The sequence below is a fragment of the Papaver somniferum genome, chromosome 2 (genome assembly GCF_003573695.1).
Source record: "Papaver somniferum cultivar HN1 chromosome 2, ASM357369v1, whole genome shotgun sequence".
NCBI lineage: Eukaryota > Viridiplantae > Streptophyta > Magnoliopsida > Ranunculales > Papaveraceae > Papaver > Papaver somniferum.
The window spans coordinates 28,062,044-28,134,132 of record NC_039359.1 but is presented as its reverse complement, the minus strand read 5'-3'; the positions used below and the strand labels follow the sequence as shown (position 1 = coordinate 28,134,132).

Genomic DNA, 72,089 nt, shown 5'->3' with positions numbered 1-72,089 from the left:
GAATATTGGGGTTTGGAGATGGAATAAAAGATGGGTTGACAATAGAAAAGAAACAGAAAACGCGAAAAGGTGATTGTGATGGTTTTACAGTGGAATGATAATGATAAAGGGAAAAAAAAGTGAAGGGGGTGCGGCGGTGAAGGGTTTGGGAAAAGAAAATTTTGGGATTTCTTTCTTATGAAAGAACTAGGGTAGTATGGTTAATGAGGGATAAGGGCATACTGGTAAATACATTTAGTTATTAAATTTTATAAAATAAATTTAATAAATTCTTAACAGAAGTCAAGATTTCAGATAGTCAACGTGGGTCAACGTCATTTCCAAGTACCAAATCCTAAGTTGTATAAAAGTTAGATCAAACGCGAACATTGGACAAAATGTAAGTACCAAAAACTAAATAACCCTTTATTTAATTATTTTTGGCAAGAGTTGTAACTTAGGAAAGACTCCCAAAATTAGGAGAGTCTTGAAAAAGGAAAATAGCTATGCTTAGCTTTCAAGCTACCTTTCACTATAAATAAAGGGTTCGTGAGTGCTACACGTTTTCATCCCCTTTGGAAAATTGGTGTAAGCTCATAAGGTTGTTTTCCATGTCTTCTGTTCTTCGTGAACAATAGTGAGATAAAAGTCTTTGTATTGGGGATCACAAAGCCGAGTTGGATTAATCTTCGTGATTGATTATACAACTTGTAATCTAGGTTTTTCACCTCTTGTCTATTCTAAGGTTTCCTTTTCTGATATAAAACCATTCAAGAGTTGTTGATCATAAACCCTAGGTTTTGATAGATTTCAGTTTCCGGTCATATACCAACACTTGTTAGTCGAAATCGGAAGCTAGAAAGAAAACTTCGATTAAGGTATCTCGTAAATATCCTTAAGAAGTTTTAAACAAAATATCTCTAGATTTATTCTAGTTGTTCTTGTTGTAGAATAATTAGGTTTCTCTTCCATTATTGAAGAGTGTAATAATCCCTAATCTACAAGTTTGTTTTGATATTACTTTTACCTAGTAATTGTTTTTATCAAAATAAACACAAGATTTTCAAAACCTTGATTCACATCTAAAGGGAAATCAAACCGGTGTTTTGTGCAAACAAAATATCGAATCATATCATTCGGGTTGTTGTATCTTCCAAAGAGAGCCTTGGGTTCTGCTAGAAGATTTACGAGAAGAATTCCTAAAGACAATCGGTGTTGTGCTAGGAGTTTTGTTAGTGCTGAAGCAGGTATTACATCTAGTCCGAATAGGTAGTAGGAAATTGGTGTAACAGCTTATGATCAGTTTGTGTTCAATCTGGACTAGGTCCCAAGGTTTTTCTGCATTTGCGGTTTCCTCGTTAACAAAATTTCTGGTGTCTGTGTTATTTCTTTTCCGCATTATAATTGTTTATATAATTGAAATATCACATGTTGTACGTAAGTTCAATCAATTGTGAATCTGACCTTTGGGTTGTTGATTAAATTGATTGATACTTGGATATTTGTTTTTGATACCGTCCAAGTTATTTCTTATATTCAATCGGGCTCGAAAATTCCTATTTGTTTGATTGTGGATTGAATTGAGAAATTGAGATGTAACTCTTTGATATATTTTTCTTATGATTGAGTCTGACTGTCTAGTTGATTCTCTTGAAAGTATATTGGAGTTAGTCCATAAAAATTGCCAAATGAATTATTGGGTGTGGATGTTAGACCCCCGATTTTTCAATTGGTATTGTAGCAGGCAAACACGCTAAGACCTCATAAGTATGTGTTTGTAGCAATCTGATTGTATGGACAGAAGTGCTATCTCTATACACGTACCACCAACCTTTAATGGCACGAACTATCTATGGTGGAAAATTGCTATGCGTGCTTTTATTCAAGCGCGAGATTTTCAATAATGGGTTCGTATTGTTAATGGCTATAATCCTTCATTAGTCATAGTAGACGGTGTAACTGTTGCAAAGGATATTGGTGATTACGATGATCTTGAGATTCTTGCTGCAAAGCAAAATTCTAATGGATTAAATGCTATCATCCATGCCATTACCCCAGATCTTCAGCACTACGTGACTATGTATAATAAGTCTAAAGATGCTTGGGATATTTTAGAAACCGTATTTGAAGGGAATGCCGCAGAGAAAGAAACAAGGCTTCAAAATCTAGCTTCTGACTGGGAAAACCTTCGCATGTCTGATGATGAAACCTTTGATGAGTTTAACCAAAGACTTTCCCAAATAGTTAACTCCTCATATTCGTCAGGAAAAACTATTCCGGAGAAAGTTATTGTGTGCAAAATTCCCAGGTCTCTACCATCAAGATACGAGTCTAAGAAACATGCCATTGAAGAATCAAACGATCTTTCTACACTCTCCAGAAATACTCTTGTTGGAAAGTTAAAGATATTTGATAATGAAAACACATCTGGAAAAGAGGTGATTTCTCTTAAAGCTGCAAACAATTTTGAATCTTGTAAGGATAAATCTGGTTCGCCAGATACTAAGGATGTTACTCCACCACAATTTAGAAAACTCTTTAGAGACATGAAAAAGAGTTTTTCTAAAGTTACAACATCTCCTAATTAATGATGATGTACAATGCTATAACTGTCGTGGTTTCAGGCACTTGTCTTCAGTATGTCCTAGCTGGAGCCGTAGACAATTGGCATATGCAGCAGCTTTGCCTACTCTTGATGATGGACCTGAATATTATAATCCCCAAGAGTACGCAGGCGAGATTGCATTAGATTCTGGAAAAATTCTTTCGGATACTGATTCTGACGAAGAAGTGTTCCATGTTGATCCAGTTGCTAATAATCTTCTTAAAGAATGTCACCAGAAACTCTCGGAAGCTGAAAGCACCATTTTCAGTGAGAAAGTTAAATATGACAGACTTCGTAGTCGGAATAAATACTTGCAATATCAACTTGATTCTAGTGGTGCAAGAGATTATCTCAACGAAATACAAAAGCTTAAAGAAGAAATTTCCGAAGGTCGAGATCGGGAAATTACTCTTCAAGCAAAGCTATATAACTTGGAGAACATTGAGATGAACTTGTTATTTGATTCAGAACAAGAAGATCTCAATGTTCAATATGAATCGCCCAAGAATGATCTAGTTATTGCACTCAAAAAGGTCAAAAGGTTGGAAGAAGAAAACTCAAGCTTAAAAGAGAGTTTGTCTAGAAATAGCAGCTCAGAAAAATTAACCTCCATATTGGGAGCATGTAGAATCCATTGTGATACACGAGGATTGGGATATGAACGAATAGACGCTCCTGGTATTTGCAAAGAGGTAAAATTTGTCAAATCTAGAGATTCTTCTAAACCAAAACCTTCCACGGTTGACAAAAGTGAAGTATCTCTACCAACTGCCAATGACGAAAAAAGGAAATTCTGTCAAGATCCGATGCAAGCACATACACATTTAGGTAATACTAAACATAACTTTTTCCAATCTACTAAATATTGTTTTTATTGTGGAAAACCAGGTCATTTGCAGAGGAATTTCAGATATCTTAAACGAGATAAAACCAGATCTGATTCTGTTAAGATGACAAGATATGATGTTCCAAACTGGAGAAAAACCGAGTCTCATGATATCAGTTCTTCTAGTATTCCCTCTAAGAAATTTCATAATTATATTGGGGAGAAAAAGAAATACGTTGCTCCAAAAGCTACTCAGAAATGGGTACCAAGGAAGATCAATAAAGCAACGAGTACTATTAAGAAGGATCTCCCAGACAAGAGTTCGACAAGGAATAACATCTTAAAAAGGTACGGAACAATTATTGAAAGTTTCAAGGAAGTTTTTAAATTCCTAGAGTCCATGCATGATTTTGTTTCAAATACCTGTGGTGAGCAAGATTTTGTTCACCTCAACACAACCTGATTGTGTTGAAAGTGCATCCTCACCAAGAAGCCCTGGTAAATGCGGTGAGGATTGCAAAAGAATTGGGGTGCACATATTGTGTTGGGTAATTTTTGAATATGTGGAACAATTTATTGTTTCGAGCTGAGTCTAACTCGCTTACATATTTCTCGAAATATGTGTTGTTAAGCTTTCGCTTTGGCCAAGATCATCTTTACTAGTGACGAAAGTCATATTGTTTCAATTACTTAAAAATAGCTTTGACGAAAAATAGTTTGTGAAAAACAACTATATAACGTCCTCTAAGAATGTTTCAATGATTGAAATGAGAGTTTAGACTATATAACCTTTGTTGGATATAAGCAATGTGTGGTAACACATATATGTATAAGTCCTTATACCTTGAACCAAAGTATGCGTACTTTGTTGATCAGGAAAACTGGAACAGAGTCCGCGAACTGTTGGAGGTTCTCGTCCCGAAAAAATTTGCTGGAGTTTGTAAACCATTTACAAACTTAATCCGGGTACTTAAGTCCGTGTACCTAGTCCGCATACTTAGGTTGGTTATTTTCTTAAAACGATTATTCGTGAACTTAAACTTATATAAGCTAAGGAATGCAAGTTTGCAAACCGTGGCTATAAAGTTCATGAATCGATTCGAGTGAATCAAATCGTTTTTGCTTCGATTGTGTCTTGTATACTTCTATGAGATCTAAGCAATTGAACAACTCTCTAACTAGTTCGTTTGAGTCATTTTCACTAGTTATGGTTAAGATGAATATTTTTTTTTTTGAAGCATGTTAAGATGAATATGGTTAAATACCACGCGTATGATTCTTAATTACCTAACTTGATTTGTGATTAAATTTTTTTAAGCATAACAGGTTAGAAGCAATAATCAAAACCATTGGATGTTGGTCTTTATCGTCAAAGAATCTTTTTCATACTCTTGTGGTAACCATTCTTGGTATAAATCCTTATGGAAAAGGTTATTCTTCCTTCTAAGCATATCAATTATTGTTTATACAAGTTTGTATCTTAGAAAACATGATCACAATACTTGATTTTCATGATTACATATTGTGTATTATTACCATGAGATAGTTCCATTGTTTAGTAACACGATCTCATGAGAGACTTTCTGTGATTGGTTCTTAGTTCGTATCTCCTTGTGGGGTTTCTAAAATCCAATATATAAATCCTTATCTCTGGAGTAAGTTCACTCTTGTTCTTCTTACGGGAATGACATCTTATGGGGGAGAGTTCTTAAATGAACTTGTGCTTAATTACTATATCTTTGAGGGGAGAAGCGGTTGTGGAACATGTAGGGGTTAACTTGTATCTTAATAAACTCCTTGATGAAGTCACTAAGTTTCGATTCTGTGATATCATCTAAACTAAAGTTGATATGGTTTCCTTTTGGTCAAGAAGTTCCTCTATGAAAATTTCATTATGATCCCACCGGTCTTCGTACCTTTGCCAATTTATATTGACAAAAAGGGGGAGAATTATTTTGTAGTTCACACTACATATACATATGGTTTACGGATCATTATGTAAGGGGGGGTGATTTTCATTGTGAGATGAAGTATTGATTAAGGGGGAGTGATACATATCACCGTAGTATTATTGTCAAAGTTGTGATACAATTGAACTTTGATGCTGTGTAATAATACTATGATGGATCTTCAACAAGTACAGGATGAGCACACGTTTAGTTGAAGAACCAAGGAAATCAAGCATGTCGGATTTTGGAGCTGTAATGCTTTTAACAAGTACAATCCATATGTAAAATGGTTTTGTCACTAAAATTGGCAAAGGGGGAGACTGTTAGAGCACTTCTCGATTGAACCCACTAGCATTGGTATGTCAAGTTAGTTATCAATTTTAGTTTCCAAAATTCATTCTTGATTTAATATACTAAAGATAGTTTCGGACTAGATTAGGTCTAAGAAGAGCTATTCTTGAAGGATGAAGACTGAAGATTACAAGAAGGCATCAACAAGGACTTCATCAACAAAGGTATGTGGTAATTGATTTCATTTGGATTCTTGTTCAATTCTACTTTTCTAATCTATCGAAACAAATGCTCACTCTATGGAACATTTCCGATGACGGTTAATGTACATTTATGTATATATACTCGAGGTTATTTAAGCCACGACATCTTTGACAATAACCTTTATCCCCGGAAAGGTTCTAATGTTATAGTGAATGAGCTTACGAATTCAACGAGACAAGAATTACTCAATTCCGAGTTATAACGATGAACTTATGAGTGATTTATTAAAGTAACAATTATAAGTGTTGCTGTAATTGTTACAGTTCGTTAGTAGGAAACAATCCATGGACTATTGTAACGGTTCACGGACTTGGGCACAATTACGTGACTAGAAGTCTTTTTTAGTCAAATTGGTGATGTTCCCTTATCTAGGCAAGATGGCTATTAATCCAAACATATTTGATTACCATATTAAAGTGTTTGTGATAACTCTTAATTCCTTCCTAAGGTAAAATGTGATTTATTCACATAAATACAATATTTGCTAATTAATTATTTATTTAATTATTTTGGTAAGAGTTGTAACTTAGGAAAGACTCCCAAAACTAGGAGAGTCTTGAAAAAGGAAAATAGCTATGCTTAGCTTTCAAGCTACCCTTCACTATAAATAAAGGGTTCGTGAGTGCTACACGTTTTCATCCCCTTTGGAAAATTAGTGTAAGCTCATAAGGTTGTTTTCCATATCTTCTGTTCTTCGTGAACAAGAGTGAGATAAAAATCTTTGTATTGGGGATTACAAACCCGAGTTGGATTAATCTTCGTGATTGATTATACAACTTGTAATCTAGGTTTTCACCTCTTGTCTATTCTAAAGTTTTCTATTATGATATAAAAACATTCAAGAGTTGTTGATCATAGACCCTAGGTTTTGATAGATTTCAGTTTCTGATCGTATACCAACACTTGTTAGTCGAAATCGGAAGCTAGAAAGAAAACTTCGATTAAGGAATCTCGTAAAAATCTTTAAGAAGTTTTAAACAAGATATCTTTAGATTTATTCTAGTTGTTCTTGTTGTAGAATAATTAGGTTTCTTTTCCATTATTGAAGAGTGTAATAATCCATAATCTACAAGTTTGATTTGATATTACTTTTACCTAGTAATTTTTTTATCAAAATAAACACAAGATTTCCAAAACCTTGATTCACATCTAAAGGGAAATCAAACCGGTGTTTTGTGCAAACAAAATATCGAATCGTATCAATCGTGTTGTTGTTTCTTCTAAAAAGATCCTTGGGTTCTGCTAGAAGGTTTACGAGAAGAATTCCTAAAGACAATCGGTGTTGTGCTAGGAGTTTTATTAGTGCTGAAGCAGATATTACATCTAGTCCGAATAGGTAGTAGGAAATTGGTGTAACAGCTTATAATTAGTGTGTGTTCAATCTGGACTAGGTCCCGGGGTTTTTCTGCATTTGCGGTTTCCTCGTTAACAAAATTTCTGGTGTCTGTGTTATTTCTTTTCCGCATTATAATTGTTTATGTAATTGAAATATCACAGGTTGTATGTAAGTTCAATCAACTATGAATCTGACATTTGGGTTGTTGATTAAATTGATTGATACTTGGATATTGGTTTTTGATACCGTCCAAGTTATTTCTTATATTCAATCGGGCTCGCAAATTCCTATTTGTTTGATTGTGGATTGAATTGAGAAATTGAGATATAACTCTTTGATATATTTTTTTTTAAAGATTGAGTCTGACTGTCTAGTTGATTCTCTTGAAAGTATATTGGAGTTAGTCCATACAAATTTCCAAACGAATTATTGGGTGTGGTTCTTAGACCCCCGCTTTTTCAATATGCACTTATCAGACTCACATGGGTAGTCTCATGTGCAAAACACACTTTTAAGGAAGATCGATTGACCCTCTTTGATTGGATACCGGGAACTGTACACGCAGGATGGGGACGATGTGATCGGTCCGTTTAGGAGAGGGATGACCAATAGCAGTCACGTCGCCTCATTGGTCAACCAAAATGGAATCTAAACCGGTCAAATCATCCGTCTAAGTTGAGTGGTTGAGATTAATCTGCGACTGACATGGGAGGTTAATTCGATGTTAATAGGATTTTAGGGACGCTCGATTAGCCTATCTTGGCTATCTATTGAGAGTGAAGCATGTAGGATACGAGCTTTCTGATTGGCCGAAGTAATAGAAGGGTGAGAGGTGGTCATCATGGAGGTTGCTCAGTCGAGTACATCAAGAGCCAAGATGGTTGAATCGGCCGGCCAAGCTGGATGCTCGTGATTGTTTCGCGACTGACTTGGTCGACCAAGATTTAATTTTTAATATAAATAGAAAGCTCGACTAGCCTACTTTGAGCGGTAGCCGAGAGCAGAACACGTAGTCTAGGAGTGACCTGATTGGTCATTATGATAGGTGAGCGACAGGTAGTCTCTATGATACTTGACTGGCCAAGTATAGAGGGCATTAGGTCAGGTAAACTGACCAGCCAAGTTGGATGACCTTTATCGCTTTGCAACTGACTTGGACGGATAAGATCCAACTTTTAATAAAATTAAAGCATTTCGACTAGCCTACTTTGGACGACAATTGGAGCGAAGAATGTAGGCTAGGAGCGATGTGATTGGTCGATAAAAGAGAGGGTCTCTAGTTGGCCAATATGGAATATGACCAGTCGGCTATAGAAGGCGCGAAGTAGGTCAAATCGACCGGCCAAGTGGTGCGGTCGTGTTCCTTTCCGTGACTGATTTAACCAGTCTCGGTTTCTTTTTATTTGGTTTTCTCGGCTTTGGCTAGGGTTTTACACCCTCCGGCCATAAGATAATTAATTCCTAGCTTGCATAGGTTTAGTCTCGACCAACAAGAATCGGGATATCGTGCATGCTCCATTTTAAGGAAGAATAATAAAAATAATTAAATTTTGTGAGATGACACAAAATTAGGTCAAATTATCAAATTTTGTGTATTGACACAAAATTGAACATATTAACTGCACAAAATCATTAAATTTGCTACTCTTACAAGTAGCATGGTGGCTACCTGGTCTTGTTGGCACAGCTTGCGACGCTTTTTTATCAGGTACCTTTTATGCATATCTTAATTTAGAAACTTCGGGAAATTCATGTTATTCACCTGAGAATGAATATGGATGTCAGGTCAATATTAAAAGTTTAGCTGGGAATATAATATTAAATAAACACTCACCAGGCTCTATACTAGTGAACAATTCACCTAGGAGTTTGAACTTTCATGATAAAATATTAGAACACCTGAGATTATTGCGACATGCACCAATACTGTTATAAAATTTTTATATATGTATATTTCAGAATTACTCAGTGGATACAGTGAATACTGCTATATACATATTTGCGCATATCTATTGAGTTCAGACAGGTGGAGCTTGCAAGTACATCCACGTATATATAAAAAGAGAGGCATAGGCACTCCCTAGGTTTCCAGTATATCTCTTAAATTCCTTACGGAATGCAGATAATTCAAAGCATAATATTTTGATTACTTGAGCATTAATATCGGTTTTACGGTTTTCTCCCTAAGCTAAAAACCACCATCAACATTAAGTCACATGCTTAGCACGTAACACTGACATTGTTGCAGGGTAAGCACTAGATGGTGACATACGAAAAAAAATTTATAAGAAAAAATAGGCAGATGTTACCAGGGAGAGAGCAGTTAGCTTGGGCCATGACCAATGAAAGCGTCGATCCATACGCAAGTAGCAATCATCGTTCTAGCATATTGACACTGGCTGGTTACAGGTAAGGAATGAGTCACGATCGGCTAGGACATTAAGCTTGGTCGGGTATCTCCAGGTATGTGCGTGCAAACAAAGGAGAAAGTCCTTCTCCTCCCCGGACTTGGACTGTCAGGTATAAAAGGGATCTTTGTTCCTTTCTGTCTTGTGCCAATCAACAAGACCACTTTCACCACATCTGGCCATCGCGGACAAGGTATGTAAGTACGTTTTGATCTTCATGGGATATTTCACCATGTAATCTTATAATATTGATAGGGATGCTCGTCAGATGAGTTTTCATCAGAGGATCCCTTCTCGTCGTCCACAAAACCCCATATAGATTACTTGGAACCTGTATTGGATACGAGTGCTCACTGTTGCAACTGTAACAATAAAACACTCAAAGAAAGATGTTAGAAGTAAAATTTCTGGAAGCTAAATAAACACTCAAATGGACAGCAGATAGAGGACAGAGTCACATGTTCAACACACTGTCCTTAACATAATAGTTGACTGGTACGCCTCAAGAATGAGTGATGCCTATACCCTGTGGTCAAGTTGTATCCAGGATAAAACTGACCGTTTCAAGTATTGTTAGCACTACAATAATTGCCCACTCATAAGAACTCAACAGCAAAGCACGGAAGAAAAGAAAAAGACCACACAGAGGGAGAGAGACGAAATGAAGAGGATAGTAGCTCTTCTGGACACAAATGAAAATGAAAGTTTCGAATTCTTTTTATAGGAAAACAGAAAAGGGTGAAATCAATGAACATTAATGTGTGAATCAATACTGCACGCGAAATAATGCTGCCATGATGTCGACATAATTCTATCATCAACATTCAAAAACCGGTAAGAAAATGTCGACATCCATGCAAATAAATCCGTTAAGAAAAATGTTTTTGGTAAGAGAATAAATTCACCCAGGTCACATGCCCCCCATATTTAAGACAGAATTTATTTCGCCCCACCCGTTCCACCCACATTGTTTTACTAACTATCCATAAAGGAATAGCTATATAGTGGAACTCCTCTTTAGTTATGCCTAATGTGGGACTAAAGGACCTATTTCATTCACTCATAGAAAATGAGTAAGAGTTCTTAGAGACCCAAAGATCCTAAGTTCCGTTCCCACCAAGACCATAAAATAAAAACGTTAAAAACTCATTTTCTCCAACAATCCCCCACATGAATGAAATACCGATACAAAAATCAGAAAACGAAAAGCGAGAAATACCACTTATGCAAGAGGTGTCCATGAGGTCTTGCACCTTTGCTTAGTGAGAAATTGCCGGAACTACTTGATGGACAATGAACGTGATGTCTTGAACTGCCATCGTTTGGTGTAATCCGCGATAATAACCACGCGTGATATCTCTAGGTGCTGTCAAGTTCGTGCCGTTGTATCCTTTTTGGCCCTGCAAAAATATCGTTTCTCAGAATGCTCTAGAGAATCAACTCTATTCTCATAGGAAGCGACCCACTTCCACATTCAGATAGGTGAGTTCCTTCAAAAGTGTTTACTGCTACAACCCACTTCAATCTTAAATTGAAACTATAGAACTCATTAAGACTTAGTTAAAAGTCATCCTTCACATGTAGTCACACTATCACGTCTACACCATAGGGAAGGGGCAGAGAATGAAATTCTCTGATAGTGTTTACCTTGACCCGCCACAAATTAGTTGTCTCATTCAAAACCTTGATCTTGGGATCTCCAGTCAGCAAGGTTGAGTATCCTTCATGGCAAGTTTATTTAATGAGCCTAAGCCCCATCCCCTTAGATGCATTACTAACTATCTCATTGGACAAACCTTTCGTCAAAGGGTCCGCGATATTCTCCTTGGACTTAACCCAATTAATGGAAATAACGCCTTTCGAGATTAGCTTTTTCAGGGTATCGTGTCTTCTCTTTATATGAATAGACTTCCCATTATAGTAGTTGTTTTTAGTATTAGCTATTGCAGATTGATTATCACAATGTATAGATATAGCTGGCACATGCCTATTCCATAGAGGAATGTCTTCTAAAAAAAATCTTAGCCAAGCGGCTTCCTCTCCTGCTTTATCTAACGCAATAAACTCGGATTCCATAGTGGTTCGAGCTATGCAGGTCTGTTTGGAACTCTTCCAAAAAACATCCCCACCTGATAGAGTGAAAACATATCCACTCGTAGACTTGGACTCCTCTGAGTCTGATATCCAGTTTGCATCACAAAATCCCTCAAGGACGGCAGGATACCTTTCATAATTCAAACAAAAGGTCAAAGTGTATTTCAAATACCTCAGCACTCTAAAAAGTGCATCCCAATGTTCCTGTCCTGGATTACAAGTATACCTACTTAACCTACTCACAACATAAGCAATGTCTGGCCTAGTACAGTTCATCAAATACATCAGACTTCCTATAACTCATGAGTATTCAAGTTGTGATACTCCATTACCCCTATTCTTTTTGAGTTTACAACAAGGATCATACGGAGTATAAGTAGGTTTACAATCAAAATGATTAAATTTTCTAAGCACAGATTCAACATAATGAGATTGACTAAGACTATAACCGTTAGAATTTCTTCTAATTTTCATCCCTAAGATTACATCTGCGGGGCCTAAGTCTTTCATGTCAAAGTTCTCATTCAGCATGCTCTTAGTGGAATTAATTACATCCATGTTTGTACCAAGTATAAGCATATCATCAACATACAAGCATACAATCACACAGGCATCATTCACAAGTTTAGTATAGACACACTTGTCAGATTCATTGATTTTAAAACCACTAGAAAACATTACATGATCAAATTTTTCATGCCATTGTTTAGGTGCTTGTTTCAATCCATACAAAGATTTTTTCAGTTTACAAACTTTGTTTTCACAACCTTTCACTACAAAGCCCTCAGGTTGTTCCATGTAAATTTCTTTATCTAATTCACCATGTGGAAAAGATGCTTTTACATCCATTTGATGTATCTCTAGGTTATGAACCACAGCTATAGCAATTAACATCCTAATGGAAGTAATTTTCGTGACGGGTGAGTAGGTATCAAAGAAATTTACACCTTCCTTTTGTTTGTAGCCTTTAACTACTAATCTAGCCTTGTATTTTTGAATAGTTCCACCTGTGTTACGTTTCTTCCTGAAGATCCATTTACATCCTATGGCCTTACACCCTGGAGGTAAATCTACTATCTCCCATGTATCATTTTCTTTGATGGATTCCATTTCACTAATAGAAGACTCTTTCCACCACGGAGCTTCAGAAGAAGTCATGGCTTCTCTATAAGTCTGCGGATCAGACCTGCAAGTGTTACGAAGTCAGGTCCAAAGGAGGTTTTGGTTCTAGCCCTTTTACTTCTCCTAGGATCAATTTCTACTTCATCTTCCTCTAAAAGTAAATTCTGACTGGTTGAAGGGACATCTACGGGATCAACACCTCTCTTACGAGATTCAGATTTTAATGGAAAAACATTTTCAAAAAACACAACATCCCTAGACTCCATAATAGTATTCACACCAATTTCAGAAATATCAGAACTCACAACCATAAATCTATATGCAGGTGTATGCTCAGGATACCCTATGAAGACACAGTCAACAGTTTTGGGTCCTATCTTGGTTGCTTTAGGTTTAGGGATCTGAACCTTAGGCAAACACCCTTACACTTTGAAGTATGCTAAAGAAGGTTGTCTACCTTTCCACAATTCATATGGAGTTTTATCTGATCCTTTAAAAGGTACTATGTTCAGGATATAGCAGGCTGAGAGGACAACTTCCCCCCACAAGTTCGAAGGTAATCTTGAACTAATTAACATGGCATCTATCATCTCCTTAAGGGTACGGTTCTTACGTTCAGCTACACCATTAGACTGAGGTGAATAAGGAGGGGTAACCTCGTGTATTATGTTACGTTCTACACAGAAATCTCATATAGGAGTTATGTACTCACCACCACGGTCAGACCTAATGGTTTTAATGGTAGTATTCAATTGGTTTTCAACTTCTAGTTTATACCTCTTAAAGGCTTCTAAAGCATCATCCTTACCTCTAAGCAAATATATGTGACAATACCTAGTACATCCGTCTATAAAAGTAACAAACCATTTCTTATCACCTCTAGTTTGAACCGATTTCATGTCAACTAGGTCTGAGTGAATTAATTCTAAGGGTTTAGAATTTATATGAACATTTTTGCTAAAAGGTTTTCTAGCAAATTTTGATTCTACGCATATTTCACATTTGTGTTCATTTTCCAAACTAAATTTGGGTATGCAACCTACAATGGCTAGTTTAAGCATTGACTTATAATTAACATGTCCAAGTCTACCATGCCAAACATTCAAAGACTCACAAACATAAGCAGAAGAATCATTCTTATTCGTAACAGCAGAGTTTACATTAAGCTTATACAAACCCCCAGTCTTATAACCCTGCCCCACATAATCCTTACCCTTAGTTACAACACATTTCCCAGATTCTATTACAATTTTAAAACCCTTATCATTTAAAACAACACAAGAAACAATATTTTTGCAGATGTCCGGAACATGAAGAACTTCATTCAATGTGAAAGTCTTGACGGAAGTGAGTTTGAGCCCAACTTTGCCTTTTCCTACAACCGCAGCTGCAGATGAGTTACCCATATAGATTTTTTCTCCTTCCCTTACCTTATTATAGGAGGCGAACATATCTTTGTTTCCACAGACATGTTTGGTAGCACCAGAGTCTACCCACCAGTCTCTCACATTTGTTACCAAATTTACTTTAGACACCGTGCTAGAAAATTCATCTTTGTTGTTTTCAACCAAATTAGCATTATTTTACTTTTTAAGGTCCTTACGGTTTCTACAGTGAATCGCCATATGGCCAGGATTTCCACAAGCATAACAATCACCCTTAATTATATTAATTTCTGAAACATACCTTTCTTCCCTGGAGGTTTATTGGAGTTGTTTCGGTTCTTTTCAGCATTGGAACCTTTGTGTTCAGTCACATGAGCTTTGTTAGACATGTCCCTTGCAGAAGATACATTTTTGTCCTTGGAGCACAACAATTCTTCAACTTGAATCTTCTTACCCAAATCAACCATAGTAAATTCAGCAGTTTCATGTCTTAGTTTCTTCTTGTATTCGGACCAGGAAGTAGGCAATTTCTCGATAACAGTGGACACTTGAAAAGTTTCATCAATCACCATACTTTCCGCAAGAATTTCATTCATAATGTGCTGGAGTTCAAGGAATTGATCAACCACAGATTTGTCATTCACCATTTTATACTCATAGAGCTTAGCTACCAAAAATTTCTTACTTCCAGCAGTTTCAGCTTGGTATTTTGCCTCCAAAGCAGCCCATAAATCAAAAGCATTAAAGTTCTGTTTTACAACATAGAAGTCATACATAACATCTTCTAAACAGTTGAGAATTGATTTTTGGCCATATAGTTCTGCCTAACCCAATCCTCCAACTCAAGTTCACGTCCCATATCCTTCAAAACCTCATCAAAAGGAACCAAAACATAATGATCCAACTCATGATAACTCAGAAAAAATAACATCTTCGATTGCCATCTTTTGAAGTCTTTCCCATTGAACTTTGCAGGCCTTTCAACATCGTTCTTACCCATTGTTATAGACAGAAAAGCAACTATTGTGTTAAGATTGTTGCAACTGTAACAATAAAACACTCAAAGAAAAATGTTAGAAGTAGAATTTCTGGAAGCTAAATAAACACTCAAATGGACAGCAAACAGAGGACAGAGTCACGTGTTGAACACGCTGTTCTTAACACAATAGTTGACCGGTACGCCTCAAGAATGAGTGATGCCTATACCCTGTGGTCAAGTCGTATCCAGGATAAAACTGCCCGTTGCAAGTATTGTTAGCACTACAATACTTGCCCACTCATACGAACTCAACAGCAAAGCACGGAAGAAAAGAAAAAGACCACACAGAGGGAGAAAGATGAAAAGAAGAGGATAGTAGATCTTCTGGACACAAATGAAAATGAAAGTTTCGAATTCTTTTTATAGGCAAACAGAAAGGGTGAAATCAATGCACATTAATGTGCGAATCAATACTGCATGCGAAATAATGCTGCCATGATGTCGACATAATTCTGTCATCAACATTCAAAAACCGGTAAGAAAATGTCGACATCCATGCAAATAAATCCGTTAAGAAAAATGTTTTTGGTAAGAGAATAAATTCACCCAGGTCACACACCCCCCATATTTAAGGCATAATTTATTTTGATTTTCAAAATGATTAGGAAATAAATCAAAAGAAATTTTTCCAAAAAGGAAAGTCTTGGTTGACCAAAGTCCATGGCGCAAGCAAGAGCTCGAGCCCTAAGCCCAAGCCCAAGCCCTTAGTGGAAACAAAAATATTTCGCCCCACCCATTCCATCCACATTGTTTTACTAACTATCCATAAAGGAATAGCTATATAGTGGAACTCCTCTTTAGTTATGCCCAATGTGGGACTAAAGGACCTATTTCATTCACTCATAGAAAATGAGTAAGAGCTCTTAGAGACCCAAAGGTCCTAAGTTCCGTTCCCACCAAGACCATAATATCAAAACATTAAAAACTCATTTTCTCCAACACTCACACGGAAGAGAAAATCCTTCCATTCTTGCTCTCAAGTAGAAGACCAATGGTAACCCCTAAATATAAAGAATTCTGGCACAATGGGCTTCTTGATCTTCACCAATTCGTGTAGGCAGTTGTAACAGTATTACGTGGAAATCTTTCTTCCGAGATTTTGGAGAACCACCTCAGGTTAAATCCACTCCCTTCCAGTAAACGTAAAGCCTCTGATGAACCAACTCAAGTAGAGATACATGTCTCTTTTCTTCTTGAATTCATTAACATATATTTCAGCATCCGTATGACTTGCTTGGTGTTTCAGGGTGAAAATCGTGTGAGACCTAGGTAAGATGGAGGTAAACTTGAGATCAGTTCCCAGGAGAGAGAGACTAGGTCAAAGAGGCTTGCAGGTGGCACCCGAATAGCTACAGTGGTCTTTAATTCTTTGAACGTACAAGTATGTACACGTTTTTCATTTGACCGGCTGAATTATCTAGATAACTTTGAACTAATCTGTTCAAATTCTTCCATCATTATAGTGCTCTGGGAGGATGAACACCTTTGCTAGACTCGCATTAGTTGCAAGTAACCTGAGTAACAACACATCCAAAATACGAGCGAAAGAAAGAGAAAAATCCGGTAACACTGAGTCGCTTTTGATTAATGAGAATGATAGACAAATAGACTCAAGATTTAGTAAATATGAAGGTAGCACTCCGTAGCATAATGATGACAGGTCCAACTCCCCAAGCAAGTCAGCAGATAGACAGGAAAGTTCCTTCACATATTCTCTTATCTTTGGCTTGCTTGTTTCTCCATGGGACGCTCAAATATGAAGCTCGTGTACTATTGCTATACCGACAGTTGGGTTTTGCGATTCGGGTCTTCTAATCTTGTTGAGATGATGTTAAACGAATGAAAGGATGATGCGGATATAATGTTGATCGGCGATGTTGAGGATGCCACCATGTTTCCTTCTCATGGGAATGAATATGTAGTCACTTTTCTTGGATCCTCTATTCAATGTGTCTCTTCTTTATCACGTGCTTGTTTGAGGGTTAGTATTATTTGGTGGGAGTATGCTAGCAGGAGCTCAAGCAGAAGGAGAAGGTCATACTGTTAGCAAGGTGTATTTATGGACCCATTACGAATTTCGACCGACACTGTAATATCCCTTCGAACTGGTGACCCCCCCTGGAGTTAATATTGTTGCTCTGTGTTGCTACATGTTGTTAGAGCATTGCTTGGTCGAACTCAAAAGTGTTGCTATATCAAGCTTGTTGTCAAATTTAGTTGTCAAAACTATATCTTGATTTCTAGTCTACAATTAGTTAAGTCTCTATCTAGGATAATGGAGTTGAGAAATGAGTCAGTTATCATTTGCGTTCTACCGTTTGAAGACGAAGATCAACCGAAGATTTTGGAGAACTTCATCAACAAAAGGTAAGTGAAGACTGAACCACCTATTTCTCAAGTTACATTCACTTTTCTATATTGAGACGATTATCGCATAACTAACACTAGTAGAAAAGTGACATTTAGTAACAGTTCAAGCTTTTATAAGGTAAAAATTCGTAAATTACCTGTTACTAAATGTTAGGTTGTTAAATAATGGTAACAATTTTTATAAGAACTGTTACATGATGTCATCTAGGTTGTATATTGTAACAGTTTATACAATAAGTATTACTATATACCCTTGTTACTGTAACAGATTTAATATGTTACCATAGTTGACATTATCGTGACATTTATTTAGACCAACTATTACCATATACTCATGTTACTGTAACACATTTAATATGTTACCGTAGTTGACATTATCATGACATTTTTTAGACCAACTGTTACCATATACCCATGTTACTGTAACAGATTTAATATGTCACCATAGTTAACCTTATCGTGAGATTTCTAAAAAAACAACTGTTACTATTTATCTACATAACTAGTTATCTGGAAATCCAATTCAAAATATTATCTAGTTTTAGACCGACATGTCACATAATTTACTTATTTGATTTAATTTCATGCACTATAGCTAGCCACGGATCACATGGATGGTTATCTAAGGTTTAATAGAAATTGAAATCTAATAAAAATAATAAACAAGTGGCACACGACGTGTGGAATTACTACAATATAAATGTGTTGTAGTTGGGCGGTGACAAATAAGGTTGTGGTGGAGGTCGACAGTTTATTGATTAATGAGAATAAGTATTTTAAATGGATAACAATAACCAAAAAAAAAGCATGGAATAGTGGTTCAAGAGTTATAGTTAGGTGTAATAGGTCTCAAGGTCGAATCCTGTGAAGAGTAATTTTATAGAATTTATATTTCAAGCTCAAGAAGCCCAACTCGTGGTTGTGGAATGGTGGCGGGCACGGTAGAGATGGTGGTGGCGGCGCTAGTGGTGGAGGTGGTGGTAGTTTCACTATAAATTGTTATTGTTACCTTTATGTTGTTCTTGATGACGATTTTAATAAAAACTGTTACGGTTACTCAAATAATAGCAACAGTTTTATGAAAAACAGTAACGATAGCAATTATTCAGTAACATATATTTAATAAACTGTTACTAAAAACTACTAACGCTGACAGTTTTAGAATTTATGAGTCACTTTTTAATAGTCATTCTGTAACGGGTTTTATAAACTTTACGTAACGGGGGATTTAGTAACACCGCATAAAAAACTAAAACTGTTATAGAAATAATACAATAACAGTTTTTAACTGTCCCCGAACATCATTTTTTTACTAGTGTAATTAGACTAGCTTGCATAGACAAGAATTTTGAGTTGAGAACTAATAATTTAGTTTACGAATTTCTTGAAATATAATGACTAAGCTTAATGAACATTTTTCCATACTTGATCAAATTCGGTGGAGAACAATTTATTGTTCGGAAACAAATCAAGATTCAAGTTCATCATTTGAAAATGGCCTGGAACAATGATAAGTGTCATTGTTGTTACTCAGGAATTTTCAAATTGATTTATAGAAATATATAACTACTGTATTCGGAATACAAGACAGTGTTATCAGTCTTACAAACTGAGAAAACTGTTATATGTCTGAAGTCGTATTACATGTATCCGTACACGTAGCGGAGTAGCTATATATCGACTTTCCTATTTGTGTGATATGCATATTCGTATGTACATCATGGGAAAATATGTTTGTTTCGTGGTACATATAGGTATGTATATTCGTATACAAACAATCGTGGAACTGTGGTAAGGGAATCGGGTTAATATAATCAAACCGGTATGCGCACCAAAACAGTTCTATGTTCCAGAAATAGTTTACTACCCAAACTGGTATATGCAAGTTGAATGTTCTGTGAACTCCAGAACCGTCAAAGGTCTAAGAGTTTGCAAACCGGTACATAAACTAAAAAGTTCTGTAGACTCTGGAATTTTGAGTTGGGTCAAAATTTGCAAACCGATACGTGAACTGAAAAGTTTTATAGAGTCTGAAACTTGGTAATTGCATAAGTGTGCAAATCGGTTTATGAAATGAAATTTTTTGTAGATTCCGGAACTCGGTAATTGCATATGAGTTTGCAAACCGGTCCGCGTACTATGACTCAGCCGATTCACGGACGGTTCAAGTAATTGTACCTTGTACATTTACAAACTATGTCAATCATGATTCAATTGTGATTAAATTATTTCTATGAAGTAATTTTTCATTTGATATTTTCTCTAATTAACACTAGACTCAATTGATCACATGATTGTGACTCATTATTAATGTCTTAGTGAAGATGAAAAAGGGTGTTAAGCTTTTAAGTTCAAATCAGCTATTTTCGGCTAAGCATGTTGAACATAGTCTTTATACACGGTTAGGTTACCGTTTACCTAACCGTATTGTATATCTTCTATATGTGATTAATATTCAAAGCTTTCATCTAACGGTGGATATTGTTTGCTTGGTTTCAAAGCTATCTTAGCTTAAGCCTAAAACAACCTAGGATTTGAAGTCTATATAAGGGGAACTCTTGGCAACTGGATCTTTGAATCCCGACACTACTTTTTGGTGTGTCCTAGTTGTATCTAGAGTCGTCCTCTCCAGAAACCCTTTTAGATTTTAGCGACTATAAAGACTTCACATGGATTTGTCAAGCCAGGTCCAGTTATCTTTTATCTTGATAACTTGAGTATCTTGATTGTTTGTAGAGTTTGCTCCAACGATCAAGATAGATAGTGATCAACAAAGTCTCTTCGTCTCATACTTTGTTGATTCCGCAAGTTTTATACTTTTGAGGTGAATAATAATCTAGGTTGCACTTTGGGTTGCATAAGTCCGTATTTTGAGGATAACCAGACTTTTGTCTAAGTTGTTATCGATTTCCATTACTTGGATCTATCATTTGATCTGATCATCCGTTTAAATTGTAAATCAGGAAATCAAATATATGCTTAATTTGTGGGAGACAAATTTCGTTTAAAGTCTTCAATTGAGGTGTAAGCAACTCTTAATTGTGGGTGACATCAGCTAAGGGAATCAATTCCGCAGAGTCTTGCGAGTTTCAAGAGGCGTAAGGAGCGTGACTGTACCTTAATCGGTGGATTTCCTTTTAGGGATCAACTACATTCCATACCGAAGTTAATTAGTAGTAGGCTAGTGTTTGTAGCGGTTTAATACGGTGTGGTGTTCAACCTGGACTACGTCCCGAGGTTTTTCTACATTTGTGGTTTCCTCGTTAACAAAATTTCTAGTGTCTGTGTTATTTCTTTTTTCGCATTATATTGTTTATCTTTATAATTGAAATTTCACAGGTTGTGCATTGATCAATTACAGTAGCTAGGTCCAACCTTGTTAGTTGGAAAAGACTTGATTAATCCTTGGACATTGGTCTTTGGTACCGTCCAAGAACTCTCTTTATAAGTTAGGTTCACGGATTCAATTCTGTAAATGTTTTAACAACAAGAGAGAGAGAGATAACTCTAGGCACTTTTCTCGATTGAATTTTTTACTCTCGGAGTTTGTTGAGTTTTTCCATACAGATTTCTTAAGAAAAAGTTGGTGGTATATCTTGGTACCTCTTGCGTTTTCAGTTGGTATCAGAGCAGGCAAACATGTTAAGACCTGAAAAGTTTGTGTTTGAAGCAATCTGAGGTTATGGACATAGACGAAATCTCGAAAAATGTGTCACCAGTAAAGATCATACCAAATCCCGAGTGTGTTTTAGAAACCATCGATGTTGATTTTGGTACTGATCCAAAGAAGATGGTCGATAAGCTCTGTCATGAGAAACACAGATTAAAATGAATTTTCGATGGACTTCGTTGCGAGATCTACATCAAAGATTACGATCTTCAAGAATCTTCTAAAAGGGAAAAGACTCTCCAGTACAAATTGGATGAAAAAATTCGAATTAATAAAGAGAAAGTTGTGGGTACTGGACATTCTATATCCGCTATCAACAAAACTCTTAGGATTTTGAATTCTGTTGGAAAAACTTCCGATCTATCTATGGATTCGATAAATTCTCTTAATTCATGTGTCATGAATTATCGTCAGTATGGAGATAAAAGAGGCTTAGGCTTTAATAAAACCATTCCGACTCAGAGTGATGCGAAGGAATCTCTTGGTGGTGCCACCCAAACTGTAGATTCTTGTATGTTTTCTAATGCTCTCGATCATTACCAACATACTTGTAAACTCTTTAGGAAAAAAATTAAAGGTTGCTAGTAATCTTAATAAGAAAGCTGGAAAACTTTTTCCTAACCTTATGGGTTCTGAAAAACTAAGAAATTCCTTCCCTAGGAACAATGATGTTAACATGCGAGCTTTTTCATTAAAGTCATCCTCACTTTTTCAAAGATGTTAGTATGAGAGCTTCAGACGGTTGGATAACATTTTGAGAGACAAACGTTACATCTGACCATCCCAGTCTCATTTTAGCGAAATACATCTGACGGATGCAAGAGTTGTAACCTATAATCATTATGAATATACACTAATTGGGTTATGTCATAATTAGGATCATAAATAAAAAATAAATTCAATTAAACAAAAATGATTAAGACTTTTGGCTTTAGTTATGTCATTATTCTATTTTTTCATTGTATTCTCCATCTACAAATAAATAAATGAATAACCAAATAATTTCTCAAAATTAACACTAGAAAATTTCAATTAAATCCACAAAATTAAATGAAAACTAAGTTATTCTCCGGTCACTAAGGATTGTGCATAAAAAACCAATTATAGAGAAAATTCATGATAACAAGTTTTTTTTCTTTTTTTTTTGTTCAATCATGCATCAAAAAGAAAAATAATTTACAAATCATTTATAAATAACAAAATCCTATAACATACCTAGAAACAAAGAAACAAATCAAAGCACAAAATTGTTTGTAAATGACCTTGGTGATATGAAGACGTTTGGTGCAAAGAATCACAACCAACATTTACATTCCTATGAATCAAACCCTTCAATTAATAAACATGTATAAAGAATCATAGTTACATAACGAGTTTTACATTTTTTTCTCCTCGACCACGTACACACCACAAATCGGACATATGAAATCACTAAATCGCCCTTTCCAAAAAAATAGTAGATATGAGATGAAATATCAAAGAATGGATTTAAAATCCATTCAGTTGATCTGCATCACCTGAGAATTTGAAGGGTCTCACTAACTTATCTGAAGTGAAAACCAAAGACGTAGTGGATATCCATGAATATTTGAGAGAATTTATTAGTTTTGAGAAAGTCAGTATTTTTAGGAGACAAACAATATATACTCACATATAATTTTGGGATGAAATATCGTATTTATTTTAAAACCTTCTGTGCGGACCTTTTTTTCTTCTTCTAATTTTTAACATTTTTATTTTGGAATGATCGGGAAAGCGGAAAGATAGGTAATTGTATGTACATGTACAGACCATCCTAATTAATCCAAAAATAATAATCATAAAATACTAATACGAAATGTGTGATATTCATCCTAACCAGATTTGAGGATATATTAGAGGCCAACTATATTTTCACTAGAAGCAATAACTAAATTAGATAAACCTTTTTTTAATCTTTTTTATCAAATATTAACACCATATTATATGTTATTTAGTTACGTTCAGGATTCATCATGATTAAAGATAAATGTTACAATGCGTGCCATTACGGCACGGGTTATTTCTAGTCCCATAAACATTTAATATGTATATCAGTTCGAGTGATCGTCAGTTCGAGTTTTACATTTCGACAAATTTGCCTTAACATGCTTCAAGTGATCATTAACACAGTTGTTGATTTTCTGTTTGTCTTACATGGGGTTAGTAAAATGAGACTTCAAATGACATCCAGAGAGCTTCCAAATTTAATGTTAGTCGATTGAGATTTTTGGAGAGTCTCCCAATGTCTCTTGTTATTGGTTAAAGACTTTTTTAAGTCATTAAAATTCTTTGAAACTCCAAGTTATTGGATTAGGATTTCATAAGAGTCACTCCAACAACCCTGTTATTCGAAGGAGAATTGAAAGTCATTGATTTGTTGTTTTCAGAGATTTGAAGAGACTTTTTAGGAAAATAGGCACGGTAGAAATCTCTCCTCAATAGATGATATTTTGGGAGACTTGGAAATTTGGATAATATTGTTATTTAATAGTAAGACCATTTTTTTCCTATTTTTTTTGTTTGAGTTGATGACCAGGGAACGAGTCATTTGTGCAGTAATCCAGCTGACATCATCTGAATATAATGGACATCTCCTCTCTCTTTTTTTAACAATGGCGAGATAGCATAGCAAATAAAATGTGGGATGAGTGGAATAAAGAGAATGAAAACTTAAACATATGATAATTAACAGTGAGATTTATTTTTCACAATGAACGCATATTTTACTAGGCGTCAGATTTATTTTAACGAAACACACATATTTTACTAGGTATCCATGGTACTTTTATTAATATTATAACATGCATTATCAAAAAATCGGTAGATTTTTGAACTTTTACTTAGATATTATGAATTTTTTGTCTCTATAGGTCACCGAGACTCTTTACAAATCTCATTTTTTGTCTATACAAGTCACAAAGACTCCCTAAAATACTCTTACAAACTCAATAGAAATCTCTAGATTTTCAGAGAATCTCCGGAAGCCACTTAAATAAAAAATCTATGGAAGTCTACAAAAGTCTTATTTGACTAACCCCTGTTAGTTTTTCTTGGTAGAGAGGGTTTTTCAGTCGAAAAAAATAAAGAAGATTTAAGACTCCAAGTGACTCAACAGTTATGTTATAGCATAGCTCGGTTGAACCCACCAAGCGTTGGTATGTCAAGTTTGGCTGTCATATTTTAGTGAGCCAAAACTCATTTAAGAGTCGCTTGATTATGTACTAGAGTCAACTTCGTATAAGTTAGCTTGAAAGTATTAGGATATGAGACATTACAAGTACTGTGAAGACTTGAAGAAGTGAAGAAGCAAGGAGCTACAACGGCAACATCATCCTTCCACTTGAGGTTAGTGATATTTGACTTGAACTGTTTCATTCCCTAACGTATCATTCAAGTCGTGTGATAGAATTTTAGATAGTGATAAATAGAGTTGTCATTCACTCGGACTCGATGGATTGATTTTAAAAATTAATAAACTAAACTAAAAGAAAAATATATACAAAATATTATCACAGGACGAAGAGAGTTACCGGGACTAGGATTTCGTTGGATTCATAACATAAGGTTCAATTTATTTATTCTCAACAATTAAAGCTCAATAAATAAAATTAAAATGGACTCTGATTTTGCCAAGGTAGATTCTCAAAAGATTAGTTGTAAATCCTAAGCATGATGTATCAAAACATTTAAGCTAAGCATACCTCATCAAATTAAATGACAACCAATTAATTCAAATCATACTTCAATTAAAATTAATGCAAAAGTCTTAAAAAGAATTAAATAATTTTACCCATATATGAAATTCGTCTTCCTCCGTCGTCCCAGTGTTGGGGTTTAGCTCATCATGTTGGAAACACGCTCAGAGTATGATTTCATTGCTCAGAAGGTGTTCACAATAATAAAATGGGAGAAAAAAAATTAAAACCGGGTTTGTAACAGCTATATTTGTTACAAACCGAAATGTTACAGAGAATGATAAAAATGAAGTGTCGCAGGTACTGTAGCAATACGACTATCTTTTATGGTCTTATGTTCTTCGTGTTCTTCTTCACCAGCAGAACTGGTTCATCTCTGCAACTCTGATTTCTCCCCCAATTTCATCCCCTAACTCTCCATAATCTCTTCTATTGCTCCTCAACAGTTTATATAGCCTCACAGCACCGAAATATCTCGTCATAACTCTATATAATTCTCCATTTACTCGGCAGTAAAGAATATCTCCTTGGGAATATTTTCTTCCCTTTCTTCTCTTCTCACGCTGTCAAACAGTGCTGAAACTTCCTTACTTAACTCCTTCACGTCTCTGCAGCGACCAAGCACTTTCCAAACATGAGCAACACACGAATTAGAGTCCCAGCAACACACGAAATTCATAGCAAATCCCGTGAAAAACTTTCCCACGAACGTGTTGCTCTGTTTGCTTCAGTCCCACGATGCAACCAACTCTAACCGAAACCATCGACCATACCATCCCTGTTTGGTCCAAACAGGCCCAAAGAAACCAAATACAATGCTCGAGTATCATTCCAACGTGACCAAAATCTTAACAGAGTTTCCGGAGGAAGAAAACCCGGGAAAATGTTCAACCCTTATGTCCACCGTTCTAGCCAATTCTGGTATAAACGACGACCATTACTATCTCTATTGGATCAAAATAGACAAACCCAATGAGTTTCAGCCCTTGAATCTCCTTAGAACGCAATCAAAACTTCAACCTTAATTCTGCATGCGTCTGCACTATCTCCCGCCAATTTTGAAATTTGAAATGAAGAAGAAGAAGTGCTGTGATCCAAAACACGGGCGCCTTTAACATCAAGGGGTGCCAGGGGTGCCCTTATCCAAAATGAGGGTGCCTTTAGAACTTTTCTCCGGGGGCCCAAGTAGCACTTTTTGAGAAACTTTTTCCACACAAGTGTATTTCTCAAAAAACACCTACTCAAACATAAAAACACCATAATAAGTAGAAAATCAAGCACTAACAATAGAGACAATGAGGACAATTCCGACACAAAAATGTGTCTATCATCGTGCATATTGAAAACAAAACTGCGAAGCATGAATGATTATACTCTAGTTAGACATAGTATTAAGGAGTACAATACGAGGTTTATTGCTTAAGCATTAAACTTTGCAGATAAGACATCGACATAATCATTTGAATGCTATTGTGATTATGTATGGGTATAAGGTGAAGATTTCATCATAAGAAACAATGTTTTACAATTGTTTTAAGGAAGTAAATTCATGAACTTGTTTTGTGAATCGAAAGAGAAATCGCCAGGCATTATTGGTATTGTTATTCATTGCATATCTTTTGAACTACCAATATGTGTGATTAGTATAACTTCTCATGACTTGTTTATGTTCTTGGTAAAACTATTCACAAAGGCATGACTTTTGTATTGGTATGACTTTTATTAGTGAAATCGATCTTAAGTAATCACCTGAGATGGTATGATCGATTTTGTGTTATTGGTATGACCTACTATGGGTAAAGGGGAATCGATCCTAGTAAGAGGTGCAAACTATCACAAAGGGGAATCGATCCTTGTATGAGGTGCAACAAGTTTTTAGCATAAAGGGGAGTCGATCCTATAGACAAGTGCAACACATTTTTAGGCAAAGGGGAACCGATCCTATGGACATGTGCAACAAGTACAAGTTAGATACCATATATATGTGGGGAACCAATCCTAGCACCTAGTCAACCGAATTTTGGAAAGCTAGTGCGACTATGCACAATACTCACATGGAGGTAGAACCGAAACTTGTTTTGGTAGAACCGTTAAATCCGTGATTTGTGATTGAGTGTTCTTGATCAATCACATAATTACTGAAAGTCAGATGAACCATTCTAAACTTGTTTTGAAGTGTGGAAAATCGGTTTCAAGATTGTAAGTATGAAAGAGGAGTTCCAAAGTAAGGATGTCGACATACTTTGAACATGTGCAGTAACGCTAATATTTAATTGTTCAAAGTTATTCCTTAATAGCTAAAAGAAAAAAATCCCAGATTGAATAAAATAAATTGAGTATCTTTTATTTAAGGTTTTTAATTTTATTTTAGGAAAATGAAAATTAGTAATGTGCATTTACTAGTTGGAGATTTTCCAAGAGATTTTCGGTCATTATTTTGGACAGAGCATTTCCAGGAATTATGGAAACCGAATCTGAAATATATTGCATATGTTGAGAATATTTTCGGTTTTGGAAATTCCTTGGTGTCGAAACTTCCTTGGTCTATAAATATGAAAGTTTGCATTTCGAGCAAACTAATCCTCGTACAACAAGAACTATCTCAGTTGTGCTGCTACTGGTGAAGCAGCCTATTCGGAGAGGAGAGCAACCTAATTAGGCGTAATCTCTTACGATAACTCAGTTTAAAGTCTTCTTTGGGATTGAGAAGATCTATTAGTACCGTTGGTGGGAAACTGGATAATTGCGGCTTATCTTTTGTTTTCGATTGATTTGATTGACTAACGTTGTTGAACTTTGATTGCACCTAGTATGTTTATGTTTGAAAATCTTCTCTTCTGATATAAGATTCACTCAAACTAGATCGAAGTTTCAACGGGGATCTTTAGACTGTTTGTAGATCTAAAGACGTCTTGTGATAATCCATTGTTAACAGACTCCGATCTGTGCGTGATTGATCACAAGAGATTCAAGTTGATTGTTTGCGGGTGTTTATTGAAGATCTAAGAAGACTTTGAAGACAAAGAAGACTTTGAAGATTTCTGATTTGGGATTCATAATATTTGGTGTGCACAATACATGTTTTGGTAAAAGAGGATCCAACTATAATCGGTTTCTCCTTGTGGTAGATTAGATTGATTAGTTGTGTAGATCGACATCAATACAATTCTTTGTGATTAAAAGTATTGATTGAAAAATCTTAACAATACTTCGGTAGTGAATAATAAGATAGATCTTAGAACCTGACGAAGGAGTTTATTGAGATAAACAGAAGAGCCTTTGTCGAACTCATATCACTTGATTGAAGAGAGTTGTTACCAAACATATTTGTTGTTCCTTTACTGTTTGGAATACGAACCAAAGGAATTGTTCTAAGTATGTGACTTATTACAGATCGGAGGCGTGGGAATACAGACGGAACTAGGTGAACTATAGGTTTAGTTGCTTGGTCTCAACTATACGAAGTTGGTTTGATTTTGTATTGCGGCTTAATCCTGAGAGTATTTAATTCTGGACAAGGTCCCTTGGTTTTTCAGCATTTGCGGTCTCCTCGTTAACAAAATCTTTCTTTTTCATTTACTTTTATTTTCCGCAATTATAATTACTGTTATTATAATTTAAAGTAAATTATACAAACGTTAATTCCTATTTACTTGATAAGAAATCCTATTGTGTTTGGTTAAGTCCTAACATTTTATCAAGTTGTTTGCGGGTGAAAACCGTTTCTACTGATTTTGGTAATTTTGGGTATGTGAATGAGAAACGAGTCTAGACCCTAAACAATGCACTGCACGGGAGTACTTTCTATTCAAGAGATGAATCTGTACAATCCTAGCCTAAACCAAGAAATGGTCGTTCCATTGCTTCGGTCACAAAGTGAATGAGAAGGGTTGGTCTTAGGGAGGGAAGCGAAGAAAGTGTTGAGACCTGAATCGTTGATTCTGAAGGTGTGGTTGTTTTTGACTGGTATCTGAAAGTAGAGATGGCTAGCAAAAAGGAAAGCTACCAGGTGATTTCTAGATACTGAATTGTTGCCGACCAAAACTCGTTGTTTGGTGAAAATAGGTGAAGCCTATTTATACAAGTCATATTGAAACGTACCCTGGTCTCGTAGGAAGTGAAAACGATTGAGTGGTGGAAGAAAAGAGTAACGTGTAACCGTCAGACGTTATGCTTCCATGATGAAGGAAGTGAATTTGTGTAACCGTCATACATTATGCTTCCATGATGAAGGAAATAAATTTGTTTACACCGTTACTTTTCATCGCCTCTAATTGTCCCGCTTCATGACACTTTCTTGTAACGGGCGCATTGCACGCCGCACGCTGTAAACCGCCAGCCTAATACCCTGGTGAGCATCCCCCAGTTTGTGAGATGTTTGATGTCTCGAGTGTTTTCATGGAAAACATGTAGCAATTCGCTACTCATGGAAAGTCAAAGTCAAGGGACTTACCGCAGGAAAATAACATGTAATGTTGTTAGGCTCGTTTTGGCTGGTCGCCTAAAACTTGTCAAAAGTTTGTCAGTTCGGTAGCGAACTTCAATGGCTGAGATCACATCTCATGAAGGAGGGTAGCCGTCGATTATGGCTACCTTGTGTTGGCGCCTGACAATGACGCGGTGGCGTTTTGGTATACGCCAGTGGAAATGTGGCATGGCTGGCATGGCTCGTGCATGCTAGTGGAACGGTGGAGAAAGTGGCGCCTGGCATAGCCATAAACACTAGATTTAGGTGGCTGGTCGCCTGAAACTTGCCACAAGTCTGTCAGTTCGGTGGAGACCTTGGACAGCTGAGATTGCATCTCATGAGGAAGTATGGGCATCGATTATGGCCTCATCTTGTTGTATAGCGAAGTGGCGCCATTGGCATAGTGGCGCCTGGTAGGGCCATGGCATAACGGCATGCTAGTGGGGTAGCCGTGGCATAGCGACATGCCAATGGTGTAGCCATGACATAGCAGCATGCTAGTAGCCGTGTCATAGCATCATGCTAGTAGCCGTGGCATAGCGGCATTCCAATGGTGTAGCCGTGGCATGGAAGCATGCTAGTAGCCGTGGCATAGCGGCATGTCAGTGGCGTTGTAACATGTCCAAAGCCAAGATTTGGCTATGTGGCCAAAGTTAGGGCTTGGCGGCATGGCCAAGGTTTGGCACCGTGGTGTTGGACCCACATGTGGCGTGGAAACATTGCCCAAATCAGGGTTTGGCATGTCGAAACCCTAATTAGTGCGTGTGGCATGCGTCCGCGGCATGGCGATACTTTTGTGCAAATGGCGCCATAGCTACGCCAAAGGAGTTATGGCAAGGCCATAGTATGGAAACGGCCACAGGAGTAGGGATTGTCATGGGTGGATATGATATGGCGCCAACCCTTGGGTTTCCTGGGTCCCACACGTCTCATGGCATGTTGTGGGGTCGAAGTGGCATAATTTGTGCCACGAATGGAAATTAGGGCTTTGGTTAATGCATAGGCGTGCTTATGACCAGAAAACCCTAATCTTAATCTTTTCATGGCGTTGGCCATGAACAGGAGGTAGGTTAGCACATAGGACACTATTTATGGCATACTGCCATGAAGTGGCACGTTTGACATGTTACTGCGGTAGAGTGGCATGTTGGCATGCCGATCAATATGTTGTTGTGGCAGGGAGCGTTTGGCTTGCCAGTTAGTATGGTGGCGTGGCAGGGTGCGTTTGGCTTTTAACGTATGGTGGCAAGTTTAGAGCGACTTGATTGGCAAAGAAAAGGGGCCGGCCAAACATAAGGCGCGGCTACACCTTTAGTGATTGTATTGCATTTAAGGTGACCCGATTGGTCTGTAGTAAGGAGAGGGGACGGCCAAGCATGGGCGTGGCTACACTTCTGGTGTGAGTGTGACGGCTTTAGAGCAACCTGATTGGTCGATGGGAGATGGGGCCGACAAGCATGGGCCCATCCGTAACTTATGTGCGTATGGCGGGTTTAAAGCGACCTGATTGGTCGAGGGAAATAGGGACGGTTTTAGGATGGGGTGTGGCCAATGGAAAGTGTCGCCAAGGTATGGACACGCCTTCCTTTGATGCTGCGGCTCCCTGTTTTATGACTCTGGGAAAGGTTTTGCACCTACTGATCTATGGCGGATTAATTACCTAGTTTTCCTAGGCTTACTTTCGACAAGCAAGGTCTGGTATACTGCGCAAGGCGCAAAGTAATTGATTGAATTCTATGTGTTGACACAGAGTTCTTTAAGTTCATAGCCAGAGAGCAGCATTCTTTCTGATTGAATACCTTATGCAAAGACCTTATCCTTGATATTTGGAAATTTGTGCTACTCTGCTGCGAGTGAACACAAATTTTCATGCCATATCAACATTATGGGTTCAGCCGGGGAATATAACATAGAAAGCATTCAAAGAAACTTATATTAAGTGAATATGGGCAAGGCGCCGAAATTTACAGAACATCTGGGATGGTTTCTACATGCGCCAGTCTGGATAAATTACATGTAAATATATTGAATGGCTCAATAAGTATGTCAGCGGAGAGGTTAACACTCATGGTTTCGTTTCCTTACAGAGTGACGTCACATCAGATGCAAGGTTTTACGATTTTAAGCCTAAGCTAAAAATCACCATCGACATTAAGTCCCCTGCTTAGCACGTAACAACGGCATTGTTGCGGGGTAAGCATGAGATAGTGACAGACAAGTATAAAATCTAAACGACAAGTCATGAAGAGATTGTCAGGAGGATTTGGCTAACCTTTTTCAAGAGGCATGAAGAATCTGTAATCCTTGAATTGGTGGCTTTGCATAAATTTGGCTCGGCCATGGGGGGTTGTCATCAGCGCTGCAACTTTGGCTACTGATCGGCAGAGGTGACGCTTCAACTTGGTCCGTGGAAAGGTGAATGGCGGCGACTAGCTAAGTTACGGAAGTGCGGATATGTCGCTGCTTTGAATGGCCGGGATGGCGCTACCTTGGCTGGTGAAGATGGCACTACTTTGCACGACTAAGATGGCGCTGCTTTGGCTGGTGAAGATGGTGCTGCCTTGCACGGCTAAGATGGCACTGCTTTGGCTGTGGAGCGAGTGAGGATGGTTCCATGGAGTGTTGGCGCTGGCTTGCTTGGTACGCGGACTTTGGCACGGGTGTGGTGTTGCTGGATTGGACGCGGAACGACAGAGATGGCTATTGGCTTAGACGCTGCTGTTGGCGTTGGCTTGGCATGGGCGTGGCGCTGGCTTGGCTTGTCTTGGGTGTGGCGCTGGATTGGCTTGGATTGGTCGTGGCGCTGTTGGGGTTGGCTTGGCCGTGGCCTGTTGGTGCCATGGAGCGTTGTCAGCGCGGGCCCTGTTGCTTTTTTCCGTGTGTAACCTAAACGAGAAGCCTTCCTCTATTCGAACTTCAAAAGTGTTGTGCCTATAAAAGGCGCTACATATCTTCTTCATCCCGTATTACTAGTTTTGTTTCCACGCCTTGTGTTAGCGGCAAAGCAGTAACAACAAAGAAGGCGAGCATATTCCAGGTATGTATTCCAACGTTTCTTCTTTTGCTTTCTCTTCTGTATTGGTGTAAACCCTAGCCATAGGTACATCTTCCATAAATTTGTAGAAATACTTCAGTATGAATGATTCTTCTTTTCCAGTAGCACCGCAGTAATGTTAGCCACCGCATTAGTAACAATGAAAACAATCATTATACAAAGTAGGGATGCACAGACGGGTGGCTTCCGTTAACTCCTCTCCCATGAAAACCTAGATTTAGGGTTTTCCTTTTCCTTTGTGATCATGAGCACAATTTCCATGGTGGGATGCACTCTTCCTTTTGGACAAGAGCATGCTTCCTGCTGCAAGACGCGGTTTTCGCTAAGGGCATGTTTTCCGCGGAAAAATATGGCTTGTTGAAGCGAGCATCAGTCCCCACTCCTTTGGTTATGCGTGCTTCTCTTGGCCACGCGTGTTTCTGACTTATGGTTAAACAAATTTTCGGTAGGAAAACTTGTCGTGGATTTTTTTTGTACTCGATTCTGACAAAGCTTTCATGCACGTCTTTCTCAAAGTAGTGACTTTTCTCCATTTTTTGCTCCATTGTAGTTAAGCAACATAAAGGGATTTTGTTAGGATGTCACCTGAAAGCGGTCTCACTGTAGCGTCGAAAAATGCTAGCGTCTCCAAACCAAATATGGATGACGAGTTCTTCACAATGTCTTCCAAAATTAGGAGGAAATATCCCAAATATGTCACGATCATATTGACCGGTTCCGAAAATGAGGGAGACGTCCAATCGGTTCGGCCAGGGCGCGTAATGCGGTTTTGTCTTCAGAGAAAAGAGTATCTCGCTCCTCCTATTGATTTCAAGATCTGTCAAAGTCCATTGCAGTCTTTTGATAAATGGATGCAATTCATGATAAGTCAAGATTGCGTGAAGGCCAATCTGTACAAGGCGCAAATCATCAATGCTGTCATGGCTTCTGCAACACTTCGAATCAGTAAAGACATTGCGGGCTTGATTACTTTCATCTCCAGATGGTGTCCGGATAGTCACACGACCATATGTAAGTGTGGTAAAATGACCATTTCTTTGGAGAGCGTATCCATCTTGTTGAATCTTCCAATAACAAGGAATCTTAACATCATCTTGTCTGATGAAGAAGAAAAAATGCGTACCATCCTCATCAAGAAGTCTGCAGGGTTCGTTCGGAAGGAAATGAGAAAAAAATGCTTCTATAACTGGTGGGTGTCTGAATGGTTCATGGGTGAATCAGAGTCAAATCAGGAGCTGAGTAGTACGCTCCATGTTGCGGCATTTTTGTCTCTCTGGCTATCCAGAGACATTTTTGATGATGGCTCTGGAAATAAGGAGATAAGAAAGGAACTCATCAAATTTGCCATCAAATTGGCGAAAGGTGTCATTCTCCCCATTGGTGGCTTGTTTCTTGGCTCTTTGTACAACCATCTGGATCATCTGGCCGCAGACATGCACACTTCCAATGGTTATATGAAAGTAGACTCGTACGTCCATGTTGCTTTCCTCTAAGCGTGGATGTGGGAGCACTTCAAAAGTTATGCTCCTAACCCGCTGGATTCATTTCCCGAATCCTATGGCGGCTCTTGGTACTTTGTTGGTTGAATAGGCGTCCGAAAGATGGATCAAATCTCATTGACTTCCTCAACAACGCGTACGCAGTTAACTTTCGTCTTTGGGATCCGGTCCATGCATCCATAGTTCAGGCGAACACTTTTGCCTCTGCCCCAAACACGACTTTGATTTCTACTAAAAAGAATATAACTGTTGGAGAAATCATATTCATGCAAAGCTGCATTCCCGGACACGTGCCATCTTTTTTCCGAGGATCTTATGAGGCCGTTACTTATAACATTGACAGGGATGCTCGACATATGGTCTTTGACCAAGGAGTCCCATTTCTTCGTCAGTTGGCGGCTCCAGAAGAATTGCTGTCAGCTGCTCTTGATGCCAGTGTCCTTGCACCGGGTAAAAGTCTCCCTTTCCTTCTTTCAGAATGAAATCCAGCGACTACCTTTAGATATAACATATTTTGGCAGGATGAGTTTCTTGCCATCCAACGAAGTGGTGAAAGATCCTCGTGGCAAGCCTTCCCCTGCGATCTTGGAGAAACACCCATTATTGAGGGAGCTTCCCACAGTTAAGCGGAAATCTCTTAGCCCAGACATGAACAGTCCTCAAAAAAAGGAGCGTAGGTCGATAAATTGTGCAGGCGGCTTCCAATCGGGTTCAACAGCTCTTGTGACTTTTAGTTCTTTCAACATGCAAGTACGCATGATCTTCTTACTGGTTTGGTTGAATTGCATAAATTCTCCCTTTTGCTGCTGAACATCTGCTCTTCTTTTAACTCAGGTTCTCGATAACTCGAACGTCTTCGCCAGACTTTCCCAGGTTCAGAAAATGGCGCCTCTCGAGGAAGGGGCCGGCGACACTGAGTCTCTTGAAGATGGGGAAGAAGCTGGAGAGGAGGAAAGCTCAAGATCCGGCAGAAATGAGAAGAGCACCTCTGAATGTAGCAATGAGTCTTCTTCCAGTGAGCCCTCAGACGAGTCGGTGAGTTTTCCACGTGTTTTTTTTTCTTGAGCTGTTTATTTGGAATAAATGCTCAATCGATAACATTGCAGGAAGGAAACATTATTGGAGATACCTGAGAGAGAGAATCATCACAGTGATGATATAACATCATCTCCAATCATGGAAGCTATACCCGCTGGTAATCTGGAGATGAAGGTTGATCGTCCTAGAGAGGTTGTTATGCTTCAAACGGCGAATAACGCATCTGTAGATGCTGGTTCAATTGTTACCAAAGAAACCTTGTTGGTTGCGGGTTCGGCTGCAGGCGCCGCTTTCGTCCCTCAATTATTGACTCCTTATGAAGATCATGTGCTGATTGGAGGTTTCAGTGTACCAGTTAAGTATGAGGCATTGTATACCAAGATATGGAAAAGGCATGGACATATTTCCACATCCAAAAAGATCACTAGCCGATTTGCGCTGGTCAAGCGCGTGGATGAAGCTTTATCTTCGATTCATGATATGTGCAATGTGACTAGCCATACTGTTTCTGGAGACGTAGTCTCAAGCTGGGAGTTTCACCGAGATATGTGCGTAGAATTTGAGTTCAACGTCTCTTGGCTCTGTGAAGGTTTTTCCGAGATCCAAAAGTTTCAGGATGAAGCGATCGGAGGTCCCTCTGCGGATGTGATCAACCAACAGGAAGCAGAAGTCGAAAGGTTATCTCAGGAGTTGAAGCTGAAACAGGTGGCTCTTCAAAGCGTGAAGGATGCTTTCCCCAAGAAGGGCAAACCATTGCTGAATGATTTTCCTTTAATATCTCTTGTCTTCTGAACTTCCTTTTCTTAGGTTTTTTTTTTTTGAAAGGAAAAAAAAACGCCTAATTTATGGTTTGATTTTCTGGTTTTTTGGATGGATAGATAACTGCTACATATGAGGGTTTTGGATTATTCTTTGGAATGAATTATTTTAGAATAATATCGTTTTGATTATGACTGTGAGTAACGCAAATATCCCAGGAGAGCCATGAAACCATGAATGTTGTATGACAGCGGAAGGTATGGGATGAAATTTGGGAATAACATGGTTATCGGTTTCCATTGTAATTGTGAAAACCCAAACAATAAATCGTGTAAAAATTGTCTGGCAAAACTTACTCGGTTTAGGGTCTTCCACCAAAGTTGAACCATTAGGGAGTAAATCCGAGTCTTTATGTGATGCCCTCGTTGCCGTGAGAAGTATCCAGTCATTATTTATTGTCTGCGGAACGTCTTTATGTCGATCCGCGGTAAGGCGGAGAATCTCTAGTCCCCAAACGTAATTCTCCTGAATCCTTCTTTCCTTGTTGATGCGCTTCAAAGCATTGCATTCACTGGTAGGATGATGGAATTGAGAGTCGAATTTGTAACCGAGAGATTAATCTCTAATTGTGGTCGCCAATTGTTTGTGGATGAAAACTGTTTCTGCTGATTTTGGTAATTTTAGGTGTGTGAATGAGAAACGAGTCTAGACCCTAAAAAATGCACTGCACGGGAGTACTTTTGATTCGAGATATCAATATGTACAATCCTAGCCTAAACCAAGAAATGGTCGTTCCAGGCTTGCTTCAGACACAAAGTGAAGGATAAGGGTTGGTCTTAGGGAGGGAAGCGAAGAAAGTGCTGAGACCAGAATCGTTGATTCTGAAAGTGTGGTTGTTTATGACTGGTATCTGAAAGTAGAGCTGGCTGGCAAAAAGGAAAGCTACCAGGTGATTTCTAGATACTGTATTGTTGCCGACCAAAACTCGTTGTTTGGTGGAAATAGGTGAAGCCTATTTATACAAGTCATATTGAAACATACCCTGGTCTCATAGGAAGTGGAAACGATTGAGTGGTGGAAGAAAACAGTAACGTGTAACCGTCAGACGTTATGCTTCCATGATGAAGGAAGTGAATTTGTGTAACCGTCATACATTATGCTTCCATGACGAAGGAAATAAATTTGTTTATACCGTTACTTTTCACCGCCATTAATTATCCCGCTTCATGACACTTTCTTGTAACGGGCGCATTGCACGCCGCACGCTGTAAACCGCCAGTTTAATACCCTAATGTGCACCCCCCCAGTTTGTGACATGTTTGATGTCTCGCGTGTTTTCATGGAAAACATGTAAAAATTCGCTACGCGTGGCAATTCAAAGTCAAGGGACTTACCGCAGGAAAATAGCATGTAATGCTATTAGGCTCGTTTTGGCTGGTCTCCTAAAACTTGCCACAGGCTTGTCAGTTCGGTGACGAACTTTGATGGCTGAGATCACATCTCATGAAGGAGGGTAGCCGTCGATTATGACTACCTTGTGTTGGCGCCTGACAGTAGCGCGGTGGCGTTTTGGTATACGCCAGTGGAAATGTGGCATGGATCGTGCATGCCAGTGGCACGGTGGTGCAAGTGGCGCCTGGCGTAGCCATGGCCACTAGATTTAGGCAGCTGGTCGCCTGAAACTTTCCACAAGTCTGTCAGTTCGGTGGCGAACTTGGACAGCTGAGATTCCATCTCATGAGGAAGGATGTCGATTGATTATGGCCGCATATTGTTGTATAGCGAAGTGGCTCCATTGTCATAGTGGCGCCTGGTAGATCCATGGCATAGCGGCATGCCAGTGGTGTATCCATGGCATAACGACATTCCATTGGCGTAGCCGTGGCATAGCGGCGTGCCAATGGTGTAGCCGTGGCATAGAAGCATGATAGTAGCCGTGAAATAAAGGCATGCCAATGGTGTAGCCGTGGCATAGCAGCATGCTAGTAGCCGTGGCATAGCGGCATGCCAGTGGCGTTTTAGCATGTCCAAAGCATGATTTGGCTCTGTGGCCAAAGTTAGGGCTTGGCGGCATGGCCAAGGTTTGGTGTCGTGGTGTTGGACCCACATGTGGCGTGGAAACATTGCCCAAATTAGGGTTTGGCATGTCAAAACCCTAATTAGTGCGTGTGGTATGCGTCAGCGGCATGACGATACTTTTGTGCAAATGGCTCCATAACTATGCCAAAGGAGTTATGGCAAGACCATAGTGTGGAAACGGCCACAGGAGTAGGGATTTCCCTGGGTAGCTATGATATGGCACCAACCCTAGGATTTCCTGGGTCCCACACGGCTCGTGGCATGTTGTGGGGTCGAAGTGGCATAATTTGTACCACGACTGGAAATTAGGGCTTTGGTTAATGCATAGGCGTGCTTTTGACCAGAAAACCCTAATATTATGCTTTTCACGGCGTCGGCCACGAACAGGAGGTAGGTTAGCACATAGGGCGCTATTTATGGCATGTTGGCATGCCGATCAATATGTTGTTGTGGCAGGGTGCGTTTGGCTTTCCAGTTAGTATGGTAGCGCGACAAGGTGCGTTTGGACTTTAACGTATGGTGGCATGTTTAGAGCGACTTGATTTTCCAATAAAAGGGTCCGGCCAAACATAAGGCGCGTCCACATCTTTAATGCTTGTGGCGCATTTAAAGTGACCCGATTGGTCGGTAGGAAGGAGAGGGGCCGGCCAAGCATGAGCGTGGATATACTTCTGGTGTGAGTGTGACGGCTTTAGAGCAACCTGATTGGTCGATGGGAGATGGGGCCGGTAAGCATGGACCCAGCCACAACTTATGTGCGTGTGGCGGGTTTAAAGCGACCTGATTGGTCGAGGGACATAAGGCCGGTTTTAGGATGGGGCGTGGCCAATGGCAAGTGGCGCCAAGGCATGGACACGCCTTCCTTTGATGCCGCGGCTCCCTGTTTTCTGACTCTGGGCAAGGTTTTGCACCTACTGATCCATGGCGGATTAATTACCTAGTTTTCCTAGGCTTACTTTCGAAAAACAAGGTCTGGTATACTGCGCAAGGTGTAAAAGTAATTGATTGAATTCTATGTGTTGACACAGAGTTCTTTAAGTTCATAGCCAGAGAGCAGCATGCTTTCTGATTGAATACCTTATGCAAAGACCTTATCCTTGATATTTGGAAATTTGTGCTACTCTGCTGCGAGTGAATACAAATTGTCATGCCATATCAACATTAAGGGTTCAGCCGGGGAACATAACATATAAAGCATTCAAAGAAACTAATATTAAGTGAATATGGGCAAGGCGCCGAAATTTACAGAACATCTCGGATGGTTGCTACATGCGCTAGTCTGGATAAATTTCATATAAATATATTGAATGGCTCAATAAGTATGTCAGCGAAGAGGTTAACACTCATGGCTCCGTTTCCTTACAGAGTGACGTCACATCAGATGCAAGATTTTACGATTTTAACCCTAAGCTAAAAACCACCATCAACACAAATAAACATACTTCGTTGTTGTATTGTCTCGATCTCATGTCCATAGACGATTACACGAAGTGTGAACCGATTTGTTGTATTGTCTCGACTCAGTCCGTAGACAATCACTTTCGGAGAAAGGACTTATAGGTGGAAAAGTTTTAGATTGAGGTATATTTTGGTACCCTCGTCTTTTCAAGTTAAAAAATTCCACCCAATAGGATGGACCAAACTAAATAAACCAATAACAAAAGGAGGTCTTGGCATAAGAAAAAATAGTCACCACAATAAAGCCTTATTCATAAAGAATCTAGAACATGCACGACCAACCTAATTCCATTTTCTCCAGATTATATAATGAGAAATATCTACAAAATCAACCAATATTCAAGGAAAACACTCAAATTCCTTCCTCTTCCAGCCCACAATGGAAACAAATGGCATCTCTCATACCTACATTACAAAAAATCATTTTTCATCGTATCAAAAATGGTCTAGACACACCTATCCAAGCAAATTGGTTACCTCACTATCAAAACCTAAACCCGGACCAATGCTACCCAATCCAATAAGTTTCTGATCTCATTGACCCCATCACCAATAATTGGAATTATGAACAACTGAATCACTTCCCACCTACTGCTATCCAAAACATAATAAACATCCACCTTCCCCCAGACATGCCTCAGGATAAAATCCTTTGGCCACACTCAAAATCTGGAAAATACACTACTGCCACCGGATACAATTGTTTAATACAACAAGAGGACACCCAACACCACATAAACCCCATACCACCACTAAATTCTTGTGGAACTTACCTTGTCCACCAAAAATCCATCTTTTCTTGTGGAAAGATATAAATGAAGGTCTCCCGAATTTCTCTATTCTACACCGCATCAACATCACAAATTCCAACCAATGCCCTCGTTACAACGCCGAACCAGAAACAGCGGAGCACATGCTTATTCACTGCCCAATACCAGCAGCATCCTATTATCTCGTCTATCAACAAACCAAACCAACATCAACTCCTATATCACTATAAATAATCAAACAACCATTACCCAAATTCTGCAAGACGATAGCCATGCCCCCTATATATCAGCTTGCTGTTTTCTCTTCTGGAACATTTGGATGTCCATAAATGATTTAGTTTTCAAACAACACCATACAACCCCAAACAACACCTTGGCACTTACCCTGCAACAACAACAAGAGTTCCAATGGGAAAAAAAAAGTTTTACCCCCAACTTTACCTGGGGATACACCAGCCAGAGCCCCCCCAACAAATATCAGAGCAACAACAACGATATTAGCAGGATGGGTTAGACCAGAATATGATTGGCTAAAGATCAACACAGATGGGGCTTCTAGAAGACATCCGGGAATGGCGGGAGCATGTTTTATTTGCAGGGATTCGACGGTTCAAACTGTGATGGCTCTAGCACAACCACTAGGTATAACACGACGCTAATAGCTGAAACGTGGGCGATTCTGCTAGCTTCAAGGACGACAATGCAGAAACAATGGCCAAAAGTGATCTTTGAGACAAATTCAGAAAATTTGATGCACTTCATTAAAAAAGAACTTGAAGCTCCGTGGTATGTTACATAAATGATTACAGAAATAAAACAAATAATGTGACAAATTCCTCACTGCAAAATACAACACAACTATAGAGAAGAGAATCAAGCAGCAGATGGTTTGGCAAACTATGCGGCAGACAGAAGTCAAGCAGAAAACTTATAAACATCAGTCTGGGACCAGACTATCCCACAATTTATTAGCCAAATTCTATTTAATGATTCTGTGGATATAAAATACCCACGTGTAATAGCACTTTAGTACGTTCTTTCTGTTTTTCTCATGCTTCAGAAAAGAAAAAAAAGACTCCAAGTGATCAATTACAGTTTGACCCTTTTACTAATACAAATTTCAAATTTACAATGAGTATTTGCATCCACAACCTATTAAAATTACACAAATCTCACGCCGCTTCTTACTAATATTCAAATTGTAGCGGGTGCAAGAAAAATCGCCTTATTTAAAGGGCAAATGAAATTAAATACAAGGACGTAACGAAAAAGTAAATAAAAAAGAAAAACGAGATTACTATATGTTTTTTTTTTAAATATTTTATCGAGGTACAAACAAATTTTTGATATAGCATCTAACGGATATAACGTACATTCTTATGGAAGGTGTTATGAGGGGAATTCATCACAACAAGACTCCGCCATTTTCTAGTCAAATTAAGTTAATAAAAATGTTGACAATCAGGTATCGGTAACTGGATCGATAATCGTGAGTTGGAGTCTAGAGGTTGACACTTGACATACTCCTTCAATTTCTACCGAAGTGTTAACTTTTCCATTTTAGTAAAGAAAAAAAAGATAAAAAAAATGAGTGACAGTAACATTCTTGCGGGGAAAAAATGTTGAACTTTAAGCAGCAGAAGAATGGTCTAGTGGTATCAGCAGCTGAAAGTAAGTCAATGTACCGAGTGGAATGGTTTGGTTGGTATAAGCAGTTGAAAATAAGTCAATGTGTAGTGTACCATAGTAGAATTACTGAAGAGGACTTCAGTGGCTTGACTGTACAGTATCTTCTTTCAACGAAAATAAAAATAAACTTCGATAATGTACCATTGTAACCTAACTCCTTTTAATTAATAGCATGCTTAAAAAAAACAAAATAAAAAAAAAAATTAATCACTAGCAACCCTGAAAGTTCTGGTCGAAGGAAATTCCGATATCAATATCTTGAATATCGTTGCACAACCAAAACGCGTAGAGCCTTTTTTGGATTATTAATCGAGAAAAAGACAGACCCCGCGAAATCAAATCTCCATGGCTACATTGACTTCAAAGTCTTGCTTTATTATTATTTCTGGAACTTTTCTAGTCCTCACGAATTTTGAAAGAAACAGAAACGAAAACGAAGAGCACATTTCGAAGTCCAAAAGTTCCAAGTTCTTGCTGTTCTCTTAAAAGAGGTAATTGTGCTTCTGATTTGTTTCTGTGTTTTGACTTTCCAATTCTTAATTGAGGTATTTAGGATACTTGTTTTTTCCTAAATTTGTTTGTAATTCATGTTTCAAACTAAAATTTAAGAAAATGAGCTCTTGATGGTTGTAAATTTCTTGTATTAGTTCCTAATTGAGTATATTTGTTAGGATTTCTAGTTCTTGGGTAGACTAGAGAACAAAACTGTGTTGTAACTTATCAAACTTCTTAAAAGATTTGGTTTTTAGGTGAATGAAAATTTTGCTATTTTGTTTATATTTACTTCGGAGGGAAAATAAATAAGTTTTTTATAGATGGGGTTTTGTTGTTAGAGTGTCTTGTTTTGAATTTCTCAAGTTTGTGTGAAGAAGACAAACTGTGTATCCATTAGTTGGGTAATTTCTGAGCTGTGGTAGTAGATGAATTCTTGTACTAGAGCTGGAACTGTTAACGTCTGTGCTGTCTTGAACTTATGTAGAAACTTCTGAGCAGTCTTGAACGTATGCAGGATGATGCATCACTAACGTAATTATGTCGAATTTCATTGTGATTTTGCCATTTTGGAAAAAGTTTTACGGCTTTTTGTTTTTCATCTGCCAATTTCCAGCTCCTCTTATCTCCATCTTGAGATACTAGTAGGAAGTGATAATCGCTAAATCTGCATATGAAAACATGTTAACTGCATAGACTGATTTCAAAAAAATGGGGTCCCAAATCTTCTTACACCAACATTGTGCACCAATTTTTATGTCTCATTTCTAGTACATGCTGACTATCAACTTTCGTGAAACTTTAAGAACTTTTTCAAAAAAAAGAAGTCATGTGATCTGAAGAAGACTTGTATAATTGCAGGTGGGTGCAATAAAATCCGGCCCAGAGATTCTTGAGGTATTTGCTTTTGTTTTATACAATGACGGAGAATGTCTATTGTAACCATCTTTTTGACTTCAAAACTGGAATCAGTTTGATTATGTGTTTATTATTTGTTTATGCAGGACATAAGTATCTAACAGATAAAAAGCAAGCCCGAAAGCTGGATGGGAAGCTGGCATGATCTCGCATTTCCACTACACTGTAAGTCCTACTTCACATGACCCATCTTTAATCTTTGTATGCGTGCTTACCACTTGTTGTTATTATTTTCTTCTTCAACCCTGGGCAAATCTGAAACTTTGCAGCGCCTTTACGTGTAGATTTCCATTTCTCGCCTATGTCGGGTAAAACCAATTACAGCAGCGTCCCATGATGATTTCCTTGGCATTCCTACAAATCAATGAAAAGATTATGGTCCTCTGTGATATCAGTAGAGGTTTTGTTTCGACGATGCAATGAGTCTGTTGGAGCTCGCACCAATTGGTGGTGTTTTGACAATTTTAACAACTCAGGTCATACGAACAATAGAGGCTGCTAGAGATGTTATTGTAGAGAAGGATAGTTTCAAGGCTCTATCGAAATATCTCTCTGATATTGAACCTATTTTGAATGAGTTGCATCTCCACGGCTTAAATGATTCTGAAGAAGCTACTAGACAAGCTTTAGATTGTCTTTTAAGAGATGTGAAGATGGCTTATGACATGGTGGAGAAGTACAAAAACAAATCGCGGTTCTACTTACTGATAAAATGCAGACACATAGTCGGAGAAGTACAAGGTGTGACAAGGGAAATTGGAAGATCTTTATCTCTGTTACCTTTTTCGAACACTGAAGTTTTAGTGGATATATCAGCAAAGGTTAATACGTTGCAGAATGAGATGCAAACGGCAGAGTTCGAGGCTTCTCAAGCTCAGATTCGGATTGTTGAGAAGTTGTATCGAGGTCTTTCGGCAGAGAAGTTGATCAAAGTTTTGCTAATGACATGCTTAAGCAAATAGCGAGGGTGGTGGGTGTTGCAGTCGAGCCATCAGTAATAAGCAGAGAACTTGCCAGTTTCAAAAGAGAAAAAGAAGACGCGGCAGTTCGCAAGGAAAGGTCGGAAGAGTTATTTCTAAAACAGGTGATTGAGTTGCTTTCTCGGGCAGACGCTGCTAAAGATCACGAGGAAATCAAGAAGCAGTATTTAAAGAGGCTCCGCGTTATACAGACAACAGAAGGATATATCGACCCATTGAATTCTTTTATTTGTCCAATTGATGGGTCAACTGCTATGGTTGATCCAGTTAGTCTATCCACGCGCACAACATGTGAGAGAGCAGCGATTGAAGCTTGGTTTAAATCAGGAAAGGAAACTGATCCAAAGACGGGTCACTTGCTCGATGATTTCTCTGTTAGATCTAATCATCGACTCAGGAAAGCAATTGAAGAGTGGCGGGAACTAAATTACTGTCTTCAGATCAAAGTTGTGAAGAGAAAATTATTATCAGCGACTGACTCTGCTGTGGAAGAGGCTCTCAACAGGATGGTGGAGCTGTTTACGGAGAACCCAATTAACAAAGACTGGATTGCTATTGAAAACCTTATTATCATTTCCTTATCGGTTCTTGAAAATTCGCTGAACAAAGATATCAAGAGAAAGATCTTACTTACATTACAGGATGCTATTGCAGGTAATGCCCATAACAAGGTAAACACTAAGACATTCAGTAGCAAATCACTGTTTATGCTCTATTAGCTAGGACGCAGGACACAAGTATTTCCTGTTTTCCATTAAAATCCTCTAGAAATCCTAGATTTCTGTTCATGTTGCTGAATAATATGTTGTGCCTCGTCCATAGTACATAGCTTCTTAAATAATATGCTGTATCCCAACATTGAGGCTTAATGTAGGAACTAACTTCTAAAACACTCGAACTTAATAGCTAATAAGAAAGAATGGTCTTATAACATGCATATGTTTGGCCCAACATCTGTTCGTCAAATTTATTTCCTCGATTTATTTACTTCTGGATTGTACAAACCTTGACTCCACCAAGTTGGTAAGTTCCAATTCAACTTGGATTAGTACGCTAATTGACTAGGTTTGGACAAATTAATTGTAGGCCGTGGCCATAGTGGAATAGGAGCTTCGTAATAAGCTACTATGAGGGGTCATATTATCCTCATTTTGGTTGAGTCAACATTTTTTATTCAACTTTGTAGGAAATAGTGGTAGAGTCTCGAGGAATTGATCTGATAGGTTCTTGCTTAGAATGTCCACGTATTGCAAAAGCTGCGGTCGATCTACTATATGAGCTTATGCAAGGTCATTCTGGTTGGAATATGTTCACTCTCAGAAAGCTCTCAGAGCAAAGCAGTGCTATTAATTTCCTTGTGGTGTTATTAGAAACAGAGTCAGCAGAAAAAGCTGAACGAATCCTGTTGGAGCTATGTGATGATGATGATGATGATGAAACTATTATTCGTGTTGTGAAAGCTCATTGGTATAAACCACTAGTTAATCGCCTCATTCAAGGTCAGAAATCCTAATTGCATCTGTTTGGGTTTCGGAGTCTATTTTTACTTTCTAAATGTATTTTAAAGTAGATTTAACTTTGAAGAGCATCACTTAAGTAGGGTTTAGCTAGCTATGAATTTAAAACTGCTTTCCAACAAGATACCCGACCTCGCAGACCATCAATTTGATTTACTATTTATAAAGTTGGGGGAATATTCCTCTTAATATAACTTCCGTCATTTATCGGTAACTACATATTATTTCCAGTTACCCCTGCGATCCGAGTTTGTGCTGTCAGTATTCGAATAAGTTCATTTACTAGAAACTAAAACATAAAGGTGTCTATCCATTAGCTAAAGCTTTCAGTCCAATTTCCATGATTTTTTCTTAAGTGGTGTAATTACTTCTAACTGTAGGCTTTCTGGTATGGGGATAATAATTTTGCCTCGTGAAAACACCACTCGATTGTTTTGGATTACATTGTGCCCCAATCTGATGTTTTTCAGGACAAAAAACTGCAAGGACGTCAATGGTAAGAGTGCTAGTTGAAATGAATTTGGAAGATCGGGATCTGAAAAATCTTGGTGAGGAAGGAGTAATACCTCCACTGCTTAAAATGGTATCAGAAAAGTTTGAAGCTAAAGAATTAGCCTTATCAGCTCTTGTTAAGCTGTCGAGTTGCCATGAGAACAAGAAGCTTATCGCAGATTCTGGAGGGGTTTCTATTATTACCGAACAATTATTCTCTTCTCATATACCCACTCTCATCATTGTGAGGTGTACTGAAATCCTTGAAAAGCTATCTTCCAATGATGATGGCACCAAATTTCTTGTCCAATCTGATGGTTCCTCTGTTGATTTAGAGAAGATAACAACTAACTTGTTGGTGGTTCAACAGTATACAAACTCATCTCATGTCATCAAGAAACCTGCTTTACGTGCACTGCTGAATATATTTAAGTCCAGTCGGAAGCTTGTAGAGAAGGCAATTATAAGGGCAGATGGTTTATCACAAATACAAATCCTTCCTTTGCTTGATGATCCAGATAGGGAAATATGGGAACTTTCGATCAGCCTACTCTTCCACTTCTCACAGCATGAGCCTCAAGGAATTGCAGAGTTTTTTCTCGTACAAAGGAGGAGGTTGGAAGCCTTAGTCGGATTTCTGAAGGACGAAAGTAGAGGTGATACACAAATGGCTGCTATTGGTTTATTGGCAAATCTTCCAAAATCAGAAGTAGAACTAACCAAGAAACTTATAGAAGCAGATTTGTTACCATCAATTCTGAAAATTTTGAGGTCAGGCACCACGGATGCGAAGGAGAATGCACTTGGTGCACTTTTTAGATTCACGGATCCCTCAAATCTCGAAATACAGCGGAAGGTGGTTGATTGGAAGTTTGTCTGTAAGCACTCCTAAACTTACAGTGTTACCTAAATCTAAATCTAAGAGAAACAATTGGAATTGGTGTTTCCATAGTGGGCCGATGACGATTTGTAAGGCTCATGGGGAGATTTGTGGCGTTTCTAGTACATTTTGTCTTTTGGAGGCAAATGCATTACATGATTTGGTTGGACTTTTAGAAGAGCAGGTTTATGCAACTTCTTATGAAGCAATTCAAGCATTGTCAACGTTGGTTGTTGAAGACACTTGTCACAAAGGAGCCAATGTTTTGGATGAAGCTGGTGCTATCCCGCTGGTAATAGAAGTTTTGAATTGGGGAGCATCCTCCTTGAAGGAAGAAGCTTTGGACTTGCTGGCAAAGATATTTACAAGTAGGGATTTGGTAGAAGCATCCATGGTCTAACTGCGGGCAACATCCATGAAGGGGGGCCACTGGGAAGAAAGGTTTCTCAAGTCTTGGCCCTGTTAGAATGCTATTCAAGAACACCAATGGCACCTTCCGAGCGCAATTAGGAATTTACATAAAGGTTCTAGAACAATTTTTTATGTTTCTTTTCGCGTACCCGAAGAGAGCATCCTCCACAAATAATTTCCTCAGATGGCCTGTCTGTTGACATAGTCGTAGTGTAACAAAATGAAGTCGTCTAAATGGATTCCGCTCCCTAAGAGAATGTTGGCGAAGGCAGCACAAGATACTGAAGTTCAACTTTGGGCACTTGTTAAATGGGTAAGACTTCCATTAACTGTTGATTTGTTCAATCATTTGGTCATAGCTGTGTAAAGTTATTTTTTACCTGGCGTTTTTAGGGGCCACCCCAAAGGATTTAGGGCCATCAATTTATACCCAGCCAAAGACTCTAGTTAAGGGGTACCCTATATGATATTGAACCTACATAAATGTCCTTCTGGTAAAACTGTATAAAAACCAAATCAAAAACAATTCTACTCATTTCAACTCTTCTTCTTCCAGTTTCATATCATCTTCCGATTGTGGAAGAAAAAAAAATTTCCTCGTTCAACCGAAACATCGCCGCGAATCGTAAAATCAAAACATCGTCGATTCGTTTATAAAACAATGGATAAGAGAAATGAAAGCCACAGACCTAGAACCAAAAATGTTGCTCGGGGTATCGATCCAAACATTGGAATTTTAGCAAGAAATAAAGAAATTGTTGCTGCAAATGAAGAAGAACGCGAAGAACGCGAAGAAGAAGTACCCGGCAATGTAGTCGGTGGTGGCGATTCCGATAGTCAAACACTTCGTAAACTTCAAATGGCCCCAATTAGGTAAGAATCTATCATTTTTGGGGTTTATTTCGCTTTAAGTCGTCCAATCGATAAAAAAATTTTCTAGGGTTTTCGGTTATTTATCCAGATTCGGACGATATTCATGCTCATTTACTTCCGAATGTAGTCGTGTTCTTCATTTCTCAAGAACATCGACAGTATTCGGGAGAAAGATTTGATGATTATCTGCCGAATATTGGTGCCATATCTTCTTGGATACAAACTGCTAATAATCGGTAGTTTAATGAATTTTTTGGCTACTGAATATATTTAAGTAGACACACAGTATTCGGAAGAACACTCACTACCGAATGTATATATTGAAAAAATCTCAAAATTTCTGATATAGGAAAAATCCCATTTTGGGGCCAGTATTTATTCGGAAGACAATATAATGTTTTATACCTCCGATTGTGTAGGATAAAATTTTAGAGTTTCTGAACTCCAGTTGATGAATATTCGGTTGTAAACATGTTTAGTTATATTCCGATTGTTTTTCATTCGGAAAATTGTGTCTTCTTACTTCCGAATTTGTACATTCGGGTTATAGTTGTGCACTTTGTCTTCCGATTGTGTAGGATGAAAAATTTACAGCTTCTGAACTCCAATTGATGTATATTCGGTTGCAAATATGTTTAGTTAGCTTCCGATTGTTTTGTATTCGGGAACAATATGTGTCTTTTACGTCCGAATGTGTACATTCGGGTTATATTTCCATACTTTGTCTTCCGATTGTATAGTTTGTAAATATTGTTCCTTTCTTTGTTGTTTAGACAAAGTCGAGAAGGGAGGAAGAAAGTGACAGCTAGTGCTAGGAGGGAAAGGAGTGCCAAAGATAATTCAGTGCTCAACAAAGCGAACAAGAACAAAGCAGTCAACAAGGAGTGCAACCAAGTGTTGAACAACAAGGCAGTGAACAAGGGGTGCGACCAAGTGTTGAACAAGCCGCTCAACAAAGTGCAGGACCAAGTGTTGAACCATTGATCCAGTGCAAGAGTAGAAGAAGGACAACCAAGTGGTACCCAAAAAGCCAAAAAAGGAAAAGATGTTGTAAGGAAGGATATTGCTAAGAAAGCATCACATCTTGTCCCTCAGCACTTGAAGAAGAAGGGTATTCCAGCAGGCACAATCCTTGGACTACCACGGATGGAGGAAAATTGCTATTTGGATACAAAGACTCATGGGCCAGAGAAATATACGAAACCGAGGTAATAAAATTACTATTTTTTATTAATGTATTGTCTATGTGTTATATCGTAATTTGTATTAAGGATTTTTTTATGTACTTTAATAGGATCATCAAGATGCGGTCCGTCTACTCAAACCTACCGCCGCACCAACAAAAATGCTTGCGTGGCCTTTATCCGGTGAATGTGAAAGGTTCAAGACAATTGTTGCCAACTCGGGGTTAGCTAATGCCGCCGAGAATTCATTGTTGGAACATGATCGTGTGGCCATATCGGCGTTCGTGGAGAGAATGTATCCTGAGACCGATACTTTCCATATGCCGTTTGGGGAGATGACGATACCCCGGATGATGTTGTGCAGATTCTTAACCTTCCCGACCAAGGCACAGCTGTGAAGTTTAACTACACAAAGCAGTTAAGTTGGGCACAACTTTATTCTCTAACTAACAAGTGCTTAGGTTGGGATGAAGAGACAACAAAACAGAGTTTAGGAGGCATGCCAGTTATAGAACAAGACAGATCAACATTACAGCTTTGATGAATATGTTCGAGGCACCTTGGAGAAGGAAAAGAATGGAACGTTAACTGATGAGCAAGTGAACCACGCTGCCCGCATATCTCCTCTGTGTATTGGGATGTGTCATATTCCCCAATACTTCTGGCAACCGGATCGACGCCAACCTTATACAACTTTTGGATCCTCTCCATGAAGTCGGTGACTATTCTTGGGGCACGGCATGCCTAGCATTCTTGATGGAAGAGTTGAGAAAGGCGTCGAGGCTAGGAACCTGCCAAGTTGCCGGGAACGTGGCTCTATTGCAGGTTTTTTCTTTAACTCTATAACTCACTCTATAGTTATTCGGTAGACAATACATATGATGCATATCATAACTCCAAAGGACGCATATTCGGTAGGAATTGATCCATCTTATTTTCCGAATGTTGTTATTCGGTGGCTAGGTACTTAGTTTTTTTCCGATTATATAATCGGAAATATTTTTGATATTAACCGAATATACAGGCCAGAAAAACTAGAGGTTACTGAACTCCAAATGACGCATATTCGGTAGGAATTGATCCATTTATTTTCCGAATGTTGTTATTCGGTGGCTAGGTACTTAGTTTTATTTCCGATTATATATAATCGGAAATATTTTTGATATTACTACCGAATATACAGGCCAGAAAAACTATAGGTTACTGAACTCCAAATGACGCATATTCGGTAGGAAATGATCCATATATATTTCCGAATGTTGGTATTCGGTGGATAGCTACTCAGTTTTTTCCGATTATATATAATCGGAAATTATGTTTGGAAATTACTACCGAATATACACAATCTATTTACTAAAACTTGGTTTCTTATGTATATAGGCATGGATCTATGACCACTTCCCTATCCTGAAGTTGGCCGGAGAAACCCGGGGTGGTGCAAAGGTACTCCTAGAGGAACAAAGTATATATTTGAAGACAACCGTTCTAGGACAAAGGAGCAGCAGTTGATTCGCATGAGGGAGATTTTGGACCAATTGAAGGCCTCGGACGTATGCTTTGATCCATACAAGGAAGATCGAGTCAGTGGGCATATAAATGTTCGGTCGGACTTGTCCCTTTATTTTGGACCATTGTGGCACCCCACAGGATATGTGATGTATAACCCCTCTAGGGTGATGCGACAACACGGGTATATACAACATCAACCTCTGGAGAAAATGGGGGATTACTACAAATTGGAGTTGGAGTTGTTCTTCTAGTGGTGACAATCTCACGATTGTTCACACAGGCCCACCTACTGTTCTTGATAACTGGGATAAGAGGAATGACTTCATTATCGACACTGGTAGACGAACCACCCGAGGTGATGAAAATTCTCCAGACTATATGAGTTGGTATAACAAGGTATCACATCCTTTGGTTATCCGTGAAATCAAATCCAACACTACTGCGGCGGGTTCAAGTTATAATTGTATCATCAAAGACAAACCAGCTGGTTATGATAGACTGGTGCGTGTTCTTATATTTTTGTTCATTTTATATTATTCCTATAAATCTTAGGTAATTACCGTTTGATGTTATGTCATTACGTATAAAAAACAGGTGAATAGGTTCAAGCGTGTTTCCAAAATGTTAACTGCATGCTGAAGAGCGGAGATCCCATGCCAGCTGAGAAGATCAAAGAGGCTAGAGATCTATTGTTGATAATATGGATAACGAAGATTATGCTGCCCAGTTTGGGGAGAAAGTCACGAAGAGGCATCGCCCAAGGTGGCAGTATCAAAGACGGGTAAAAGAACTCGAGCTTCATCGAGCGCTGAAGCTGCTCCAACTGAAGCTGCTCCAACTGAAGTGCTCCAACTGAAGGTGCTCAAACCCGTGGTCGTGCAGGACTGGGAGGTAGTCACGGTCGTAAAGTAAAGAAGAGCAGATAAATGACAATGATTTTTGTTGTACATTCGGAAATTTGTTTGGGTAACTAAGTTAGACAAGTTCAAATGACAATGATTTGTGTGGTATATTCGGAAGTTTTGGTAACTAATTTAACTTCCGATTATTTCAAAGACAAAATTTGAAAAGTATAAGTTTTTCCAAATTCTGATTTTTGGGCCATCGTACATTCGGAACTTTACAAAAAAATTATCCTCCGAATATACAAGTTCAAAACAAACCACGCCATGGCTCCAGGTGGTTCCAAGGGCCAATATTGAAGGTTAGACAGCCCATATTCGGAAGTTTTGGTAACTAATTTAACTCCGATTATTTCAAAGACAAAATTTGAAAAGTATAAGTTTTTCCAAATTCTGATTTTTGGGTCATCGTTCATTCGGAACTTTACAAAAAAATTATCCTCCGAATATTACAAGTTCAAAACACACCACGCCATGGCTCCATGTGGTTCCAAGGGCCAATATTGAAGGTTAGACAGCCCATAATCGGAAGTTTTGGTAACTAATTTAACTTCCGATTATTTCAAAGACAAAATTTGAAAAGTATAAGTTTTTCCAAATTCTGATTTTTGGGCCATCGTACATTCGGAATTTTACAAAAAACCTATCCTCCGAATATTACAAGTTCAAAACAAACCACGCCATGGCTCCAGGTGGTTCCAAGGGCCAATATTGAAGGTTAGATAGCCCATATTCGGAAGTTTTGGTAACTAATTTAACATCCGATTATTTCAAAGACAAAATTTGAAAAGTATAAGTTTTTCCAAATTCTGATTTTTGGGTCATCGTTCATTCGGAACTTTACAAAAAAATTATCCTCCGAATATTACAAGTTCAAAACACACCACGCCATGGCTCCATGTGGTTCCAAGGGCCAATATTGAAGGTTAGACATCCCATAATCGGAAGTTTTGGTAACTAATTTAACTTCCGATTATTTCAAAGACAAAATTTGAAAAGTATAAGTTTTTCCAAATTCTGATTTTTGGGCCATCGTACATTCGGAACTTTACAAAAAAATTATCCTCCGAATATTACAAGTTCAAAACAAACCACGCCATGGCTCCAGGTGGTTCCAAGGGCCAATATTGAAGGTTAGACAGCCCATAATCGGAAGTTTTGGTAACTAATTTAACTTCCGATTATTTCAAAGACAAAATTTGAAAAGTATAAGTTTTTCCAAATTCTGTTTTTTGGGCCATCATACATTCGGAATTTTACAAAAAACCTATCCTCCGAATATTACAAGTTCAAAACAAACCACGCCATGGCTCCAGATGGGTCCAAGGAACAATATTGAAGGTTAGACAGCCCATATTCGGAAGTTTTGGTAACTAATTTAACATCCGATTATTTCAAAGAAAAAATTTGAAAAGTATAAGTTTTTACAAATTCAGATTTTTGGGCCATCGTACATTCGGAATTTTACAAAAAACCTATCCTCCGAATATTACAAGTTCAAAACAAACCACGCCATGGCTCCAGGTGGTTCCAAGGGCCAATATTGAAGGTTAGACAACCCATAATCGGAAGTTTTGGTAACTAATTTAACTTACGATTATTTCAAAGACAAAATTTGAAAAGTATAAGTTTTTCCAAATTCTGATTTTTGGGCCATCGTACATTCGGAACTTTACAAAAAAATTATCCTCCGAATATTACAAGTTCAAAACAAACCATAATCGGAAGGTTTAGTTTTTATTACCCTTTCGATTATTATATGTAAAAAAACTATTTCCTGGAACCAAACAACACCATAATCGGAAAGAAAGTTGACTCATAACATAACCGAATATTACAATCGGTAGGTTGTTTAACAAAATAATCTACCGATTTCGTATAATCGGCTAGTTTTTATATTAATAATACTCCGATTACATCCATTACATAAAATTCAAACGGCCTTAACCTTACAATTTCGTCAAAAGCACCTAAATCCATACTCCTAATTGACCATAAAAGTATTAAAACAGATCATAACTTCCAGTGACCATAGAAATTGTCCCTATTGATTTTGTAGCATCCTTCATGTTCAAATCGTTTCCCGTTGAGGTCCACATACCGGCGATCCGCAAGATTTCTCTGAAATTACGAATGAGTAACAAATTAGTACTAACTTTTGTTAATGTGAGTTGGAGTTACAGAGATACTTACTCGTTTTTCATACGTCCACCAAGGAAAAGCGTTCCTAACAAACCGCTCCTCATCTTCAAGTTTGTCAATCTCCTTATCGAGCGCATTCTTTCTCATCTTAATGTCATTGGATGATCTTCGAATTCGATTACCATCTAAGGCCTCAAATACCATTAAGATACGGTTCCATATCTGCTCTTCGGATTCCGATTTGTGGAGCTTGTGAACACGATCATGAGCAGTTACCACAACCCACGCTCTATAAATAGCACAATCTTCTTCTTCGGCAAAAGCAATATCCATGTTTTTTGTTATGAAAATTAAAACTGAAGAGAGGAAAAGAGTTTGGTGCAATTGGGGTGATAGATATGAGTTTCTTCGTATAGGTTTAGGGTCCAACGGCTCTTTTTGTTTTTCCCAAAAACTCCAACGGCTAATTTGACGAAAGTTGAATGTGGAGAAACCAATAATCGATAGGTATTGTATTTAGCATATCTACCGATTATGGTAGCTTTCAAAATTTGAATTTGGGGCAACTTATAATCGGTAGGTTTTGTAATATATTTAACTCCCGATTAACGTTGCATCCAAAACACGAACCAAGTGGTTATGGCTGACTGTGTACACTCAAAACATATGGAATATGGCAAGGGTTCGATCTGTGGCTCCTTATAATCGGTAGGTTGTTTAGTTGTATTCCCTTCCGATTATAGCAGCCTTCACATTCTTCTCTATAACTCTAACAACTCACAAATGAAAAAGAAATGGAAAAAATGAAACAGAAATCATTCTAATACTGCACCGACTACAATCGGAAGTCTGAGAAATATTTTGGCTTCCGATTGCAATCGGAGGATAACAATGTTATCATATCCTCCGAATATATAAGGGTAATTTCGCCATTACGAATTACGCGAGATAAGGGCTGACTACATTTTCCCTTTGGGTGACCTTTTTTGTTTTATTGTTGACCCCTAAATCCTTTCGAATGGCCCCTAAAAACGCCAGGATTTTTTAGTCTCACTTATTATTTGTTCAGTGTAGTGTAGTAATTTTTTAGTCTGCAGTAGTTAACAAATCATGTAGTAATTTGTTCAGTGTAGTATAGTAATCTAGTGAGGTCTTTTTGATAAAGACGAACTCACGTTAACAAATGAAAGTGACTATATAGTGAATCTGCAATAGTTACGTAGGAAAAAAAAAAAAAGACTTGTTTACTCTTTATGAGTTGGTATTTTTATTCCTGAAGCTCTGTTCATCACATTTTGTACATGACTATATGCAAACTTATGTTATTTCCAGACTTCTCTTTGCTTTCTTCTTCTTTCGTTCCCGTGATTTGAAATTTCAGAAAATGGCTCTGTTTAAGCTTGTGCAAAACGGAAGAACATGTTGGTAGTATGTTACCGCATCAGGAAGCATTTAGGGGCGGAGCAAAAGGGTTGACTAACCATCTAACCCTGGCTCTAGCCCCCACCCAAAAAAATCAGTAAAACCATAAAAAGACCTTAGTTTTATCATATATTTTGGATTTAGCCCACCTAAGTTCTATGTTCAGTCCACAAATGTCAAAAACATTAAAAAATTTAGTCCCCCTCATTTCAAACTGGCTCCGCCACGAAGCATCTCTCTTTCGTTAGGGGTGAAATTGTAGCATTTTTTTCTTATCCTTCAGGTCGGTCTAATTGAAGTTTATAGGGTTTGTATAACTAGTGGAACTGTGGAGCCACCAAACTCCATCCTGTGTTGTGATACAGTACATTTTTTTTCCTCTGTTTGATTGGGTGTAATGGTCCCGCATCATACTCGGTTCTTTTGATACAAGTATACAACCAAAGGAACAAAACCCTAGCTAGAACGTTTTAAGGCATATACCATTGCTAATGGGTCATCAATAGTAATTCTAGTTACAGTAGTTTGATTTGTACTGGCTGCAAAACTAAGCAGGTCCTTTCATCCCTAGATGCCGGTGCGTGGGGCCACCTACCTCTTTGTTAAATAGGGGTTTGAAAATGACCAGCATTAATCATATCAACAGAACTCGAGAGCTATGACAGTCAATCTTGCCCTTGACTTAGGTCAATTTGCTTTTTTTTTTTTTTTACAAATGGTTTACTGCTGAACGACTTTACCCCCTACTAAAGAAACATCTTCGAATTACAGTGCAATTTTCATACTATTTCTTTTGAACACTCGGGAGGATTCTTATAGGTAAGAAATTAGTGTACCTCTAAATGATGATTTTTTATGCAAATAACGTTTTTCTTGGAGTCACTTTTGCCAGTATGCTACCAAGGCAACTTCAGTTATAACAATTAGAGATTGATTCACTTTCACATGATCACAGTGAGTTAGATAAATGCCTTGAAAGGAAAACAGGGAAATGCCTTTATTAATCCCTGGCAGAGTTAATTTCTGGCCCATGCACACTTGCGTGAAAGCTTATTATGAATCAAATGCGGTTGTGCATCGGATGAATTCACGTACAACACAATTCCTTATTTATTATACTTCAACTACTTGCTTGACTGACCTATCTATCCGCAACCCTCATTTTATTTTCAAGAAATTAACTTACATTTTCGGAATATAAAGATAGATTTCCTCCTGGCATTGGACGGAGGAGTTTTACTTTTGAGTTTGACAGGGTGCTACTTGCATCATGTATCAATGCATCATTCATTTCATATACTAAGTAAGCTATCTGCTTCTCATCTACTTCTTGGGACTGTTGGACCTGTTATGGTGCTATGTCCTTACCAACTTACAAACTTGCAGTTGTTGCATATCTATCAATAATAATAAGTCAAGTTTTCAACTTTTAGTATCCTTTTCCTCTCCATGCATATACGTCCATCTAAATCAAACCAATACTTTTCAAACAATAATTATACTAATAAGTGCTGAATAAGCTTTCTTTTCTTTCCTCCAACTTCCCAACTAGATGAGTAAAGACTAGATCAATTATCAGATACATATTCAGAACCCTTCCTTTTATATCCCATTTCTCTAGGGTTATCTGTATAGTTTACTACGCTATCTCTTATTATATTCATAATCACTTACTCAAACCACAGTTCACAAATGAGTACTTCATATCATTTTTATGCATCTTCCGATTATACTTTCTTCTAATATTATCTACACATTTTGAAGTCACTTTAGAGTCTTTTATCTTTTTGATCTAGAATGGATGATAATCAAATAGAAAAACCAAACGTTAGAACGGGATTTCTTGGAATAAGGAAACTCAAATATGTTAAACTTGGTTACAATTTCTTCATCTCTTATTTTGTATATCTTCTCTTCATTCCACTACTCTTTATATATTCGAATCAGCTCTTAGCTTTCACGTTCAAGGATTTGACTTCACTATGGATCAGTTTCAAGTTAAACTTTTACCCTCTTGTTTTATATTCAACTCTTCCCTCCTTCCTTGGCGCAATTTACTTCATGACCAGACCAAGAAAAGTCTACTTAGTGGATTTTGCATGTTACAAACCAAAGCAAAATTTAATATGTAGCAGAGAAAAATTCATGGAGTTATCATCTTTGTTGGGTACTTTTAAGGAACAAAACTTGGATTTTCAAAGGAAAATTGTCGAAAGATCGGGGTTAGGGCAGACGACGTACTTGCCGGAAGCTGTGTTAAGGGTACCTCCTAATCCGTGTCTGGCCGAAGCGAGAAAAGAAGCTGAAATGGTTATGTTTGGAGCTTTGGATGAGTTGTTTAAGAAAGCAGGAGTGAGTGTCAAAGATATTGGAGTTCTAGTTGTGAATTGTAGTCTTTTTAATCCTACACCATGTCTGTCAGATATGATTGTTAACAAGTACAAGTTTAGAGGAAACATTATTACTTACAATCTCAGTGGAATGGGGTGTAGTGCTGGTGTTATTTCAATTGATCTTGCCAAACGCCTCCTTCAAGTTAGTAGCCTTCTATCTCTCTATTTAGATTGTTTTTCTGTACATGTCTCCCACTATGCACACAATAGTATGCCCATGCACAAACTATATATCCACAAGCATTCACTAGATACCATTTTCAGTTGCACGTTAACTGTATCACTGGTATGCTTTTTGTTTCACAGGTTCACCAGAATACGTATGCTCTAGTAATAAGCATGGAGAACATCACGCAAAACTGGTACTATGGTAATGACCGTCCAATGTTACTCTCCAACTGTTTATTTCGTGTCGGTGGTGCAGCCGTACTTCTCTCAAACCGACCATCAGACTGCAACAACTCAAAATACAAATTGATTCATACTGTTCGGTCTCATAAGGGAGCAGATGATCGTTGTTTCAATTGTGTTTACCAACAAGAAGATGATTCAGGACGTGTAGGTGTTTCAATATTAAAAGATTTAATGGCTGTTGCTGGTGAAGCATTGAAAGTAAACATAACGACATTAGGTCCATTAGTATTACCAATGTCTGAACAACTATTATTTCTTGTCACATTATTTGGAAGAAAAGTACTCAAGATGAAGAATTTGAAAGCCTACATTCCTGATTTCAAACTTGCATTTGATCATTTCTGTATACACGCAGGAGGAAGAGCCGTATTAGATGAAGTCGAAAAGAATCTACAACTAACGGATTGGCATATGGAACCTTCTAGAATGACACTAAATAGGTTTGGAAACACTTCTAGTAGTTCATTATGGTATGAACTTGCTTATAGTGAAGCTAAAGGAAGAATGAAAAAAGGTGATAAAACTTGGCAAATTGCATTCGGATCAGGGTTTAAATGTAATAGTGCAGTTTGGGAAGCAATGCGAAATATCGATCCTACCGATGAGATTAATCCTTGGATGGATGAGATTGATCAATTTCCTGTTCATGTACCAAAAAATTCTTATGTTATCCAATCTTCTTAGTTAGATTTAAATTCCATGCACACCAGCTGAATCTAATATTGTGTTTACATGAAGAGTATTTAATAAATTGAATTTGTGTCTGTGTTGTGTAGTTTTTTCTAGTCATGTTGAACACAGTTATTGGGCTTGGGATCTTGGGGCAATGCGGTTTTTGAATTGATGAAGAAATTAGAGGACATTTAGTTTCTGTACTAGAGCGGTTGAGTAGTAGATGTCGATAGTATAATATCAATATTAAAAAGTTGTTCCATTAAACACTAGTGAATTTATACTCAGAACTACCAATCACTTTAAAGCAACCACTATTTGGGATATTGTTCATTTGTGCTTTGAGTTTTTGGCCGACGTGCAAGCGTCTGATATTTGATTGTCGTCTTGGTCAAGTGTTTTGACCCCGAGCAAAAGGCAAACGCCCTCCAGCAAATATTTGGATCAATCTTGAAGCCACGCCAAGGATCTTGAAGTGGGCCTCAATAATTGGTTAGCCATCTTCGGACACTTGAAAAACCTTGACAAAAAAAGTCTAGCGACAAAATCTCGACGAAGAAAATACAATTATGGTTAAAACTTTTTCTGAGAAAAGTCTCGGTCAACTTTTATGTTTGCATGCGTGGTGCAATTTCGATTTTATAGTCCAGCTTTCAGGAGACCTTCGTTGGAAATTCGGTTTTGTTCTTGGGACCGGTTATACCATGACTCCCAAACTAAGTTAGGACCAGTTATACCATGCCTCCAAATATAGGTTATGAACGGTTATACCATGCTTCCCAAAACTAGTTAGGACTAGTTATACCCTTGCTTCCCAAAACTAGTCAAAATTGGTTATACCTTGTCACACAATATAAGCTATGACCGGTTCTACCTTGATTCTAAATATAAGTTAAGGTCGTATCTACCTTGTCATATTGCATTGGTCATCCAAATATTATCAATGAAAAACCGAACCAACACACTTATGATTTCCCTTTCGATTATGAAACAAGTTCATACATCTACTTCCTTAAACCAATGTAATAATATGTAGTTTTCTAGGATGAAACCACATATATATCCCACATATAATCAAATACACATATAGATTATGTTGATGTCGTATTTACGAAGTTCAAAAGATAAGCGTTATATTCGTAATTCAATATAATTCCTTGACACTTTGATCATAATGCTATGACCAAGTCTAATCACTAGAGTGTCATAAATATAGCTTCACATGTTATGTTTTCAATATAAAGCGACTTGAAAGATACGTTAGGAATGGAAACAAATCAAGTCAGTATTACTAACCTCAAGTGGAAGGATAATGTCTTCGTTGTAGTCATTACTTCTTCACATTCTTCAGGTCTTCAGAGTAATACTTGTAAGTCTCAACATTCCTAGACTTTCTAGTCTAACCTAAACGAAGTTGATTCTAGTAATTAATCAAACGACTCTAGATGAGTTTTGATACTAAAATATGACAACCAAACTTGACATACCAACGTTTGGTGGGTTCAACCGATCTATGCTCTAACATGTTTGAGAAACAAATGGGAACTTTCTTAGGCATTTCTCCATTTTTACCTGAGATTTTAGATCTTCTAGTATACCATTTCTTTGTTGAGTTGGGTGAAATCATTTCTCCATTGCCGGTCGTTGGGAAATGGCCACTTGAATGACCAAAAGTTGAGTAAGAAACACATCTTAGGGGTTTCCAAGTGTAATCCACTGAAACTTGAAACTCATTTCCATCAAAAGAGATTGGAATAAATTCAAAGTAATCAAAATCTGTTGTTATTTCTACACAAACCCTAGCAAAGCTCATTCTATTTCTAGCTAGAGTGTGTTTACCAGTGAGTAATGGAACCCCCAAATAGCTAGAAATCATACTTATTCCTTTGAATGAGGGCGTTCTTTAAATTCAAACAAATTGGGATAGTCTTCATCCCTTGCACTCATTGCTCTACAAAGAGATGCCATGGTATGATCAAACACAGCTTATTGAATATGAATACTGACCCAAGTTTCAAGGCAACAAGTCTGTCTTCTTCAATTTCAAATTCAAAGATGAAAATGGAATCATCATACGAAACTCTCATTTGAGATTCTATATCTTCTTCACAACAATCTCAACTTTGGGAAAGTGTACTCGAGGACCCACAAAATAGGCGACAACAAAGGACTCACATGCCCTGATATCATCTGAAAAATCAGTAGGAGACATGAAAATTTTCTTACCTTCAATGATATATGGTTTATGGATCAAAGAACAATTTACTTGTATTAGCATCTCCATCACTATAATTCTTCTCATTTATGAGCACCGATTTCCAATTTGCAGTCCCAATGATTTCAGAAGATCCCCCGTTTGAAGCACTAATTGAAGCTGAAGATGCAATTAGAGGAGGAAATTCATCCCCAATCCTCAAATCCCTAATAGTCCTATTATCCTCATGAAGATGGGACAAATAGAGGTAAAGTGGAAGATGAGAATCCTTCCCAACCATGGCTGGGGAGAAGAAGAGAAGGGAGTCGAAAACCTAGAAATTACTAGTGTTAAAGGTTTGGTCTCTGGTGGAAATGTTTGTAATTTGAATTTTTCGAGAAAATTAAATGAGAATGGAGTGGGTGTTATTCAACCATTAAAATTGTTTGGTCTGTTTAGTGAACACCTTAAAGAAGAGAATGTTGTTCACTGATTACTATTAGCGTATTGGTAAAGAAACATAATTAAATCAGAATACCTTCTGATATCCTCTATCAACGACTGTTGGCATGTTTTTCTTATGATATCGCAATGAAATTGCAGTTCCACTACTAGTAAAGATATACCCTATCTAAGAAACTATGTTATCTGGATATGAAAGATACCATCATCTGTGTAACCGTTAATTTTTTATTAGCTTTTTGGGTTTTTCTAGTAGAAAAACCAAATATTGGTGGTACCACCCAGGTAACAGAACAAATGTCCAATGTATCTTCGTCAGTATATAGTTGTACATGGTTAACAAACACTACAAAAGAAGTGTTAAGTCTAAATACTTTCAACTAATAATTTGCATATGACACTTAAAAATGACACCTCTGGAGAGAGGACTTCACCCTCTTCTTTGTTGTAATATGCATATCTTCTATAAAAACAACAGATCTTACAAAAATTACAGTTCGACATGGGTACGTTCGTATTGAAGCATTAGAGAGAATTTCATTATTCGAGGGATGAACAAGATTCTGCTTTCATAATGCTTGAATTATAGGTCAAGACAAAACTTTAATTTACCTATCTTACTTTCATCTCAAACTCCTTATGTTAAGCATTTTTTATTTTAATTTGGAGATCTGTTTAGGGTAGTGACTAAATGCAACCCACGCTAAACTAAATACAACCTTTTCACAAATGTTGTAAACTTTGCTAATGTGGGTGAACAATACTTTCTTATCATCTTCCCTCATCTTTCCAAAATATAATTAAAACAATTATGAAAAATCCTACACCAGGTCAGATTTTTAAAATCTATCATATATATAAAATCTCGATATGGGTATGATGTATAAAACTTGATGATTTCATATGTTTAATCAATTTTTTAATTAGAAGAAACACAAACTTGTAATCATTACAACACATATATATAAAACAACAGACTTCTGTTTTTGAGACTAATTCCCTATGAGATTGAAAGAGTAAATCCTTGTTATATTTATCTGGTGGTAAGCTTTAGATTTCCTCTTCCATTGACTTTTATTCCAAAATATCTTCTCTTTACCAGATTTGTGATCATTCTTCTCTCTTTGCTCAAACCAACAATGATTTGGTTTTTTGAAATAACAATACTTCAACGAGGATGGTGTGTAAGTTTTCTTTAGTTATAATATTGCAAAGGGGTTGTATTTAATTTTAATGGGTTGTATTTAGTCACTGCACTGTTAGCGCATCTCCAATGATATATAGGTGCTAAAAATCATATGTGGAGGTATGATATAGACCTTTATTTATGAAAGTTTATACATTTTTGTAGAAATATTAGTTTTTAGCTTATAAACCATCTTCAATAGTATAAGGTTTTAAGCATAAAATTTGTAGGTGGTTATAGCTAATTTAAAAACTAAACTAATTTTATTTTGAACCCGCATTCGCATTGAACAATTATTTTTCTATGCTGACAATCACCCAAAGTCACTGCCTAATTTCAAGAGAAGTTGGCGTAGTTGTTGACTATTGTTAAATCAATAGTTGACATCGACGGATTTTCTTCGACTATGCTGACTGTCTCACGTTAGATTGGGGAATACCTACTACCGACATAGCTAGATGATAGAGATTATACCGATTCTTAGAAGTCATCATTGCATTCATTATTTAGCTATACCGACTTGTGTTTGTATATCACTTTTCTCATTCGAATCAAACCAAAAAAATCACATTTAACTTCATTTGGACATGTAGCCGAGTATTCAGAGTAGTTGTATCATTATTTTCTTCATTTCCTTGTGTGATGTTCACTTATATCATTACTCTCTTGATTTAGGATTTTTTCATGGATAAAATTTTAATTATCCTTGAAAGACTAATCTTTAAAATAAATTAAAATTAACTCAAATTCTTAAGTTTAATCTTAAAAAAATAATATATTAACTAATTAATCTTAACAAACTAATCAATATAATTAACAACTAATATTAAAGGATAATGTAGCCCATTACAAAATATATTTGGATAAGGGATTTTTAATGATACTTCATAGTGTCTCTATTTATTTTTTCGTATCCCCCAGTTCAGAAAGGTATCCCTAAATGTGAGTTCTTTATTTTTTCTTTTGCCTTATTTTACTTTCAAACCTAATTAAAATAAAAGAAAATTAGTTAAATTGGTGATATGGAGGTCATTCCGGAAGTCTAAACAACACTTTCTTGGAGACCTTTGTATTTATTTTGCGATCGCTCATACTATATAACACCTAATACTGGAAATTGATTTATTTCAATTGAGTATCTAAAATCAAGCTTGTCATGGAAGAATAAAACTTCCACCTTCTATTAGAGATGCTCTAAGAGGTTCAATAAGGTTGACATCATAATCATATATAACTATTATTTGAAAAATAAGAATTTTCTTTTAAAATGAAATTACATGGACATATTGGGTTGTTGTTAGAGTGCATGGTTGAACCTACATACCTTAGTATGTTATCATGTTTTAGATGTCAAAACTAATTCTTGATTTATCTTACTTGTTGGGAAGTACTGTGTGCAGGAAAGTCGATGACTTGGTGTGCATATCACGTATATTCTATATTGTATTTAGCTTTTCTTGTATGCCAATGTAATTCAACAGTATAAATAGAAAACTAATCTTGCTCTTCTAACACAATGAGAAGAGGGTAAAACATCTATGCCTATAATTTCTGATGGTATATGAAAGCAGGTACAAATTTTAAGTTTTTAATTCCTTTGAATTCATTTTTTGTCTTTCTCGCAATTAATTGTTATTTTTATCAACATGGTTGGAACACCACCACCATCGCCATCAGCGTCTTCAACCAAAGAGGCAATAAACTTGATGAAAATCACTCAAGCTTAGATCCTTTTGATGTACCAGCGTCGGGTAATCCGTCGACTATGCATTATTCCCCTATATTAACAGGTGATAATTATCCTACTTGGTCAAGAGGTATTGTTAGGGATATAATAGCCAAGAAAAAAAAATGGTTTTGTTGACGTCACAATCGCCAAACCAGGAGCTTCTGATGATAAGCTTCCTTCTTGCATTCGTGCCAACAATTTGGTTTGTATTTGGATTGCCAATTCTTGTGAAGCTGAAATAAAATGCAGCATCTGTTGGATCGAAAGTGTTAGAAATATTTGGATCGATCTCGAAGATCGATTTTGTGAAGAAAAAAAAATGCCTAAAATATTTGATTTGTAACGTCATATCTCTACTCTAAAACAAGAGGATTATAGTATCTCTTCTTAGTACACCAAGCTTAAAAGCTTATGGGATGAAGTAGGTGCTCTTACACCAGTTGAACCTTGTTCTTGCAGTAATGAAAGAAAAGTACTTGAGCAATTAAATAGAGGTAAATCCATAAAGTTCTTACAAGGTCTTCATGATCGATTTTCTGCGTCGTGTATCATTTTCCGACAATTGCGAAGATTTATTCCCTTGTTCGTCAGGAAGAACAACAACAATACATCAATAATGCTGATGCACCACAAGTCAAAGCTGTTTCACTGTTATCTAAGTATGAGCCTCGAACTCCACCAGAAAACAACTACAATGGATCGAACAGTAAGAAACCGCGTCCATCGAGTGACCATTATGGGAAAATAGGTCACATTAAAGATCGTTGTTATCAGCTTGTTGGTTACCCAAAGAAGCAAAGAGATGAATCAAGTGCAGGCTATGTAGCGAATTCTTTTTCAACTGATTCAAGTAGCTATGTGGATAACTCTTCTTCAATTGCTTCCCCCTAGTTGATTTATGATCAGTATAACTAACTCTTAGCTTTACTTTAATTAGGTCCTATGCCACCAACTGCCAACTTTGTAGGACCTATAAACGAAGAAGCTGATTGGTCAGAGTGATAATTACAATGGTCTATATTATCTTCGTAAAGCTACTTCTACTTCTATTTAACTTCCGAAAAATTTTCATTTTTGGCATTGGAGATTAGGACATCCGTCCTCACCTAGATTAAATTATTTATCTAGGCAATCTTATTTTATTGGTTTTGACAAAGGCATTTGTGGAATTTTTCCACAAGACAGAAAGTCTCGTTTAAAGTTTCTTTCTCGTTGTAGATATGGTTCTAGGATTTTTGAGTTAATCCATTGTGATATTTGGGGACTATTTAGCGAACCAAGTATTACGTGGGATCATTATTTTCTATCTATCGTTGACGATTTTTCGCGTTGCACTTAGATATTTTTAATGAAGGTTAAATCTGAAACTTTTAAGTATTTACAATATTTTCTTGATTATGTTCGTACTCAATTTAATTATTATGTTAATACACTTTCTCATGGATCTAGGGATGTTTACTTACCTCAAATTCAAAAAATAAGTTCTGATAGTGGAACTGAATTTCTCCCCAAACACATGCAAGAGTTGTTTTTTTAACTTGGAATTGTGCATCAGCGAAGTTGTGTAACCACACCTTAACAAAATGGGATGGTAGAACACAATCATCGTCATCCTCTTGAGGTTGCTCGTTCTCCACGATTCCATTCAAATCTACCTCTGAAATCTTTGGCTGAGTGTGTGCTCACTGCCACTTTCTTGATAAACAATTACCAACTCCATTACTTGGTTATAAATCACCCCGTGAAATTTAATTTGGGTGCCCTCCAAATTATAAATCTCTACGAGTTTTTGGTTGTTTATTTTAATCCAAGAACACTAAAATCAAACATAAATCGATGCTATAGCTCGTACCGGTATTTTTATCGGATATTCATTTGGTCAAAAAGGGATACCGTATATACGATATCGAATAAAAAATGATATATGTATCTAGGGACATTGTTATTCATGAATCAACTTTTACCATTTCTAATTCAATTGATTCTAGTACCTAATGAGACGCCAAATGAGAAAGTTGTGGTAGTACAACAACCTGCACCCAATCAATCATATTTGGACAAAACTGTAGTTGTGGATGAACCCACGTCTACTACAAATATATATCTTAACATACAATAGTCCATTTATCACCTATTGTTAGATTAGAAAAAGTTTATTTGAACAATGATTATTTAAGTAACTACCGTGAAACAGTAGTGCATTCACTTACTTCACCTACTTTAACATCCTGTCTCTCTTCTTCGCATGATGCTATTGTCAACATAGACAGTCCATCCAATTTACGTCCCAGTATATCCAATGGCACTGAAAGTCTACAACCTGTTTCACCTCCACCCTCACCTCCTCTGCTTGAGACAACTTAAACTTTCCTGGATAGACATCAACGTGTACGTAATCCTCCTTCGTACTTAAAACACTATGAATGTAATTTTGTTTTTACTCCATCATCAACTGAGCCTTTATATCCTTTATCTCATTATTTAAAGTTTGAACATATTTTTTTGCTCATAAAACTTTTATTTCAAATATTATTACCCAAAAGAAGCTATGAAATCCTCGGTATGGAAAAATTCCATGGTTGTAGAGGTTACTCCCTAGAAAGCGAACATGATAGAGGACATCGGAAGCAGTCGAATCAGGTTATTAAAACAAGGAGAATCCACTCCTTAAATTAGATAAGTCACTCTAATCTAGGAGATATGACAACTTTAATCCAGGAGTAAAATATGTATAAACGGTTTATAACCAATAAATGAATCTATAAGATTGATAATAATAAACGAGCAAAAGATACCTCTAAGAACAGACTCTTTGGTACTTGTAGTACGACCAAACCCTAACAATATATTCTTACTAAACTTAACGAATCCTAACAAATCCATAAATATCTAATACCTAATAAGAATACTCATAAAATCTATTATCTTTCCTTTTGTTGGACCCCTACTTAAACATGGAAAGATATGCAAATCATGCAAGATTTGGAAACTCAACTAGCCACTGTGACATGCTTGGATACATCTCGTATCAGGCTCCCCCACTACAAATAAACTCGCCCCGAGTTTACCACCATCACTAATAACCGCACAATCACCAGTAGCATCGACACATAAAACTCTATTAGGAAGCATTTCCTTTTCCTCTATGAGTGGTTGTCGCTTGGTTGGTAGTAGCGTCACCTTCGCTCCCCTCCAATAGAAATCATAGGAATTGGACTTGTTACAGAATAAATCATCCATTTCATACTACCATGGTCGTCCCAAAATAACATGGCATAAATCCATGTATATCACTTCACAGATAATAACATCACGATAAACCTTTTCAAAAGAGATTGGAATCTTGCTGACTCATTCAATCCTGGTTTCTAACCTGTTCTTAATCCAGCCGACACGAAAAGTACGGGGTGTTGTTCAGTCGGTAAACCGAGTTCTCGAACTAACTTCCAATATATAAGATTTTATGTACTCCTACTATCAATAATAAAGTTACATACCTTATCTACAATGATGCCTTTGAATTCAAAAAGCTCGTTTCTTTGAGTAACTTCATCAATTTTTGGAGTCAGGACTACCTTTCTTTTTGTACTGTCACATTGTAGAACTTTTCTTACCACTAAGACAGTCGCTCCAACGTCATCAACATAAAAATGATCAACTTCTTCATCTTCCTCTATTAACTTAGACTCCGTCATCTTTTTATCGTCGCCATCAACTAATGTTGTTTGTCGTCATTTGGGTCACTCGTTTGAGTGGTGTCCCGGTAGTCTACAAGGGTAGCAAACATCTGCCATTGGTTTGGCATATGGGTTGTTGTTTTTCTTTATTGCTGGGTGATAGACACATTTTTTTGTCGGATTTGTCTCGATTCTATATATTGTTAGGGCTCATTCTTGTACTTATTATGGTGTTTTATTTATTTGTAGGTATTTTTGGCCAATAAATACTTTTGGAAAAAATTGGCTCGAAAAGTTGTCGGAAAACACCCGGAGGACATTTGTTATTCGGACTCTCACTTTGGATAAGGAGTAACCTAATTACTAAGGGGCATCCCATTTCCAGGCAGTGGCTAATCGCACCCCTACCCTGGATAAGGGGAAACCATCTTCAACATTTCAAAAACCAGGTTTTGGCGGGAAAATAGGTGCAGTGAAGAACAATTTTGGCAATCGTGATTTGGAGGAGTTTGAGGTCGATTAAACCTCTGATTTTCATAGGATAGACTCCTTATGGGTCTAGGAATCTGATATGGGTGTTTAAAACGATTAGATTGGGCTCAATCGACGGATTTTTATCACAACAGAAATATATAGAAAGTCACGTGTGTGACCTGTTTTAGGGAATTTTAAAGAGATTAAAGTGATGTAAACCTTCCCAAAGATTTGTATCTATCTAAGGAAGAGTTTAGAATAAAAAGGAAAGCTCAGAAACACGTAGAAATTCTAAAACAAGAAATTGCCGCAACTTTTCCATGAAGAGAAGGAAAGAGATTTTGGAAGATTTGGGAGAGATTTAATCGGTATTTTTGATATAAATAGATGTCTTGGGTCATATAGAAGGGGTGTCGAGAGTTTGGGAACCTAAGGAGAGCCAGAGAAGAAGAAATCATAGCTTTACCAAACTCTGTTTCTACTGCTGCTGCTGCTGAAGAGGAAGAACGCGAAGAACATTGACGCACGGGAAACAGTCGCAGAACAGTGTCGTTGTTTAACAGCTGAAGAACATTAAGCTGTGCAGGGCAGTCGTTTTCTAGGGTCTTAAAATCAGCGACAAAGCAACAGTACTTACAACAGTTTTCTGTAACAGTTCCATTGTAACAGCTGTTTTGCAACACCAATACACTGTTGCAAACAGTCTGTGTTATTACTTTTCACTCTTTTAATCATCTTTTGAGCAACAAACACATATTTTGAGATCATGATTAATATGAGGAGCTAAACCCCATTGCTGAGGCGATAGAGGAAGCTATTTTTCCAACAAAAAGTGGTATATTCTATTTTATCTTTTTATTTGCAATAATTATATGATTATTTGCCTTGAACTATTATTGAATATGATTTTTATTTGAGTGATTGTGATCTATTTTGATGGAGTATGCTTAGTTTTAAGACTTTTTATGCTTCATACTTGGTATTTACAATTACTACTTTTGAAAATCTACTTGTTACAATATTTTAGAATAAAATTAAACGAGAAGATTGCATAAATATAAGTATTGGTTTAATCACTTTGAACTTGGAAAATAGTGGAATATTAGCCTCAGTGTTTCTTTTAGTATTGATATCATCTTTGATTGAGTTTGCTATAATTTTTAGTGAGTTTTCTATTTTAATATTAGAATTTAAGTCTAATTAATATCCTTCACAAGTCTGAGAATCAAACCACTTTTACCACTATCTACAAATCACATCAATTTTTGGCGCCGCCGACGCGGGCTTGTTTTTAGGGTTTTAGATTTTTTTTTTTTTTTATTTTTAATTTTTTTTTTTATTTTTATCCCTTTTTATGTTTTTGGGTATTTATCTTGTGTCTACAGGTTCTGGATCATAAAGAAAATTGAGCCAAGGAGTTTGGTGATCTCATAAAGACTTGGAGCTAAAGATTAAAGCAAAAAGAACAGAAAAGAAGACAATTTTATTTTAGACAATTTTAGTTTAGGGTTTGTTTATTTTATTTAAAAAAAAAACTGTATTAGGGTTTATTATTTTTGTAATTTTTCTTTATTTTTTTTGGACTTTTGGACTTTGGGACATTATTTTTTTTTATTACCCTACGGAAGGGTACTTTAAGTATAAACTGTTTGTAGAGAAGGAGAACAATTACGATATTTTCTCTGCACCTTGGGTTCGTACACTAGACATCGGAGTCAGTGGCCCGAGTCGACTACAACTGATTCATCCCCCGTCTGGAATGGGAGGTAAGATTCTAAACACTCGCGAATCCCCTGTCAGCGAGTTACTGGACTCCTTCGTATGCATATATGTTGAGGACTGAATACGGACATTTATTTTTCTAGTAAAGGGAAAGGCATGGCCATACAAGATAAGGGTTCAAATTTCATCACCGTTCTCTTCTTGCCCGCTTTAGGAACACGTAACCTACGCGAACCTAAGCCTAAAAGTTTGACTAGAACGAGACCGATAGGGTAACGAGCTTAACAGGAAAGTCATTCGAAAAATATTGGTTACTCTTTTAAGCATACTTCGAAGTTCTTGACGGTTTCTGTAAGTTGAATGCGTGACTGCGCCGCCTAGTAATACCGGTGAGGCCTTGGGTATCAAAGCTCCACCGAGATTCCCTCGCCTCTATTCAACTTACGTTAACTCGGATTGATTCTAGAGGGTTTGCTTAAATTGTAACGAATTCCCGTTCGAAGGATTAGAAGCTGGTCTAGAAACAATCTAAGTGGAGTCATCATGCTTTTTGTTTGCTAGAAATCAATAGGTTTGATTTGGTTGAGTCGGCCTTGATCTGTGTTTGCTTACCCTTCAAATTTAGAAAATTCTATTGTATGCCTGAACGTAAAAGAGACGCACTAGGTAGATTTGTTAAAGAAAAACCTAGTAGTTCGAAGCGTCTCGATTACCTTAATCTAGAAAGTCCGGCTTTTGAAGAGTCTGTTTTTGAACGTTCTTTGACTAAGGAGAGAATCCCTATTGCTCGGATAGCGCCAGAAATGGCAACTTTGAAAGCTTTGTTGAATCCAACTAGGACCACCCGTCCTTCGTGTATTAAGTTAGCTGAAACAGAGGCACCCTATGAACTGAAACCTAGGACCTTACAGATGCTCCAAATATTTTTAGGGAAAGAAAATGAAAACCCTTATTACCATGTTAGGTATTTTGAGGAAATTTGTAGTACTCTAAGAATTAGAGGCTTAGATGATGATGCTTTGAAACTTAGGTTATTCCCATTTTCCCTGAAAGGTTAGGCCAAGTCATGGCTGTATAGTTTGGACTCCGAGTCAATTGAGACATATGAACAACTTACATCTGCCTTTTTCAATAAGTTTTTCCCTAAGCACAAAACATTGTCTATTAGGACGCAAATATGCACATTTTCACAACAAGAAGGAGAATCTTTATATAGGTATTTGGAAAGGTTCAATGATTTATTATCCCAGTGTCCTCATCATGGTTTAGAAAAGGTTAGGCTAGTTCAGATCCTTTATGAGGGTTTAGATTATTCCACAACGACCATGGTTGAGTCTCTATGCACTGGTGGATTTGAAAACCAAACTGTTGATGCGGCGATGGAATTTTTTAATGAAATCGCATAAAAAACCCAGCAACGGGAAAATAGTAGGGCACCCCAGAAAATAATTCTTTTAAGTAGAGGAAACTTTAATAGGGTAGAAGGAGGCTATGAATCAGATGCCAAAATTGTTGCTATAGCAAAAAGGTTAGAAGCCTTAGAAGTGGGTCAGACTAGTGGTAGAGTGGAGCCTT

The 72,089-nt window shown here is 37.5% G+C and overlaps 1 protein-coding gene and 2 pseudogenes across 1 annotated transcript; 2 read left to right on the top strand and 1 right to left on the bottom strand.

Moving 5' to 3' along the window:
- The first annotated feature begins 42,072 nt into the window (after positions 1-42,072).
- Positions 42,073-47,927, top strand: LOC113347216 (annotated as a pseudogene).
- Positions 47,928-57,201: 9,274 nt separating this feature from the next.
- Positions 57,202-59,162, top strand: LOC113347215 (3-ketoacyl-CoA synthase 20-like). The gene is made up of 2 exons (XM_026590821.1): positions 57,202-58,126; positions 58,291-59,162. Exons 1-2 carry the CDS (start codon positions 57,389-57,391, stop codon positions 59,080-59,082), a joined length of 1,530 nt encoding a protein of 509 aa, XP_026446606.1. The 5' UTR covers positions 57,202-57,388; the 3' UTR covers positions 59,083-59,162.
- A 12,519-nt stretch (positions 59,163-71,681) lies between these two features.
- LOC113354616 lies at positions 71,682-71,781 on the bottom strand (annotated as a pseudogene).
- Between the last annotated feature and the right edge of the window lie 308 nt (positions 71,782-72,089).

Excerpts from the sequence above, each read along its gene's own strand:
- LOC113347215 (XM_026590821.1), top strand. The coding sequence starts at position 57,389 with ATGGATGATAATCAAATAGAAAAACCAAACGTTAGAACGGGATTTCTT. Across the intron at positions 58,127-58,290 it reads TTGCCAAACGCCTCCTTCAA|GTTCACCAGAATACGTATGC; the intron begins GTTAGTAGCCTT and ends TTTGTTTCACAG.